This window comes from Petaurus breviceps, unplaced genomic scaffold (assembly GCF_028583685.1).
Source record: "Petaurus breviceps papuanus isolate PSGF00001 unplaced genomic scaffold, PetGlider_PUasm1.0 90792, whole genome shotgun sequence".
In the NCBI taxonomy this organism is placed as follows: Eukaryota; Metazoa; Chordata; class Mammalia; order Diprotodontia; family Petauridae; genus Petaurus; species Petaurus breviceps.
The window spans coordinates 17,203,545-17,275,633 of record NW_027187347.1 but is presented as its reverse complement, the minus strand read 5'-3'; the positions used below and the strand labels follow the sequence as shown (position 1 = coordinate 17,275,633).

At 39.7% G+C, this 72,089-nt stretch overlaps 2 protein-coding genes across 4 annotated transcripts in view; one reads left to right on the top strand and one right to left on the bottom strand.

The window, feature by feature from the left end:
* The first annotated feature begins 14,369 nt into the window (after nucleotides 1-14,369).
* Nucleotides 14,370-56,585, top strand: B4GALT4 (beta-1,4-galactosyltransferase 4). 2 transcript variants are annotated; one of them, XM_069069972.1, is made up of 8 exons: nucleotides 14,435-14,506; nucleotides 22,000-22,077; nucleotides 23,814-24,215; nucleotides 35,428-35,660; nucleotides 43,175-43,362; nucleotides 47,046-47,168; nucleotides 50,537-50,641; nucleotides 52,585-56,585. In XM_069069972.1, exons 3-8 carry the CDS (start codon nucleotides 23,975-23,977, stop codon nucleotides 52,715-52,717), a joined length of 1,023 nt encoding a protein of 340 aa, XP_068926073.1. In that variant the 5' UTR covers nucleotides 14,435-14,506; nucleotides 22,000-22,077; nucleotides 23,814-23,974; the 3' UTR covers nucleotides 52,718-56,585. The 2 variants fall into 2 exon arrangements, with proteins under 2 accessions (XP_068926072.1, XP_068926073.1); XM_069069971.1 differs by lacking the exon at nucleotides 22,000-22,077 and having other exon boundaries at nucleotides 14,370-14,506.
* A 13,934-nt stretch (nucleotides 56,586-70,519) lies between these two features.
* UPK1B (uroplakin 1B) overlaps nucleotides 70,520-72,089 on the bottom strand; it is a 490,606-nt gene continuing 489,036 nt past the window's right edge. For both annotated transcript variants that reach the window (XM_069069970.1, XM_069069969.1), the window contains one exon: nucleotides 70,520-71,542. In XM_069069970.1, the coding sequence (XP_068926071.1) occupies nucleotides 71,492-71,542 (51 nt within the window). In that variant the 3' untranslated portion in view covers nucleotides 70,520-71,491. The remainder of the gene's footprint in view (nucleotides 71,543-72,089) is intronic.

Below are 72,089 nucleotides of genomic sequence, written 5' to 3'. Positions count from 1 at the left end.
ATTCAGATAGTCCAATGAGTCTTAAAATTTTTTTCCCCTGATCTATTTTCCAGATCAATTATTTTTGCTGAGATATAAGTGTGTGTATGTGTGTGTGTGTAATCATTCACTTAGCTCAAGCACCCTGAACTTCAGAAGAAATACAAACAGAAATTACAAGCAGAAAAAATACAGACAGAGAAAATAACACAAATCAACAGACAGGGCTTCTAGCTATCTGACCAAAGCTATACATAGTTACCAGAGAGAGAAGCACCAACATTTGGGTTTTCAAAGCTGGGGGGCTCCTTAATAGCTACCAGGGGTTTGCCTGGTAAAATAAAACACTCTTCCAGTGACAGCCCCAAAGCAAAAACCTCACCTGAGAGTATGTGTATGTGTGTGTGTGTGTATGTGTATGTATATGTATGTATATATACACACACACATATACCCTTCTTCAGAGCCAGAGGGCATCACAACCCTCATTACCCACTGCCTAAGTAACAAAAGGTGTGGGCCTTCCTGAAAAATAAGCCTCCCCTAATCAAGCTTCTCTTGTTGGTCTCCAGATGAGGCCTATTAATCTTAGGGTGAGGAAGATCTTCAACTCCCATTAACCTTACACCAGTTAATTTCCTTTCCAATTATTTCTTATTTAGCTATCATTTATTTTCCAATTTTTTCATCAAGCACTCTCATTCCATTTATAAAAATATTTTCTAACAATTACTTAATCTCTTATTGCAATTTTAATTAGTTTGTGCCCAAGGTGTGTTTTTCTCTGAGACGAAGTTTGTAGATTTTTTGGAGTCATTCTCTTCTGCATTTATATCTTAAGTGTTTCTTCTATCATAATAGCTCATTATGGTGGGGTTTTTTCCTCCCCATTCTTCCATGGACTTTATGTTAGAGCTGGGTTCTATGGCACTTTTGGAAAGTCTAGGCTGGTCCTGCTGCTGCTTTTTAGGGTGGTGTAATGGGAATGGGAATTTGAAGATCTTCCCTGCCCCTGAAAAGACCTACCAGGAGTTTGAAAACCTCCCCTGCTTTGAAAGTAAGCTCTGCCCCCTAACAGGCTGAATGTAATCACAGGGAGCCTGTGATGGAGGGAATTTCCTAAAGGGTGGAACAGAGACCACAGGAAGCTTCCCTGCTGTGAAGATAAACCCTGCCCCCTGATAAGCTAAATGTGGTCACATGGAGTCTGTGGTGGGAGGAGTTTGCTGAAGGGAAGCAGAGCCCACAGGAAGCTGGGAAGGAGAGCTAGTGAGATGGTGGGGAAAAGAGGATGCTCATTAAGGAGACAGAGAGGTTTGTGAGAAAATATTGATCTTGTATTGGTTTGTGGGAAGGCTGAAGGATGCTGTGGCTCTCAGTGTTATTATGGTTTCTGAATATCTTTGGTACTATGATAGAATTGGTTTGCTGGTTTTAGGATTTGATTTTCTGGTATCTAAATAAATGTTTCAGTTCTGTTCTCTACCTGGATAATCTGGCATATTTTGCGATAGAACTTCATGCGATACTTATAGTCATGATCTTTATCGTGATGGTGGGTGCAGTAAATATTGCATTGGCACTACAGGTGTGTTATTTCAGGATCTCAGGGATTGCCTGGGGACCTGTAATCTTTCAGTGTTCCCAAATGATCTAAAATAGGGAAAAATATGATTGTTGCTCCTCTGATTTGTGTCTGAGCAAGAGTAGACTGCTAGCGGACTCCTTCCCTATCTGCCAGCTGAGAAGTTTTGTTGGTTCAGAGGGGCAGCTTCCCTTTGGTTTGGGAATCTTGTCCTGGTTATTCCCTGGCAGGCTGGGCTAGAGGTTGGTAGTGAGACCTTGCTTTGTACCTGAAGTCTGAGCCACACCACTGTTGTTGTTGCTACTGCTTCTGGCTTCTGAACTTTCTCCTTTCTCCTTACATTGTCCAAGGCTTCCTTACCTGAATCTGCAACTCAGGACTGGGTAGTGGACAACAAAGCTGCCAGCTGGTATGTTTTCCACGTCAGTGCCCTGGTTTGGGTCTGAGGATACCTTGGCATAGATCTGAGACCTCTTCTTTCTCTAGTGTTCTGCTTTTCCAACTGTGTGCCAAGAGTGCTGCTGGTCAGATCAGTGTCCAAAGACCTCCCTGTCTGTGCTGATCCAAACCGGGCAAAGGACTTGGTATGATTTCAATAGATCACCCCCATCAGGATTTGACCTGGTGTATTTTCTAGATTTGTCTGGAGTAGTGTGTGAAGAGGAGCTCAAGTACATTGCTTCCTATCACTGCCATCTTGGCTCCATTCTTCTGGACTATTGTTTTTAAATAGTGTGTGAGCCAGAGGAAAAGATGCAACTACGGGGTACTTAAATAATCTTTACTTTCAAGTGACCATCTGTGTATTCTTAAGTATCTGAGTTCAGTAAGCAGGATCTCTTCCATAAAAGGTAATTCAAAGGATCTAACCTCCATTTAGATGGGGCTATTTTAAGGATGCCCATTACTTCTCAAGGCTTTATTTATGTTTACAATAATGAAAAATCCTTGAGAAAGCTACATAGAACTACATTTTCTTCCTTTAAGGAATTTTCTTCTTCACTAAGACCACCTAGGAAAGCAGATCACCAGCTAAAAGGCAAAGAAAAACTATACTCATTTAATGAGTTACTATGAAATAAGAATTAAGAATATTTAATCTTTGGATGAGCTTTTACTTTGTATGTAGTTAAATTCTCTAGTCTCTAAGAAGTTTGAATTACTACATGGAAAATTATATGGTGGGGCAGCTAGGTGGCAAAGTGAATAGAGCACCAGTCCTGGAGTCAGGAGGACTTGAGTTCAAATTGCGTCTCAGACACTTGACACACTTACTAGCTGTGTGACCTTGGTCAAGTCCCTTAATCCTAATTTCCTTACCTTTTCCTTTCCCAAAAAAACCCAACAAACAACGACATGAAGATAATTTAAAGTCTCAAAACAACAACATAATTGCAGCCTGGTTAAGCTTTGCATTCTACAATAGGGCAACTGAATCACCAACTTATGGAAAATGAACTTATTTCCTTTTTCCTACCCATTATGTGGCAGTTTTTTGACAATGGCATGCACAAAAACCAAGAGGTTTTCCAGGATTTCCTCCCTGATCTCCTAGAAGTGGTTCTAGTGGAGGAACATCTCCTGGATTTCCTTCTCTACTTTAGTGCTTCAACGACCATGACAACCAAGAACTTCCGTTTATTTGTTCATTTGCAAGTCTCAGTTTCTCCTCTTTGCAGTCAGTATTGTTTAGTCTCAGCCTGGGCTTCTTCTTTGGTTTGCTTCAGTCTCTGGTGCTTTCCTTTGTGGACTTGGGAAACCTCAGGTGGTGGTTTCTCAACCTGTAGCAGCTGCTGGATACCCTGACTGAGCAATTGCTTTTCAAAAATAGTATAGAGAGAGGCCACTTTGGGGAACTTGCAGCACCAGAAACCTGACAGTTGCTCATTCAGACCACATTCTGGTATGTGTCAAAAGCTTCACTCGGTCTGGAGTTCATGGATATTGACCTCCAGAAATATGGACCTTGCGATGTTAGAAGGGCCTAAGGGACCAGACTGCTGCATCAGCTGACTTTATATCTTCCAGGGCTATCACCTTTTCTGGGCTCCATATCAAAGAAGCTAGGGACTTGGTAAATAGGGGCCACCAAATATCCAGGTTGGGGATGTGGGTTTTCTAACACCTTAAAAGTCCAGTAAGTCTCTCTGGGCTTCCTCCTTAGATGGTGGGAAAGTAAATGTCAGTAGTTTATTCCTTAAAAGTAAAGAGATTCCATTGGGTTTTTGCTATCCACTGTAATTCAGCAAACTTGACTGAGAGGCTTGGACCCTGGATTTTCTTAGGGTAGATTTCCCACCTTTTGTTCCTTATATGGGCTACCCAGGACCTCAGCCACTATGGCCTTATCATGTCTAGTCAACATTAAATCATCAACATAGTGGTGCCATCAGGAAGGGAGACTTCTTTCAGGTTCATGCATATAGTAATGTGGCAGTATAAGAGAGAATTTTAATAGCTCTGGGGAAAGATAATGAAAGGATACTGAAATTTTTCCTAGGAAAGCAAACTGCTTCTGACTTGTCTCCGCCACAGGAATAGAGAAGGCTTTGGTGAGGTGGATGAACCCATACCACTCACTTGGGCCTAGGTTAACTTGGTCTATGGCACTGATAATGTCTTTGATAAAACAGATGTAACAATGGACATGATGATTTTGTTCAGGTCCCCCAAGCTACCAAGTGCCATCTACCTTCCTCTTGGAAAATAAAGGATTCATTGTAAAAGGAACTGGTATAATGAAATACTATAATTTTCTTTTCTTCATCACTAGAGATGTGGTTTTTTTTTATCTTTTACCCACTCTGGGACCTGAAATTTTTTGGTGTTAACTGCATAGGATGGTTGGGATAGCTCTCTGAATAGAGGTTCCTGAAAAAGAATGATACTGACTTCCAGATATAGACTTCTAAGAGCCCATGATACCCCTCCTCTCCATAGTCTGACCTCTGTAGCCTCCCCTGGATGATCAAAATGGGGCATGTGCTATAGGCTTAGGGCAGGGGTGGGGGTGGGGGCTGGCTGAAGGATCCCTAGTGTTCTAGTACTGAATTTTCCTGACCTTCCAGATCAAAATTCACCAATTGATCTGCCCACATCTGTATGGTTTAATGGCAGAAGAGACCCATAGTTAAAGACTGAAGCCATTCTAGAAGGGCTCCACCTAGAAAGGGAGGTCTAATTGCCCCTGGGACAGGCTGGGCATACAGTTTGGCAACCCAAAGTGGTGGAAGGGGATGGGGGGGGGGGTGGAGGAGGAGGAGGAAGAGTGCATAAATCCAATCTATAAAACCCATTTCCTCACCCACTCTCTTCATTCCCCTTGGGGAGTCAGCAGCAATGGGAATGCATCTTTCTGGGCCCAGGTGAAAATAATTTCCCATCTCAGCTACTTAAAAAAGGGACAGAGGGCAGTTCTTGTCTGAAGACTGTAATACATTTAGCTGACGTAGCAGTAGTAGTAGCAGTAGTAGCAGTAGCAGTAGTAGTAGCAGTAGTAGCAGTAGCAGCAGTAGCAGCAGCAGCAGCAGTAGCAGCAGCGGCAGGGAGAGTAACAGATCCTTGGAGAGCTCCCTAAGTCCAAGCAAATCATCTATGGAGAGCAACTTAGCCTTGGTTCCATTAGACCAACCCTCTAGAATCCTGGAGTTCCAACAATTCCTCAGGTTTTTGTTTGAACTTATGCAATTGCCCCAGTTCTTTGGCGGAGAAACTCCATCCACCCCTGCTCCCCCAAGTCATTGCCCCAGGAGCAGGAAAAAGATAATTGCAGCCTTTTTTTTTAACCACAGGCAGGAAGTTCCTGGGTGTCTCTTTACTTTTACTCTCATCCTATCTTGTGGCTCCCATCTCAGTAGGATGCATAGGAACTATATAATCTCAGGACCTAGGACCTCTGGATTGGAGACCCTAGGGTAGGATCCTGACTATCCCCCTTCCCTCTCAGTTCCCACTGTTATCAAGAGAGATTCCCTTCACTTTCAAAGCCAACAGCTCCATTACCTACCCTTTAACTTTCATGGCATGGTCCCTAAAAACCCAGAGCAATTCCTTTTTTTCTTCAAGTTTATAGCATTTTATTTTTTCCAATTACACGTAAACATAGTTTTCAATATTCATTTTTACAAGACTTTGAGTTGCATTTTTTTTCCTCTCTCCTTTCTCTCCCTCCTCCTTAAGATGGCATGCAACAATCTGATATGGGATATACATGTACAATCATATTAAACATATTTCCACATAGTCATGTTGTGAAAGAAGAATCATAACAAAAGGAAAAAACATGAAAAATAAAATAAAATAGTATGCTTCAATTTGTATTCAGACTCTGCAGTTCTTTCTTTGGATTTGGATAGCATTTTCCATTGTGAATCTTTTGGAATTATCTTAGATCACTGCACTAAGTCTATCAAACTGGTCATCACACAATGTTGCTGTTACTGTGTACAATGTTCTCCTGGTTCTGCTCACTTCACTCAACATCAGTTCATATCTTTCCAGGATTTTTTGAATCCCAGAGCAACTTCTTTAGTTGCTGAATGCAGTGAGGCCAGTTCACGGGCAGTCTTATTATGTTGACCTGCAGTCTCTTATATTGACCTTTTGCAAGGTCAACAATAGAGAAGGAATAATGGACTTGATGCTTTCTTTATCCTTCCAGCTTCCTTCAGCACCCACTGAGGTTGCATGAACAAAAATCTACTGCCTGTCCCATAGAAAGAACTCCTCATATATAATTGGAAGTCTTACCATCCAGTCACCCCACCCTCCATATTTGTAGTGCCCTTCCCCAAGTCAACGATGATGTGAGCCATCTTAACTACCAACTATGCCAAATATTTGCTGTTGGTGGGTATAGTAACAGCATCCTGTAAGTTCACATTGGAAATTGACATGAAATGACTGGAGTGGCTTTCAAAATTTCACTAGGTCAGAGGGCTCCAAGATTCCAAGTTGGTAGATTTTATTTTTAATGCCCTTAGGTGGCCAGAAAGCTAGAGGGACAACTTTGTTGCTTTTTAAAAATTAATCCCTGTTTCTGAAGTGGGGAGTGGGGCAAGGAGAACCCTGTAGATATTGATCGTCTCACAGGTGTCTTCTTCTCTACTCCCGCAGGTGTCTTCTCTACTCTTGTATCTATTGTGATTTCAAGAAAGACTTTGAAACTTATTTGTACTAAAGTAGAAAAGACTGGGGTGACTAGGTGGCACAGTGAATAGAGCACTGGCCCTGGAGTCAGGAGGACCTGAGTTCAAATGTGACCTCAGACACTCAATACTTACTAGCTGTGTGACCTTGGACAAGTCACTTAACCCCAATTGCCCTGCATTCCTCCCTCCAAAAAGTTTTTTTTAAGTAGAAAAGATTGACAGCTACCTAAAATATTTTCCTCTTGCATATCACCTGATTAGAAGCTTTAAAGTGAACAAATAATTGCTTATTGGAAATTTCATTATTCAGAAAGACTGAGTGGGAATGGGCAGAGCATTCCTGAAGTCCCACCAGGGAAACAGTTACTTATTCTATCTATCCCAAAGGCCAGCACCTTTTGTAAAGATAGAACAAGAAGAAATTAGGCCACACTGGAAAAATGAGAAAAATTCAATTCAAACATTTGTGAAGTATTTACCCTGTGCAGAATGAAAACTGGCACAATTGCTGCCTTCAAGGAGTAATTAGAAATGAGACTGGCTGGGGTAGCTAGGTGGCACAGTAAATAGAGCACCAACCCTGGAGTCAGGAGGACCTGAGTTCAAATGTGACCTCAGACACATAACACTTACTAGCTGTGTGACCTTAGACAAGTCACTTAACCCCAATTGCCCCTCCAAAAAGACAAAAAACCAAAAACCGAGACTGGATAGATAGGTAAGAGCAAGGTTGTGCTGGGTCTTAAATGCCTAACCAAGGAATCTATAAGTGTTTTATCCTAGAGGTGGTGAGAACCCATTGAAGTTTTTAAGCATGGGAGGGACATGGTCATACCTGTGCATTATTGAAAATTATTTTGTCAGATGGTTGAAGCATGAACTTAAGGAGAGATTGCAGAGAAACAAATCAGGATTCTATTATTTATGTCTATAGATACCTATAGGTACATAGAATTTCTTTCCTTGAGAGTTTCCTATTCATATCTTTGGATCATTTGGAAGATAGTTCTTATCGTTAAAATTTTTTAATCAATTCCTTTCATATTTTCAAATGAGAGAAATTTGCTGCAAATATTTTTCTATTAATTGTTATCCTTCTAATCTTAGCTATATTGGATTTCTGTGGGAAAACTTTTTAATTTTATGTAATAAAAACTGCACATAATAATGGGCATAAAGATAGGCTTAAATAATTGAATAAGTATTAATTAGTTATGAATAGGCTGAGCCAATATAATGATAATGCTACCTAAATTAATTTACTTATTCAGTGCCATACACATCAAACTACCAAAGGATCACATTATAGAACTAGAAAAAATAGTAACAAAATTCAATTTAAGACTGAAAAGGTCTGGAATCTCAAGGAAAAAAATGGAAAAAACATGGAGAGGAAAGATATCTAGCTGTACCAGATCTCAAAGTACACTACAAAGCAGCAATTCTCTCTCTCTCTCTCTTTTTTTTTTTTTTTTGCTTTTTTTTGGAAGGGGGAAGGCAAGGCAATTGGGGTTAAGTGACTTGCCGAAGGTCACATGACTAGTAAGTGTTAAGTGTCTGAGGCCAGATTTGAACTCAAGTCGTCCTGACTCCAGGGCCAGTGTTCTATTCACTGTGCCACTTAGCCACCCCAGTAATTCTCTTTAAAATTTTTTTAAAATTAATTAATTGATTAATTTTTAGTTTTCAACATTCATTTTTATAAGATTTTGAGCTCTAAATTTCCCCCTTTCCTCCCTTCCCAAGACAGTATGCAATCTGATATAGGTTCTACATGTACAATCATATTAAACACATTTCCACATTAGTCCTATTGTGAAAGAAGAATCAGAGCAAAAGGGAAAAACCACAAGACAGAAAAAAGAGAGAGAAAATAGTCTGCTTCAATCTGCATTCAGATTCCATAGTTCTTTCTCTGGATGTGCATAGCATTTTCCATCACGAGTCTTGGAATTGTCTTAGATCACTGCATTGCTTAGAGGAACTAAGTCTGACAAAGTCAGTCATCACACAATGTTTCTGTTACTGTGTACAATGTTCTGGTACTGCTCGATTTACTCAGCATGAGTTCATGCAAGTCTTTCCAGGTTTTTATGAAATCCGCCTGCTATCATTTTTTTTTTTTTTATAAAGCAATCGGGGTTAAGTAACTTGCTCAAGGTTACACGGCCAGTTATTATTTCTGGGTGTGGTGCAGAGTATCTGAGCCCGGATTTGAGCCAGGTTATCCCGACACTGGAGCCAGTGCTCTTACTCGCTGAGCCACCTGGCTGCCCCTAAGCAATTGGGGTTAAGTAACTTGCTCAAGGTTACACGGCCAGGTGTTTCTGGGTGGGTGCTAAGTGTCTGAGCCCGGGATTCGATCTCCAGGTCTTCTCAACATTGGAGCCGGTGCTCTTACTCGCTGTGCTACCTGGCCGCCCCTGCTATCATTTCTTATGGAACAATAGTATTCCTTTACATTCATATAACACAACTTGTTCAGCCATTCCCCAATTGATGGGCATCCCTTCAATTTCCAATTCTTTGCCACCACAAAAAGAGTTGCACAGCAGTAATTCTCAAAAGAAAAATGGGTATTGGTTGAAAAATAGAGAGATTGATCAGTAGAATAGATTCCGTACATAATATATGGAAGCAAACAAACCTAATATACTAGTGTTTGATAAACCCAAACATCCCAGCTTACTGCCATAAGGAATCACTATCTTATTTAAAAAAAAAAAAGCAACCCTGCTGGTAAAACTGGATAGTGGGATGGCAGAAATTCGGTTTAGACCAATATCTCATATCATGTGCCAAGAAAAGTATCAAAGGTGTAAGTAACCTAGATATAAAAGGTCATATCACAAACAAATGAATGTAACAAGGAAGAAATTACCTTTCAGAGCTGTGAATAAGGGAAGTGTTCATGATTTCTTAAAAAAAAAAATCATTCTGAATTTAAAATGCAAGATAGAACAGAAAAAGAGGACTGAATCTCTATTATACATAGCTTGCTTCCCAAAAAGTATATAATTTGTAAGGATGGGGTTGAATGAGCAAATTTCTCACATCACCCCTCCCCCCAACACACACACACACACACACACACACACACATTCCACCTAAAGTAAGTGAAATGCTCTACCTGATTTGGAATGAGTTTTTTATTTTATAGGTAATCCCTATGAAACCAAATTTCCTCAGAAAATATCAATATTATTTCTGTGCTATGTCAATCCATTTTGTCCACTGGCTCATTGCTGACATCTAAATTGATTAAGGCCTTTTCACATTTAGTTCGACTGTCTTTGACTGATTTGATGGGATACAAAAGCTTCTTCCTCATGTTAAGTGAGGTACCAGGGCATGGCATTTAATCATTTACTTTTATGTGGAGATTCATCAACTCAATCTACCCTGCCCTTACAACAAAATTCAAAATTACTGTCAAATCTGTCCTACTTGACTATGTTTCCTGCTCGACTTCCTTCTACTCGGTACATTTAGAAAAATCCTTTAGTGTTTCTCTTTTTCTTTTTCTGACAATACTATTGCTAACTCCATTCTTTCTCCCCAATCTCCTTCCCTATTAAAAAAAAAAAAACAATTAAAACCAAAATCCTTTTAACAAATAAGCATAATCAAGGAAAACAAATTCATACATTGACTAGGTCCCCAAAAAAGTATATACCCTTCTGTATATATAAATAGATACCCTTCTGTACCTTGAGTTATAAGCTAGGTAGAATGCTTTCTCATCAGGTTTTCTAGAATTATCATTGTTTATTGCACTGATCAGAGTTCTTAAGTGTTTCAAAGTTGTTTTTCTTTAGAATGTTGTTGTTATTACATAAGTTATTCTCCTAGTTCTGTTTACTTCACACTGCAACAGTTCTAAAATCTTCCCAGGTTCTCTGAAACTGTTCCTTTCACCATTTCTATTTTGTGGTAATATTCCATTACATGCATATACCTACCCAGACTCAAACATGATTTGTTTACCCATTATCCAATTTCTAAGTATCCTTTAGTTTCAAGTTCTTTGCTATAACAAAAAGAACTGCTAACTACATTTATGGGGTATATATGGGTTCTTTCTTTCACTGATTTTTGCATACAGGCCTAGTAATGCTATTGCTGCATATCAATGTTTATGCACAAATGTAGGGGCAAGGTAAGCCCCTCTTTGAGGAATAAGATTATACAAACCAAGGCCCCAACTCAATATGACATTTCTATTACCCTGAGCTATTTGGGAACAGGGATCCTGAGAACCTGAGGGCTGCTCCTCTCCTGGGACCCTGGCCACGTCCTTGAGAAGAGATATGATAACTGCCCAACTCCTGGAACTAGCCATTCAAAGGAAACATCATTCTTGGGGGGGTCTTGAAGGGATTGGCCTCTGTTTCAGGCCTTACACAAGATACAATACTTGCCAAAAACACCTGACAGTATGCCTTCTTTGTTCTCAGCACTACTTAAACTGTAAGATTCAGACCCCAAATTGGAATCTCATCCATGGAAGAGATGTCCTGCCTGGGACCTTCCTGAGCAGGACTCTGATGGCTGTCTTGGGATCCCCCAGCTTGTGTGGTCAGGTGTTGGTGCTTCCCTGCAATGGTGATGCTTGTAAATATATACATGTATATATACATACAAACATACATATATACATACACATATACATATATACATACATATATATCCACTATTAATCATGGTTGCCCTTATTCTGCTATTTTTAAGCCTCTTACTGTTATCTCTGCTTTCTTTCTCAGTTGCCTATATATACATATATTCTGAATAAATATTCTAGAGAAATTGCCTTGGGTCTTTCTTGGAGTGCCAAAATTCCATTTATGCAAATCCTGAGCCTCCTTAATTGGACAACAATTTAGTATCTTTTAGGATCATAGTTTCTATTTGCTCTCCAAAGTGGCTGGACCAATTCTCACAGGTAAAGGAACAGTGCAGTCATGTACCTATTTACCCCCAGCTCTTCTAACAACTGTCATTTTCCCTTTTTTTTGGTTATCTTTGCCAATCTGATGTTGAGTTGTTTAAATTTGTTTTTATCTAATTATTCATGATTTGGAGCATTTTTTTCATATGTCTTCGATTTCTTCCTTTGAGAAGTAGACTTCTTAAGATTTCTTCTTACTTGGAGTAACCAGGAACATATTGAAGATAGCTCAAATAGTCTTGTTAATTTTTTTTTAAAAGCAATTAGGGTTAAGTAACTTGCTTAAGGTTACATGGCCAGTTATTTTGTATGGGTGTTAAGTATCTGAGGCCGGAACTAATCCTGGGGCTCCCAACTCTGGGCCTCGCTCTTACTCACTGTGCCACCTGGCCACCCCAGTCTTGTTAAATTTTCATTGTGAGCATTTACAACCCAGAAACTGTCAATCCCTACCAATCTGGCATGATTTATGGCTTTATTGATTGTTCAGACTTAAGAAAGTGAAGGAGAAAATGTTAATGGTGCAAATTAAATTTAGACTTGCATCCCATGAACGTTTTTTTTCAGAGAGCCATTGTTAAACATTTACCAGCTTTGTCTGCCTTTATGTAAAATGCCCTTTATCAGGCCTCATCTCCAAAATATATAGAGAATTGAGTCAAATCTATAAGAATCCAAGTCATTCCCCAATTGATAAATGGCCAAAGGATATGAACAGACAATTTTCAGAGGTAGAAATTAAAGATATCTAGAAGCATATGAAAAAATGCTCTAAATCACTATTGATTAGAGAAATGCAAATCAAAACATTTCTGAGGTACCACATCTAACCAGTCAGATTGGCTTAAGATGACAAAACAGGAAAATGACAAATGCTGGAGTTGTGAACTGATTCAACCATTCTGGAGAGCAATCTGGAACTATGCTCAAAGGGCTATAAATAATTGCATACCCTTTGACCCAGGAATACCACTTCTAGGGTTGTATCCCAAAGAGATCATAGAAATGGGAGGAGGACCCATATGTACAAAAATATTTATAGCAGCTCTTTTTGTGGTGGCAAAGAATTGGAAATTAAGAGGATGCCCATCAATTGGGGTATGGCTAAACAAGTTATGGCATACGAATGTAATGGAATATTATTGTGCTGTAAGAAATGAGGAACAGATGGGCTTCATATTTACCTGGAGAGACTTATACAAACTGATGCTGAGTGAGAAGAGCAGAACTAGGAGAAATTTGTGCACAATTACGGACACAACGTATGTGTGATGACCAGCTTTGATAGACTGGACTCTTCTCAGCAATGCAAGGTTTTAAGACAACTCCAAAAGACTCATGATGGAAGGCGATGTCTACATTCAGAGAAAGAACTAGAAAGAAAAGAGTTCGAATGCAGACTGAAGCAAACTACCTGCTCTCTTTCTTTTTCTTGTTTGGTTTTGTTTCCTCTTTCCCATTGTTTATTCCATTGGTTACAATCCTTCTTTACAACCTGACTAATGTCTAATGTGAAAGTATTTGCAGATCCTATACTTGACTTGATTGCATGCTGCCATGGTTGGGGAGGGGGACCCGAGTGAGGGGCAGAAAATTTGAAACTCTAGGGATTGTGGAACTGAATCTTGTAAACTAAAAGTAAACAAACAAATTAATAAAGACAAAAAAATAAAAGCTCTATACCCAAGGCAGAATAAACAAACGAACAAAAAAACAAAAGCCCTTTATCAAGGACTTGGCCTAAGTGTTATTGCCCAGCTACAATGAAGGTAGGCAGATCCAACACTTCCAGACTTCTTTCTTTTTTTCCTCCTCCCATATTTTATTTTTATTTTTTCCAATTACATGCCAAGATGGTTCTCAACATTCATTTTTTAATAAAATTTTGAGTTCCAAAATTTTTTCCCTCCCTCCTCTCCTCCCTTCCCAAGACAACAAGAAATCTGATACAGGTTATACATGTACAATCATGTTAAACATATTTCCACATTACTCATGTTGTGAAAGAATAACAGAAAAAAAGGGAAAAACCACGAAAATCGAAAAACGAATAAAAATGTGAAAATAGTATTCTTTGATCTGTATTCAGACTCCATAGTAACCAACCGTTCTGCAGGAGGACTTAACTGGTTCCTTCATCTGCTAATACCTTCCTCTCAGATTTTTTTCCATATGACTTGGAATCAAGAAAACTTGAGTTCAAATCTGGTCCCAGCCTCTTACTACATGTGTGATCACACAAGTCACTTAGCTAAGCTTCAGTTTTTTGTTTTATCAGTAAAATAGTGATAATTATAGCAGCTACCTTGCACAGTTTCGAGAATTCAGTGAGATAACTTGTGTAAAGTGCTTTGCAAACCTAAAAATGTCATATAAACAGGAGCTGTTATTGTTTTATTTCTTGTAGCTATTATTTGTTTCCTCCATTACAAAGAAAAGTTGTTGAGGACAAAGACTGTGTTGCCCCTTTCTTTGTATCTCTAGTACTTAACACAGCGCCTGCCGCATAGTAAGCACGCCATAAATGGGTGACTGGCTACTAAATGCTTATTGACGGTCTGACTGACTGATCCTGCAGGTGCTCAGGTGTTTCCCTAAGGAGGGCGCTGCAGCTGCCACTAAGGTTGGGACTGCAAAGGTAGGGAGGGAGCAAAAGATGGCCCCGCCTCACACTGACTGCCTCGTAGGAGGAGGAGGAGCAGCCGGAGGAGGGAGGGGCAGAAGGGGATATCTGGCCGGGCTTGGAGGCGGGGTCCCAGACCGAGCTGCCCCCTCCTCTCAGCCTCTCTACTTCCCCTCGCGGGCCCTGGCTCCACCCGAGGGAGTCGTAGCTGCCTCTGCCTGGTGAGTCTGAGCTCCAGGCCGGCACCTCGGGTATTACACTGGGAGGTTAGAGACGTAGGACGCGGGCGACAGGGGTCTGGCCTGGGAAGAAGGGGCGTGGGAGGATGCAGATGCCCAGAAGAGCTTGGGGAGAGGACAGGGCGCGTTGGGCTGGGGAAAGAGGGATGCTGCGGCAGGTTCTCAACCTAGGTACCAGGAGGCAGACTGGAGGCCTGGGGACAGATATGCCACTGGCGGGCGGGGCCACGGATGGAGGCAGAGTTTGGAGCCCGTGGTCCTTGGGGGCGGAGGGGGGGGAGAGTGGAGGCAGGGCTCGGGCGCAGAAAGCGAAAACCGAGGATTGGTGCCGGATTTTTGATGGACATCCCTGGGGCGCCATTACAGACCCCCACCCCCATCTCAGTCAACTCTCAGCTGAGTTTCTTTTTGTTTCTGCGCTGCCAAAGGGTAAGGTGGGAGGGAAAGTAGTCTAAAGCCCTCTCCGATTTACGAGGGTTAACCCCAGGCCTCCGAGAAAGCTTATAATCTGCTTGTGGACTACTCTGGGTGCAGTGAATTGAAGCAAGCACTACAGCTGTGGGCTGACCCTTTTCAAAGTTTGAAGGAAGCAAAGAGTAAGGTATCCTTTTTAGCTTTTCTCATTGCTATTTAAAAGCTCCCCCCGCCCCTCCACACGCACACAAGGGATTGATTCAAGGCTTCCCAGTCTCAGGAACCTGTCTTTTGAGTTGAATTTTGAAAGATCGTAGAATTTCAACAGATGGGGTTATGAGCTGTTCATTCACAGCCTTTAAGGGTATGTGAGCAGAGGCAGGTAGGCAAAGATTTGAGAAAGCAGAGACTTTTGGGGAAAGGGATGTAGTAGGTTGCTTGGAGACACTGGTTTTACTAGGAGATGAGGTTGGATAGGTAGACAGACCAGCATTAGAATGTGCGGTGTGTATTTACCGGATATTCTGCTCGGTGCTTGCATTTCTGGTTTCTAGACCTACTAGTGACTTTGGAGAACTCAATTATCCCGGTATCTTCCTCCGCACGCTGCAGTATTTTGCACATAATGAGACTGGGTGAATGGTGATTGAATTACTGAATGTTATGCAGGCCGGGGCCCTAGGTCCTTTCCCCTGGTCAGTGACACGTTTGAGGCAGGCTCCTGACCACTGAGATCTAGCCTGGTGGAACTTGGGGCTACTCTTTCCTTCCTGGTCCTTATAAGTACTCCCCATTTTCAGTGCCTTATGATAGATCACATCTGACTAGGAATAGTTCAGGGATGGGGAACTTGGGGCCTCGAGGTCACATGTGGCCCTCTAGATCCTCAAGTGCAGCCCTTTGATGGAATGCAATTCTGTGAAGTTCGGATTCAGTGCTTGAGACCTTAGAGGGCCACATGTAGCCTCCGGATGCCGGTTCCCCACCCCTGGTTTAGGTTCACTACCGTAGTTTCAGTTGTTGATTGGTCAGTAACCTTCCCATGTAAATAGCCAGAATTTCACGTTCAATTCTCTCTTACTCATTTATTGTTCAAAGGTTTATTGTGTACGTACAAATTTTTTTGCTAGGTTATGGGGGGGGGAGATGGAGAGAAAAGGGCATTCCTTTAGCAAACTTTAAGAATAAACTGGGCATCATTTTAAATTATTTCTTTGAGGTGATGGGCACAATTGTAATTGATACCTTTTATGAGTTCTTCCCCACCCCCTTCCATTGGGCAAAGAGGACCAATAACTAGCTGACTTATAGGAAAGGAGACAATATTAAGATGGGTACAACCAAAATGTCACAAGGATTAAGAAAAGAGAGAAATCACTTTTATTCATTCTGTAAGAATTTATTAAACTCCAACTGTATACCAGGCACAAGGGACACACAGAAAAAATGAAGCCTCTGTTTTCAAGGATCTTATGTTCTTTTTAGGATGAATCATCATGTAGGTAGATCAGTAAATATAAAATATATGCAAAATTATTCACCATTATTTAATCATCATCACAAATGTCAATAATAGTGTATAATTAAAAGATGTGGGGGCAATAATCTTGGAGTCAGGAGACATATATTAAAATGTAAGCTCCTAAAATAGTTGTATGACCTTGACTGGCAACTTCCTTCACATCTCTGAACCTCATCTTTTTACCATAGGATGGGAATAATAATTATTTGGTACTACTTACTTTACAGAATTTTTGTGACTTAAGTGCTCTGTAAACCTTAAAGTGATATTTATATAAACATAAATATGTGGAAGGACACTGAATAAGTTCAATTACCACTCTCAAAGGAACATGCTGGAGTTCAAATCCATGTACATGCAGCTGATTATTAAATTTTCAGTGTGAGCATTTTCCCTTAGGAAATCAGCAAACTCGATTTATTTATTTTTCTTGATTATCTAGATTTAAGAAAGTGAGGGAGAAAATGTAAGTAACAAAGAAAAACAGCTGGGCAGCTAGGTGGAACAGTGTATTGCAACAGCCCTGGAGTCTGGAGGATTTGAGTTCAAAATCCAGCCTCTTACACTTACTAGCTGTGTGACTGGGGCAAGGTACTTAACCCCTTTGCATCAAAAAAAAAGAAAGTGTAAGAACACAGATTAAATTTAAAAGGGTACTCTGTGGATATTTCTCCCTGGAGAATTAGTAATTAAATATTTACCAGCACATTCCAAGCTCAGTTTCCTCTCCTGCCAACTGAAGGAGTTTTACTAGATGATTCTCTAGGCTCCTTCCAGCTCTGACATACAGTCACTCCACAAGGAATATAGAATGTAGGAATAATCAGCACCCAAAGTCTACCAGAAACCTGGAAGCCTTCCTGACTAAGAATGACTTTAAGATTATAAACTGAGGCATAAGGTACATTGGAAATGGTGCTGGGGGAGTTTTTGCTTGAAGGAAGACAATGGATGGGTAATTTTTGAGCATTTGAGGGATAGATCTGGTCTGGGAGTGCAGTTAGGACAGGTGACATAAATGTATGCTTGACCTGGCTATCTACACAGAAAAGACTAAATGACAGAAGAAATGTCTATTACTCAGATTCACATATATTTGAATGGAAAACCTGTAGAGTTTGTTCATCTGTACATATTTCTTGAACAAACAGCACAAATAGAATATGAGTTGAGCCCAGAGGAGGAGAAATAATGAAAAAGCATTTATTAAGCACTTAACTATATGCCTGACACTATACTAAGGACTGGGGATACAAAAAACAAGCGAGCAAGACAGTCCCTGCCTTCAGGAAGCTTACAGTCTAAGAGTGGAATACAACACATATGAGAGATGCCAGAATTGGAGGAAAGGTGAACCAAAGGTTTGGAAATAGCCTAGGTCACAGGGGTGGGGAATTTGTGGCCCTGAGGCCACATGTGGTCTTCTATGCCCTTGGGTATGGCCTTTTGACTGAGTCCAAGCTTTATTGAACAAATCCTTTTATTAAGGGGATTTGTTCTGTGAAATTTGAATTCAGGCAAAGGGCTCCACTTGAGGACCTAGAGGGCCACATGTGGTCTCAAGGCTGCAGGTTCCCCACCCCTGGCCTAGGACATGCTGGCTTATATGGCTGGTGTGAGGGATGTCACGTAGACAGGAAGAGTGATCTACTTGTATCCTGGCAGCTTCCGGAAGTTTTCTAGTACACTGAGTGGACCCTTTATGAAGAATTTAAATAAGGACATGGACTGGAGTCTTACTGGTTGGTCTCAGTGGCTTGGGATCTGTATTGGTAGGAGCAGCTTCCGAATCAAAGAGATTACAGATCCATTTGAGAATGAGTGATTTTATCCTAGGCCCTGGGGATCCAAGGAACGTAGTGCCCGAAGCACTTCTTAATCTGTGGGTCAGGACCGTTGAGATCCACAGTTTAAATCCCCAAGAGAAACACCACACATAAAAGAGAGCTATAAAAGGGAGTGGAGGACAGAGAGCTTGATGGTCTTGGAGTCCAAAGCAAACAATTCATTGGAAAATTCCGAATATTTAAAGCCCTCTATATAGAAAGGCTCTGGGAAGAGATTAGGGCTCCACCTTCCAGCTGTCTCATCTGAGGGCAGAGGCCACATAAAAGTTGCAAAGATATTGTGTAAAAAAAAAAAAACTGAGTCACAGCCTGATGATGAGATTTCAGGTGATTAGCTTATACTGGGTGGGGCATACTCACCTCTTGTGTTTGTTGAGGTTTAGGGTTTAGGAGTCCTCAAGACCCCAAATGTCAATACCTCAGGTCCTGCCAAATGAATTCAACTGAAGTCTTCTCTCAGCCAATGGGTAAGGAGCTGAAGTATCTGACATAGGTAATGGACAAGCAGGCCAGAACAACCTGACACAGAATGAGTCTGCCCTAGATAATTCTGGGCCCCTTCATGGAGGCAAGATGGGTACAGAAAGATTGTGGAAGGGTTCTAGGGATGGTTTAGAGGAGGGGTTTGGGGAGGGTCTTCAGGAGGAGTCTAAGGGTAATCTGATGGAACTGAGGTCAGAATCCAGTAATGAGATTAAGGGTGGGAAATAGCTGAAGGCTACCTGGAGATGACGGACAGTGGAGGGCTAGGCTAGTTTAAGGGTAATAGGTTTGGGTATGATACAAGTTTGAATGTGATTAAATACACATAGAGGTCAAACAGTGTAGCTGGAGAGATTCAGGGAGGTGGGATATCACATTGTTGTTGTCTTGGTCTGGGAAGGAGGGGGAGGGAGACAGGCTGGGTCTTGAAGGAAGGAAAGGATTTTAGTAGGCAGAGATATAGGAAATTGGCTGTTGCAGTTGTTTCAGTATGAGTTGCCAAAAGGAGAAAGGACAGGACTAAATTGCAACCAGTTAGCAGCCCACTTTGGGAGGAGCATAGACTGTATAAAATGCAAATAGGACTGGAAAGGTACTTAGAAATTAGGAAAAAGGAACAACCACCCTCCACTTTTTGGGGGTTCATATTCCACTTCAGTCCCTTTAGTTCAGTTAACATTTATTAAGTGCCTAGAGTGGATAGAGCACCAGGCCTGAAATCACAAAGACCAGAGTTCAAATATCACCTCAGACCCCTGCCTGCATAAAACCTGAGAAGGAAATGGTGAACCACTCTAGTATCTTTGCCAAGAAAACTCCATGGACAGTTCATCCACAGGGAATGAACTTCTGTGTGCCAGGCACTGAGCTAATCACTGGGGAAACTGAGAAATAAGAAAAAGAAAGACAGACATGTCTGATTCTATGTGACTGTTTGGGGTTTTCTTGGCAGAGACACTGGAGTAGCTTGCTATTTCCTTCTCTAGATCATTTTACAGATGAGTTCTAAAAGCCCTGTGCTGCTGCTGGACCCACCAAGCCACCTAGCTGCCCCAGGGAACACCACACATAAAAGAAAGCTATAAAAGGGAGTGAAGGACAAAGAACTTGATGTTCATGGAGTCCAAACCAAACAGAATTCTTCTGTAAAGTGGACAATTCATTGGAAATCTGAAGATTTAAAGCCCTCTATATAGAAAGGCTTTGGGAAGAGATTAGGGCTCCACCTTCCAGCTGTCTCATCTGAGGGGAGAGGCCACGAAGAAGTTGCAAAGGTATTGTGTAAAAAAAAAAACTGAGTCACAGCCTGATGATGAGATTTCAGGTGATCTGCTTATCTTGGGAGGGGCATAATGTTCCTTGCAGTTCAAATTTAGCAGAGCAGCTGATAGGGAAAATTGAGAGTTGCCTGCTGACCCTTACTAGCTGATAGGCAAGAAACAACTTTGGGCCTCAGTTTCCTCACTGGTAAAAATCAAGGGGTTTAACTCAATGGACCAGAAAGATTTTTCCAGCTTTAAATTATAATCCTATGATATTTCTGGCACTGTACAGTCCTACTTTCAGAACCCAAAATGTGAACTTAGTACTATTGGTATAACAGATTCTGAGTTTTATTACATTTGTGGGTTAGTCTTTATACTTACCCACCATTTAATAGTGTGTGGGGTACAGGGACCCCAAAAATCCCCTACCCCCAAAAAAGTAAAAGTCAGATATCTAGAGGAAAGAACAGGAAGTTTTATTCGAGAGAAGAGGGTGTCCCTTCCACCAGTATATACCAACAGAATGAGGAATGTTACAGAAGATAGAACCAAGAATTTGTACCCTAACACAGTCAAGCCCCCTCCCACCACTTTCCCTTCTCCCAGTGGCTGGGAGGCAGGCTTACAAAGAACAAGAAAATAGGGGATAGCCAATCCAAATATACCTATTCTTATTTGGCAAATCCAAAGGAAGAAGGGAGGGCTCTAAGAGATTCCTAAAATTCTTGAAGGGCTTAAGGCTGATTGACAGCAAGGGAAGGGGGAAAGGGTCCTAGGTTGTGTAATTTCCTAGGAAACTCAGGACTCAGGTCTGTCCAGTCTTACAAAAGTCTGTCTCTGGTTTTGAGATAGTTTCTCTCCTCATTCTTCATAGAGGAGTCTTCATAGAGGGTGCAGAGAGACAGAGAGTGTATCCCACACGTAGTGACATTGTTTTTATGTGAAAGTTTTGCTGGGTTCCAAACACATCAGTTTTTGACCTTCTCACCTCTTGTGTTTGTTGAGGTTTAGGGGTGCTCAAGACCCCAAAATCTCAACATGCCTGGTCCTGCTGAATGAATTCAACTCAAGTCTTCTCTCAGCCAATGGGTAAAGCAAAGTTTATTAAAGATTCGCCTTAATGGGTAGACTCTTAAGGAGCTGAGGTTTCTGACACTTGTATTGGACAAGCAGGCCAGAATAATCTGACACAAAATGAGTCAGCGCTAGATAATTCTGGGCCCCTTCTTGGAGCAAGATGGATCTTACATACAGAAAGAATGTGGGAGGGTTCTAGGGGTGGTCTAGAGGAGGGGTTTGGGGAGGGTCTTCAGGAGGAGTCTAAGGGTAATCTGATGGAATTGAGGTTAGACTCCAGTAATGAGATTAAGGGTGGGAAATAGTTGAAGACTACCTGGAGATAATGGGCTAGGCTAGTTTAAGGGTAACAGGTTTGGGTATGGATATTTTGATAAGATCTGGGGTGGGAAGCAACTGGACTATGGAGGGCTAGGCTAGGTTAAGAGTAACAAAGATCTGGGCCTAGCTATAATGAAAGGTTTATGCCCTCAGGCAAATAAATGCCTCATCTAGTGGGAAAATTCAATCAGAGTTCAAGGGATTTCCCAGAGCCTGTACCCCATCAGTGCTTGTCCTTCATTTGAAGAGGACCATGGCATCAGGGAAATGATGACTTGACTTGCAGTTGACTTTGATTTGTATGAGGGAGGGCTGTGCAAGGTCACCAGCCTCACTTTCTCCTCCAGAGCTCTAACTCAGACTATTGCAGTAGCTATCCGCTTAGTCTCTCTGTGACAAGTCTCTTAGTCAGAAAAGAGACCTTAGAGGTCTCTCTTTTTTTTTTAAGAAAGAATAAAAATGTATTTTCCTTCAGGGCTGTTGTATTGTTGCTTTTTACTGACAGCAAGAACAAATCCTTTAGTGAGCATTTTATGGCATTTTCAGTGTAGGATGAAAGCTCTAGAGGAAGCATGGGGGCACCTGGAAGACTGGATTCTGCAGTTGCTTCTTGTCTTCTTAGAGGTTAGTCTAATTCCCTCATTTATGAATGAGGAAACTCGGGCCCAGAGATAGTAAATAACTTGCCCAATGTCATACAAATAAGTGGCAGAACCAGAATTTCTTCACTTTCTGGTCTTCAGTAAACAAAAAGGCAAAAAACGCTGTTGTATGTACGCTTTTCCCTGTGTATCTTTTCTCATTTAGCCCTTTTCCCTCCATGCAGTTAGTTACAGAGAGGTTGTAATTCTTTCACTGACTTCATCCCAGTCTCCCAGCATCCATGTGGTCCTTTATTTTGCCCCTGGAAAAGTCCCACATAGTTCACTCTTCAGGTTTGCTCTCTGGATCTGGATCTCTTTGTTACATTGGCATTTTCCATATGTGTTTCCTATCCATAAAATCACCGAATTTCGGAGTAGTTGGGCTCTGCAGTGACCAAAATCTTAGCCCAACCCATATCCCCCAAAGAATCCTCACTACAAGATAACCCAACAAATATCGTCATTGTCCTTTTGCCTGAAGATCCCTAGTGAGAAGGAACCCGCTTACTTTTTTACACCATTCTCTATTACAGAAGTTTTTCTTGATATTAAGCATAAATTTACTCCTTTGCAGTTTCTGACTGTCTCCTCATTCTGCATGCTTTGGGATGTGTGATGTGTCAATGTCACATGGGACAGTAACTGATGATAACGGGGAATTCATTAACAAATGATAATGAACTTGATTGTCCTCTGAGTGACAGGGAACATGCTTTTCTATGATTTACTTGGGCTTGAGAGAAGAGCCTCTTCTTTATCCCATCCCAAATGCTCTTCCTGAGCCAAATATGTAGTCATGTCTGGGGGAAAATCAGACTCATGAGTTGGCTGCCTACACAGTGACTGTATTTTATTCTGCTTACATTTAAGAATATCAAAGAAGTTGTAGGGCACTATTGTCCTACTAAAAGAGGTGATTCTATGGAGGATGAGCATAGCCCCTTTAGATCACATAAAAAATAGGTGTAAGGTAACAGATGGAGTGGCAGGTCTGAAGTTAGGAAGACTCATATTCCTGAGCTCAGATTTGGCCTCAGATATTTATTAGCTGTGTGACCCTGGGCGAGTCACTTAACTTTGTCTCAGTTCCTCATCTGTAAAATGAGCTGAAGAAGGAAATGGCTAACTACTCCAGAATTTTTGCCAAGAAAACCCTAGATAGGGTCATGACGAGTCAGACATTACTGAAACAACTGAACCAAGTTTTTCAGAATCTCTTCCCCTTCTCACTCCTATTTACTTACGCCATCACCTAACTTTTCTGCCCCCCCCCCCCAAATTCTCTCAATGAATCAAGATCAGGTTGGTCTCTAAAACTAGTGGTTGGTGAATTGACCTTATTCATTCCACCAGATGTACTGTGCATTAAAGTTTTTTTTTTTAAGATTATATGTAAGGGAATAATTTTAAATTGGAAATAATAGCTAACATCTATATAATGCCTTAAGGTTTGCAAGATTATTTTATTTGATTTTTCTCAACACCCTATGGCAACAGGTACTGCTATTAAGGTCATTTTGCTTTTGGAGAAATGGAGACTCAGAGAGCATGAGTTATTCAGGGAACATAGCTAATGTGTAAGGCAGGATTTGAAGTCATGCCTTCCCAGCTCCCAGTCTAGAACTAACCTAGCCCATATACACTATTTCACATACCCTTATGTTTCATTTTGGAATTCCTGTTTGAAATAAAGTATCTTTTGTGATTGTTTTCCAGAAATTATTGGAACAGAACCATGGAAAAACAATTGCTATTGCTGCACCTGGTGCCATACAACTTTTGATTGGATTGTGAAGTTTCTTCTATCTAGGTTAACCATTTTTCCCCCTGCCTCATGAGAGGTGGTAAGGAACATCTTATCAGTCTAATAATAAGACATGGGTATAAACTTAACTCTTCAGCTCTCCTATAAATTCAGACTGTTGCTGCTGTTTGCATTATGCATGATGGTGATTGGATGGGCCACCTCAAGCTACCTGATTGCTGCCATCCAAGAGATTCCTAAAACAAAGATTTTCAACAGGACCATAATTTGGAGGAAGGAGCTAACTTCATCTGATAAGGCTTCTATAACAAAATCAAAATTGAAAAAATGTCCTCCTTTGTCTCCATACCTAAGTAAGTATTTTGTGCTTGACTTTAATTTTCTTTGGGTATGATTTCTTTAGTGTAGGAGACTGAGGAAATTTCCTCCACCAAACCACATTTGCAATTTTGAGTCTTGATCTTAGAGGTTTTCCTGGGAACACTGAGCATGGGATCTGTAAATTAAGAGCCAGATCTTAGTTTAACCATCTCCCCCCCCCCCCCAGCCTCATGAGAGGTGGTGAGGGACATCTTACCAGTCTAATAATAAGACATGGGTATAAACTTAACTCTTCAGCTCTCCTATAAATTCAGACTGTTGTTGCACTTTACATTATGCATGATGGTGATTGGATGAGCCATCTCAAGCTACCTGATTGCTGCCTTAGCAAGGATCCAGTAGAAGTTAGATGGAATTGAATTGATAGGTCTCTTCCAGGGGTGGAGAACCTTCGGCCTTAAGGCCACATGTCGCCTTCTAGGTCCTTAAGTGCAGTCTTTTGACTAAATCCAAATTTTACAGAACAAATCCTAAGACCTTAAGACCCCTGGTCTACTTATCACCAATGGTATTTCTTGGCATTGCTTAACTCCATAAGAAACAGGCAGAAAAAGTTGAGAATTAACTAGTTGATCAGAAATGCAAATATTCTTTTGCATCTAGTGTTAATTTTTTTAAAGTGTATTTCTTTCTTATTTGAATAATAGCAATAATGTTTCCTCTACCTAACGTTTCAGAGTATTGAGGATTAAATGAGATAATGTATTTCAGAAGCTCTTTGAAAAATCTAAATACTATACAATTTAAAGTAGCTTTTTGAAGAACATTGTATCATAATATGCCCAAAGTGGTTTACTGTACATAGAGCACTGGAAGACCCAGCTCAAGTGCCTCACATACTTAATAGCTGTGATACAGGTACTGAACAAGTCCATTAAATTCTCCCAGCCTCAATTTCCTTATCTGAAAAATGGGGATAATAATATAATTTACCTCAGAATTAGGGTTGTTGTAAGGATCAAATAAAACATTGGTAAAATGGTTTGAAATTTGCACTTAGAGCTCTATATAAATGCTAGCTATTATTATTTCAAAGATTACTTTAAAACTGATTTGCCCTGGAGCAAATTAGATAGTCTGCTGGACTTCTCTTCCAACTCTAAATATATGCTTTGCTTCATGACTATATAAAATTGCAATCGGAAACCTCCAGATAAGAATGTGATGTAAAATTTTTTGCATTTTCTTTATGGTATCTAAGTTGTTATGAACACAGTAAAATGATAATGCATTTTAGCAGGTTTTTCTATTTCTGGGGCCTAAAAACATTCAGTAGTGTGCCAGGAAAAAAAACCTGCTTTTTTTCTTTTACTTTTTGATTAATCATATTTAGAATTTGAGTCATAGGACCATGGATTTAGGTCTGGAAGTAACCATGTTTGCCATGTGCCAAGAGATATGTTACGTATTCAGATGTAAATGCAAGCATTTTTTTAAAATGCATATATTTTTTAAGAAACTTATATTCTGATAGAGAAAACAACTCATAGTATGGCAGTACTAGCCAGGGAAGAGTGATAATGGGGAATTCATTAACTAATGATAATGAATTTGATTGTCCTCTGAGTGACAGGGAACATGCTTTTCTATGATTTACTTGGACTTGGGAGAAGAAAGAGCCTCTTCTTTATTTGACCCCAAATTCTCTTCCTGAGCCAGATATGCAGTGAAGCTCTAGCCACAATAAACCACCTTGGACATATCAGGATAGAATCTTCTTCAATAATCCTACTGCTTTAAATTGTATGGTTTTGGAAGTTAGAGGGAATGACGGTTGAAGTTGTAAGGATGTAATCGATATGTCCTTTCCAGGAATGGTAGTGTGACTTAGATTGTTTTTCTTGGAACCAGAGTTGGGGTGGAAGGTAACGTTGGAAGAGGAGTGGGAGAAGTTAATGCAGTATAACTTGGCACAGAGATGGAACAGTGTGGTTGTGGGGGCTTGGGACATTAGGCTAGAGCTTACCAACTTACCAGTTGGAGGCTGGTGCCACAGGCCTGGCAACCTTAGTTCTGGGCCCAGATGGAGGCTGGAGAATACATAGTATGCTGTGGAGATGAGTGTGGCAGAGCTGTGATTTGAAGCTCTTGATATCAGATTCAATCCTCCTTTTTCATGGGAATTTGTGTTTACAGGGAAGCCATTTGACTGTATTTGTGACGTATTAAAATAGGTATTCATTTTCAATACAGGACACATTTAATATATGCCTACTATGTGCAGGTCATTGTACATATAGAGACAAAAAAAGTTTTTGCACACAAAGAGTTATCATTCTACTAGGTGAGGGAGGTGAACAACATGAATGAAATGAGTTAAGTACAAAATGTATGTGAAGTACATGCAAGAGTAAGTTCTGATTGTGAAGTTGGGGCAAACCCCAACAACTAGGGAAAATTACTAATAACTATGTCTTGTGGGAGTTGGCACTGGAGATGAACTTTATAGGGAACAAAGGATTGCTAAGGACAGAGAAGAGGAGGGAAGGCATCACAGGCAGAGGAGATGGCATGTGGAAAGATATGGGGGGGGGAGTTTTTAGGGACAGCAAGTTAACCAGTTTGGCTGAAACTTGCAGGGAGAGGAGGATAGGGTAATATGAAATTAATCGTTTAGCTCTGGGCTTCTCATTAGAAATGTTTGAAAGTTTTGTATTTCATTGAATGACTATTTTTTCCCTTGAAGGATTATGCTGTTTTGCTGAGTAGGTGATTTTTAGTTGTAATCTTAGCTCCTTTGTCCTTCAGAATACCATATTCCAAACCCTCTTATCTTTTAAGGTAGAAACTGCTAAATCCTATGTAAGCCTGACTGTGGCTCCACAATATTTGAATTGTTTCTTTCTGACTGCTTGCAGTGTTTTCTCCTTGACTTTAAGAGTTCTAGAATTTGGCTATAATATTCCTGGAAGTTTTCATTTTGTGATCTCTTTCAGGAGGAGGTGATCATTGGATTCTTTCAATTACTATTTTACCCTCTGGTTCTAGGATATCAGGGAAGTTTTCCTTGATAATTTCTTGAAAGATGCTATCCAGGCTCTTCTTTTTTTCATCATGGCTTTCAAGTAGTCCAATAATTCTTAATTTATCTTTCCTGGATCTATTTTCTAGGTCAGTTGTTTTTTCCAATGAGATATTAATATGAAATTAATCTGGAAAGATAGGTTGGAGACAGGACATGAAAAGCTTTAAATGCCTGAAAGAGAAGTTTGTATTTTAACTAAGAGGCAAAGGGGAACCACTGAAGTTTCTTGAGTAGGGGATATGACATAGTTTGTGATCTGGTTTGTATGACCCTGTGATTTGGGGAGCCATGAAGTATAACTGGTAAAAATCAGGTTAGGACCTTGAAAATTATGTGGGCACATGAAGACACCGCAGGTCTGTAGAAAGTCTTTTAGAAATTATTTTAAAATAAATAAAAGACAGAACAACAGATTTTCAAGGGTAGTCTTTTAATTAAAAAAAAAACAACTTGTGACACTGAATTCAATTATGGCTCTCTTTACAACTTACTCCTGTAAGATAGAATTCATTAATTTCCAGAAATAGCCCCATTTATTTTACTGGGAATAAGATAATGAGAGTCATCTTGTATAATCTCCTTCTTAGGTTGTTTCTGAATTTTGTTTCTCAAAGTGGGCTCTGCTAGTGAACCAGAAGTTCTTTGAAGTCCATTGATGTATTTGTTATGACCTTTAGCTTTCAGTTTCATCCATATCTGAAAACTGTATCTTATATTCAGAAAACTAGATAATTGCATTGAGCAGAAAGTTAGCAAGTAGCAATCCAAAAGCTAGTGAGAAGATACTGAGCATTGAGTGAATAGTGTGGTCTCTCCACCAAAGGATCATTAAGATTCTTGGGGGTAGTTAACTAATTTTCTTGTAATATTTTGATAAATATATTTCAACATAATTAGTTTTCCTTATAATCCTATGTATTTTATGTTTTGAAAAACTTAATTCTGAGAAGGGATCTATAGGCTTAAGGAAGGAAGGAAGGTAGGAAGGATGGATTTAAGGATGCTTACCTTGCACTAGGCACAGTGCTAAGCTGTTTATAAATATGATCTCATTTGTGGTCCATGACACAGAATGGGTTAAGAATCCCTGCTCTGTACCTGGCTAATTTCCCCCATAATAGAACTGTTGTTGTGTTCCCTGGTAGGTACAAATAAAAAGGCCTAAAGAGATCATTATTCCAAACCCCTTCCCCAGTCAGCCCACTTGCTGGACCGAACATTCCATCAGCTCCTACTGAGGCTGGCCCCCTTCTGCCTGGAAGATACACACCTTCTTCACCTCTGCCTTAGAGTCCCTCATTCCTTTTAAAGCTCCGCTCAAAAACCAGGTGAGGCCTTTCCTGATCAAACCCCAGCTACTGGTTCACTTTGCCACTCAGATTAATTTGTACTTGCTTTATATATATTTGTACATATCATCTCCCTGTCCAGAGCGTAAGCTTGAGGTCGGAGGCTCTTTTGTTTTTGTCTTTGTAACCCTAATAATGTCTAGAACAGGGAAACGAATAGGACTTAGAAAGCTCTGAATAACTACCCTCTTATGTGTATCCCTGTTTCTCTGCTAGTATGAGCACCACTCTAGACTTCAGGCCCATAACACCCCCTTTTGAGGATTTCAGTTGCTTCCTAGTTGGGCTACCTACTCCAGTATGTCTCTTATACAACTTTCAGAGTGATTTTTGTTGCTTTCTTCGTCCTTCTGGAAGGTGATCAATGGTATTAGGAAGGTGATGTCTCAACTTGAAAGTGAATTTGATTTAAATTAGGCAGGGCTGTGCAGAATCACCAGCCTCACTCTCTCCTCCAGAGCCATCTGAGTCCAGTGACTGGATGAGACAGGACAACAGGAGATGGCCCCAGATGCAGTGGGAGACCTTGGCCTTTTTAAGCTAAGGTCTTTCCCAGGTCTCAGTTTGTCTGAGGTAACACCCATTCAGTGATTAAGGCTTCTTTTATCTATTTTTTTTTAAGCAATCTGAGAGGGGAGGACCCTCAAACTGAAATTGCTGTTTATACTCTTTCTGAGCCATTAAAACCCAGACAGTGATCAAGTGAGACTTGGGTTGGGACCTATTGTTGGCTAATCCCTGAGAGCCAGAGTGATTCGTGTTTGAGGCATGGTCTAGTACCTCTATTTGAATCCCAATGGGCTTTATCAAAGTCTGGGTTTCAGGTGCTGTATTTCAAGATTTTTCTATTGCATGCCACCAGATCACACATACTCAATAAACTCTGATATCTTTCCTTATCACTTTAGAATCAAATAAAAACTCCTATTTGTCAATTAACACCTTTCATAATCTGGTTCAAGGCTACCTTTCTAGCCTTATCACCTATAACTCCCACAAACCCACCAGACTGCCTGGCCTCATTAATCATCCATGCATTATTCATGACATTTTTATTATACATGGCACTCCATTTCTGCCTCCATGTCTTTGTATGGTGTCCTATGTCTGGAATATACTCTTTTCTCTTAAAGAACCTTGTTTCCTTTAAGGCTCACTCCAAATGTTACCTTCAGCATGAAGTATTAAGAAAACTGGGTAATTTCATTGAGGAGGAAGTTAGCAAATAGCAATCTAATAGCTATTGAGGAGAAACTTTTCTTCTAAAATTATAATGTATTTTAATATAATTGATTTCCCTTGTAATCCTATGTATTTGTTTTGAAAAACATAATTCTGAAAAGGGATCTGTAGGCTTCTGGAAAGAAAGGAGGGAGGGAAGGAGGAAGGATTAAGTGTTTACTATGTATCAGGCAGTGTGTTGAGCTCTTTATAAATATTATATCTCACCTTCAACATGAAGCCTTTTCCAATCCTCCCAGGTGTTACTACTTCTAACTTAATTTACTAACTACTAAGTACTTATCTAATCTCCCTCATTGTTGTTCCCCTCAAACTACACTAAGACTGTCCATCTTTTTTAGAGCCCATTTGGGATTTTCTTGGCACAGATACTGGTGTGGTTTGCCATTTCTTTCTGCAGTTCATTTTACAGATGAGGAAATTGAGGCAAAAAGAGTTTAGTGACTTGCCCAGAATTCTACAGCTAGTACATATGTGAGACCAGATTTTACCTCAAGAAGAGGAGTCTTCCTGACTCTAGGTTTCTATCCAGACTTTGTCCTCTTTGCCACCTAACTACCCATGCCCTCACTCCCATCTATCTCTGTATATGCTGTCTCCTCTGGCTAAAATAGAAACTTCTTGAAGGCAGGGGCTGCTTCCCTTTTTCCTCTGTACCCTCAGTGCTTAATAAAGAGGAGACAATCACATAAGGGGGAAGTGGTGGCCAGGACAGGGATTGTAAATGAAGCTATAGGGCAGGTGATTGTCACAGCCTTTCTATTAGCAATGGTAGTATCAATTTGATTTACTGTCCCCAAAGTTAACAGTTTACCTGGGGGTTTGGAGGTGGTGCCAGGGCATATAACAAGGTCCCCTGGTAAGTACTGCTTTCCTGGTGGTGGCCAAATGGAATGGCAAGCATTGCCTAGGGTGAGCTACAATATGGTGAGTTTATACTCACCTGACAGATAGGACAGCTCAGCTGTGGGATAAACTCCCATTGGGGGTGGCAGGTATGGGTGGGTGAGCAGTATGCACCTGGAGCTTTCCTGACCCAGGCAGGGAGAAGAGAGTCAGTGGCAGGGCAGATGAAGAGATGCCTTACTTCCTGAAATCAGCATATAATCTTTAGCATTATTTCTTCTTTTTTTCTCTTCTCTTCTCCCTCTTCCTTTCCCTCCTCCTCCTATTCTTCTTCTTCTTCCTCTTCCTCTCCCTCTTTCTCTTCTTTTCTTCTCTTACTAATGAGCGCAGAGTAACAAAAAGTGGTCTAAAATGCAGATCTTTTTTTTTTTTTTAAGCAATCAGGGTTAAGTAACTTGCCCAAGGTTACACGGCCAGTTATTTCTGGGTGTGGTGCTGAGTGTCCAAGCCCCGGATTTGATCTCCAGATCATCCCAACACTGGAGCTGGTGTCTTACTTGCTGAGCCACCTGGCCACCCCTAAACAATACCTACTTGCAATAGGTGCCCATAAGGAGAAATATACCATCTCCAGTCACTCACATAAAGAATGAGTTATAGCTGCATTTGTTTCCCTGATTTATTCTTTTTTTTTTTTTAAGCAATTGGGGTTAAGTAACTTGCTCAAGGTTATTTCTGGGTTTGAACAAAAAGTGGTCTAAAATGCAGATCTTTTTTTTTTTTTTAAGCAATCAGGGTTAAGTAACTTGCTCAAGGTTACACGGCCAGTTATTTCTGGGTTTGGTGCTAAGTATCTGAGCCCAGATTTGATCCCCAGGTCATCCCGACACTGGAGCCGGTGCTCTTACTTGATGAGCCATCTAGCCGCATCTGGTCTAAAATGGACAAGGGAAATTACAGAATTATAGAGGTCTTAACATTTAACCTTGTTTTCTCATGAAAATGTACAGATTAAGGCCTTAATCTTATTTAGTCAGTAGGCTGTCACAGTGGATAGTGTTGGAATTGGAGACAAGAAGACCAGAATCCAAATTGTGCTTCAAGATTATTAGTAGCTGTGTAACCCTGGGCAAGTGATTTAACCTCTCTCTGCTTCATTTTAAGCTTTATATCTTAAAACTACACTAAGACTTTTGGGGTGCCACCTATAAAAGATTTTATAAATCTTAAAGAACTATATGATTGCTAGCTATTATTATTAGTGGTAGTAGTCATTGTTATACTCCTGCTTTCTTGTTTGAAACTCAAATTTTAGATTTTATCCTTTGAGGTAGCCTGTTCATTCCTGTTTGGCCTGGAATTTGGAAGACTTCTAGGATTGAGGTAGTTTAAATTCAATTTTCATTCATTTATTATCAAAATATTTATTAAATTCCTCCCTGCAGAGTACTATGAGCTCAAGAGCCCATGTCCTCATGGAACATAACCCCAGTGGGAAGAAAAGATGCAAACACATAATAATTGCATTAGGCGTAGAATAAAATGTTATAACAGGTATAAATGGGAAGGCCTGTGGACTTAAAAAAATTTTTATGGAGGAGGTGACATTTGAGTTACGCTTTAAAGGATGGGTCAAGACCAACATCTCACATTATATAACCAAAAAAAAAAAAGCTCAAAATAGGTATATAATTTAGATACAGTGGGTGATATAAATAAATTAGGGGAACATGGAAAAATTACATCTATCGGTAAGGAAAGAATTCATCAAATAAGAGAGAGAGGACTGCAGGAGATAAAAATAGATAATTTTTATTACATTAAACTAAAAGGTTTTTGCACAAACAAACCAATGTAGTTAAATTCAAAAGAAAATGGGAAACTGACACAATATGTATTATTTATCATATAGGCTTTCTTGAAATGAAAATTGTTACATATTTTGAATCCTCTCTTATGTTCTGCTATGCAAATGACATGCTTCCCCGCCTTTGGTTTGTATTTAAGTTCTAATATTAAAGTATGATATATTTTTGTTTCTTTTTTTAAAAAAATTAAAAAGAAAATGGGAAATTGGGGGAAATTTTTTATATCAAGCTTCTCGGATAAAGGTTTCATTTCTCTAATATAGGGAACTACTCAAATTTATAAAAATAAGAGCCATTCTCCAATTGATAAATGGTCAAAGGATATGAACAGGTACTTTTCAGAAGAAATCAAAGCTCCCAATAGCCATATTTTTAAATGTTCTAAATTATTAGTAATTAGAGAAATGCAAATTAAAACAACTCCAACATAACACTTTATACCCATCAGATTAGCTAACATGACAGAAAATGAAAATTACAAATTCTGCAAAGGATGTGGAAAAATAGGAACCCTGATGTACTGTTGGTGGAGCTGTGAGCTGGTCTAACCATTCTGGAGAACAAATTGGAACTATGCCTAAAAGGCTGTAAATCTGCATACCCTTGGCCCAGCAGTACTACTACCAGGTCTGTTCTCAAAAAGATAAAAAAAAAAAAAAGGCAAAAGGACCCATATGTGCAAAAATACTCATAGCAGCTCATTTCATGATGGCAAAGAAATGGAAACTGAGGGGATGCCAATCAATTGTGGAATGATGACATATGATTGTGATGGAATACATAAAAAATAACATAAAAAATGACAAAGGGAATGGTTTCAGAAAAACCTAGGGATACTTTTATGAGCCATTGCAAAGTGCAGTGAGCAGAACTAGTAGTATATTATACACAGTAACAGCAATACTGTAATAATGATCAACTATGAAAGACTTAGCTACCCTGATCAATGCAATGATTTACGACAATTCCAAAGGAACCAAGATGAAAAGTGTTACACCGCCAGAGAGAGAATTGATGGACTCTGGATGCAAATTGAAACACATCTTTTTTCACTTTTTAATTTTTTCTTGCTCCCCCTCCCCCTCAAAGTGGCTAATGTAGAACTCTTATTTTACATGATTTCATTTGTATAATGGGTATCCTATTTCTTGCTTTCTCCCTGGGTAGAGGGGTGGAGAGAATTTGGAAGTGAAAACAAAAATTAAAAAATTAATTTAAAAAAGCAGGATGAGTAGGAAATCTATTGGTACAGAAGGGAAGGAAGGACATTCCAGTCATAATCTATTACAAGAGGGAAGAATGAGAGATAACACTAAGGTTTTCCCATCTGGGAGATTGACTAAACGGTGCTCTTATGAACAAAAACAGTGAAGTCTGCAGGAGGAGTAAATTTAGGGGGAGGGTAGTGTTGAGTTTGAGGTGATGATGGAATGTCAAGATATAGACTGCCTATAGGTTAGGTTTGGCAGGTCTGAGAGGTATCTCATCTTTTCTAGAATCTGCTTCCTGCCCTTACTTCTGACTGTAGAGATGCCTTCTTCCCCTAGCCTTCATTTCATGGTGGTCTTGTACTAGATATTCAAGACATTGGACATTCTCTTTCACATCTCATCCTTTCTCCTTGATTGTCTTCTTCTTCTTCTGGAAGGCAGGGCAGTTGGGGTTAAGTAACTTGCCCAAGGTTACACAGCTAGTAAGTGTGTCAAGTCCAGATTAGAACTCAGGTACTTGTGATTCCAGGGCCGGTGCTCTATTCACTGCACCACCTAGCCACCCCATGATTGTGTTTTCTTGAAGCAAATTCACTACCTGGGTATAAATAGTTCTCCTTTAACTGGTGTTGGACTTTTGTTTTTGTCCTCCATTGGAATTAGGGCCTCCTTCTACCGGGGAGCTGTGTGGTTGGGGGACCACAGGGCTTAGCCTGCTGTGTAACCCCTTTCTAAGCCTAGCTTTTCCTTGTTGATTCCATAAGAATCCCACTAGCCTCGATTCCTTTTCCTTTTTGAAATGCATCAAACTTACAGCTTGCTGGCAGAGTTGGAATAACAGATATATTCTTGTACTGCCTTTCTCTGTCCCAGTTGCTTGCTCTGCCTTTTTACTATGTTTCTAACTGTAGGATCCATTGTTCAAGTCCCTTCCCCAAGGAGGTTTTAGTGAATGTCTCATTATTTATTTTGATGTTCTCACTGCTGTGTCAGAAGGTGATTGTCATGCTTCATGAAAGGTCCTCTAGAATTGTGGTTGGTTCTTATCTTTATTAGAGTTCATAAATCCTTCAGAGCTTACTATATAAATTATTCCTCTGGAACCATAGTTTGTCATGGCATTGATCAGCTTCTCAAGACTTTCAAGTTATTTTTCCTCATAATGTTGTTATTGTCTAAATTGTTCTGGTTCTGTTCACTTCACTGCTTTGGTTCATAGAGGTCTTCCCACTTTTATCTGAAACTGTACATTTCATCATTTCTTATGGTACAATAATATACATTACATTCATATCCCGTAATTTGTTTAACTATTTCCCAATAGAGGGGTCTGTTTCCTCTTTCTTTGATCTCTTTGAGATGTAGACTTAGAGGTAGTAATTCTGGGTCTAATTAGAATTTTTAAATCCTATTCCATAATGATATCATCATGTTTTAATCGAGCTTAAATTAAAACTATTAGAGGATTGTAAAGTTGGAGGATAGAAAGAAGTCTTATTCTCTCTTCTAGTTTTCTTTCCCAATAAGAGAAGCAAAAATTGGGGGTTTTTTCCTAGTGTTCCCATTTTTGGATGTGAGAATTTCATCTCTAGGGCACATTGGTAGCTTGGAAACTAGACTTGATACTTGTGTATGTTATTTAGGAGGAACCAACAAACTTATTTTCAAGTCAGATCTCACATGGGGAGAAGTACAGAGAGAGAATCCTAAAGTTCAGGAAGGCCATTACCACCCAGAAGACTGTAAGGCTTTACAACGGGTTGCCATCCTAATTCCACACCGGAATAGAGAGAAGCACTTATTGTACCTGCTGAAACATCTCCATCCATTCTTGCAGAGGCAGCAATTGGATTATGGCATCTATGTCATTCATCAGGTAAGCGGTTACTGGAATTGATCTCCTTGATCCTAAAAATCTACTTTTTAAGATTCTACTTGACTACATGGTCATCTCTCTAATTTTTCTTGGGTAAAATTGCTATCACTCAACCTTTCTTGGGTAAAATTGCTATTTTTTTTTAATCCCTGAAAGAGGGAAAAGAAAATTTTTGTCTCATGGCATGTGGATCCCATTTGACCGAACTTAGGTAAATTTTATTTCCTCTTAAATGAGCTTGCTGAGGAAAGCTATTTTTTGCTTTTTAGTGGTAGGAGTGCTCTCATTAATTACCTTCCTAAAGTATTGCAGTCTCCTAATTGGTCTTTCCACTTTCTTTATCAGCATCATCCAACCCATCCTTCATATGGTTACAAGAAAGATCTGGTCTTTCCACTTCCTGTATCAGCATCATGCAATCCATCCTTCATATGGTTACAAGAAAGATCTGGTCATGCCATTCCTGTGCACAAAAACTTCAGTGATTCCTTTTTGCCTACCAAACAAAGTTAAAGCTAAAAGTTTGACTAAATTCTTTCCCTAATATTCCTCAGAATATTTATTGCATACCACATAAGCAGATTTTTTTTATAATCAAGAGTGATTATTATATGAGGAAGGACTAGAAAGAAGCAATTATTTGATGGAATCATGTACTAGTACTAGTACAAGAGGTCCTCACCATTTTGCATTTTGCCTTTCAGTAATTAATTAAAATAGATCTTCTGTTGACTTTTCATTGCCATCAGTCACTACACATTTAATTTTGTTGGTTCACCATAGTATCATTTAGTTGTTAAAGACTTCACACTCTTCTTGAAAAAGCACAGTATAATGAATTTGTATACCAAGACTTATATTAATGTAAGGTATAAAAAAAGTCACAAAATTTTATGTATTTTTATATATTACTAACAAAAAGTGGGGGTGGAGGAGATTAAGAGAGAAATACTATGTATAATAATAATTTAAAAAATTAATCATGTGATATATATACTTACTAGCTATGTGACCTTTCATTGTTTGAGAAAGGAAGAGATTAGATTACATGATCTCTAAGGTCCTTACAGTAAAGAAATCTATTCCTTTAAGGAAAGCTCATCAATTATAACTTCTCTTTAATAATAATTTGTTATTAATAATTATCAATAATATAATAATAATAAATCTCTTAAATAAAACTTTAAAAAATAATTATTCTTCATTTAAACACCCAGAGGAAAAAAATTAGCATCTCTATATGCACTGTAGAACAGGAAAAGATGATTACATATAAATCCATCAGTCTGTTACACAGAGCTTGCCTTTTTTGAAAAAAAAAAAATTATTTTGAATTCCAAATTTTTTCTCTCCAGCCCCTCTTCCACAACTGGAGAAGGCAAGCAAAATGGCACTCATTATAATGTGAAGTCATGCAAAACATTTCCATATTAGACATGTTTAAAAAAAAAAAAAAGCAAGAAAAATAAGGTGAAAAAAAGTATGCTTCAGCCTGCACCCAGAGTTTGTCAATTCTTTATCTGGAGGTGGATAGCATTTTTCATCATGCATCCTTTGGAGAGTAGCCAGGTCTTTCACAGTTGATTATTGTTACAGTGTTTCTATTACTGTGTACAATATTCTCCTGTTTCTGCTCACTTCCCTTTGTATCAGTTCACATGTGTCTTTCCCAGGTTTTTCTGAAACTATCCCCCTCATAATTTCTTATAGCATAATAGTATTCCATCACAATCATATACTATAACTGGTTCAGTCATTTCCCAGTTGATGGGCATACTCTTAATTTCCAATTCTTTGCCACCACAAAAAGAACTAGTATGAATATCTTTGTACATATAGGTTCTTTTGCCTTTTCTTTGATCTCTTTGAGATACAGACCTAATAGAGGTATTGCTGACTCAAGGAGTATGCATGGTTTTAAAATCCTTTGGCTAAAGTTCCAAATTGTTCTCCAGGATGGTTGAACCAATTCATAGTTCTGTCAACAATGTATTAGTGTCCACTTGCCATAAAAAAAAATGTGTAGTAAATCCAGCATGTTATTTTAAATGCTATCATGCTTGTCTTTGTCCTGAAAAACTTAAAAAAAATCATTCCAGAAAAGTAATTAAAAACCTAAGAAGCCAAGCAAAATTAATACTTTAGTAGTTGTAATAACTAAGATACTAGTTATAGACAAGATGATACAGAATAGCAATGTATTGTGTTTTAGTTTAGTTTCTTTTTTTTTTTTTAAATTATAAACATAATCCCAACAAACACATAGTAAAAAGGCAGAGCAAGCAACTGGGACAGAGAAAGGCAAAAAGTATTTACTGGTCCAAGAATATATCTGTTATTCCAACATTGCCAGCAAGCTGTAAGTTTGATGCATTTCAAAAAGGAAAAGGAATCGAGGCTAGTGGGATTCTTATGGAATCAACAAGGAAAAGCTAGGCTTAGAAAGGGGTTACACAGCAGGCTAAGCCCTGTGGTCCCCCAACCACACAGCTCCCCGGTAGAAGGAGGCCCTAATTCCAATGGAGGACAAAAACAAAAGTCCAACACCAGTTAAAGGAGAACTATTTATACCCAGGTAGTGAATTTGCTTCAAGAAAACACAATCTGGGGTGGCTAGGTGGTGCAGTGAATAGAGCACCGGCCCTGGAATCACAAGTACCTGAGTTCTAATCTGGACTTGACACATTTGCTAGCTGTGTGACCTTGGGCAAGTTACTTAACCCCAATTGCCCTGCCTTCCAGAAGAAGAAGACAATCAAGGAGAAAGGATGAGATGTGAAAGAGAATGTCCAATGTCTTGAATATCTAGTACAAGACCACCATGAAATGAAGGCTAGGGGAAGAAAGATAAATAGCTTTAGCAAAATAGTAACAATAACTCATATCCTCTTGTCTCCTTTTGATCCTTTTTTACTTTGGCATATTTGTAGACCTTTCTAATGCTGCTTTCTTTGCTTTGCAATGCTTTTTATAAATTTTTCTCATTTCTTGGTATTCTTATTTGCCATTTATGTAATAATATTCCACTATGTTGCTATATCACAATTTATTTGGCTATTCACAAACATAAAGGTTGCTTCCAGTTTTTTCCTTAATTACAAGTGAAATGTCCAGGAATATTTTTCTGCAAAGATCTTTTTTTCTATTTAATAATGTCTTGAGGATAGAGTCCTAGAATCATAATGATATGACTAACTTTATTTTTTTTTGCCTCTTATTAGATTGTTCTACAGAAAGATAGCTCAATTACAATTGCAACACTATATAATAAATGCCTGTTGCCTAAAAGTCCCTTCAATATCCAATAACACAGTTTAAAATTATTTTTAGATGATTTGATAGATGTAGGGCAGAATTCCAAAGTTGTTTAAATTTGTATTTTTATGATTTATTTAAAATACTTGAATGATTTTCAGGGAATCGTTAGCAATTTATATATCCTTCAAAAATTCCCTATTAATCCTTTTCAATGATTACATGTTGGAGAGCATACAATCAAGTCCATCTATTTTATCTTAAGTAATTCCTTCCATTTTTTCAATAGGGTCACAATTTTTCTTCCTTCCAATTAAATCTTTGGAATGTTTGGATCTTTGTTCTGGTTGAAATTTATTGTTACATATGTTATAAGGAATGTATCTAAAATAAATTTTTCCATGATACTAATATCCATTTTCCCAACAATTTTTAATGATTCCTTTCTACAGCATTTTGTAATCTTTGAGTTTATCAAACACTAACCTATAAATGTTTGGTTTTATTTCTGTATTCTCTCATTTTGTTCTCTGAGCTTTTTTTCTTTTTTATCAAAACCATCTGCTGCTGGATGAGGGCTCCTTTAAAACACACTTGAAATCTGGCATTCTTCTCCATCAATTTTATTCATAATTCCCCTTTATTTTTGGATCTGCATTGTTAGAGGGAGTTTTCCCTGGGAAGGAAAGGAGGGAGACAGCAAGGGAGGGAAGAAAGAAGGAAGGACTTACTAAGTACCAGTCCCAGTGCTTGTTGTTTTTGTCCTTCATTTTTTTTTCCCCAAAGAGGACCATGGCATGGGGGGGGGGGGGCCCTTTTCAGGTTCTCACTTTGAGTGAGGCAACACCCATTCACTGAATAGGCCCCTTTAAGAAGTGAGTTAAGGGATGGCCCCTTTAATAATAATTAAAAAAAAAAATCAAATTGGGAGGGGAAAACCCTCACAGTTGCTCCTCAAAAGAGAAACAGTTATTATTGATATTCACTCTGAAGCAGGAGGGCCCAAAATTGAACCATTAAGTGGTGCTTGGGTATTGTGGTCCAATTTATCTTCCTTTGAAGAGGAGAGGGAGAAGACAAGCTGAGTTACTCAACTGGCTGGGTCCCCATTCAGGTAGCTTGGACTACTCATAGGTTGTGTTTGTCCTTCATTTTCAAGGAGGACCATAACATCAGGGAAATGATGACATGGCTTGCAGTTGACTTTGACTTGAGTGAGGGAGGGTTGTATAAGCCTTTCTTCTCTAGAGCCATCTGAGTCCAGTGGCCAGATATTCATCAGGATGACTAGAGATGGCCCAGGATGCAATGGGAGACCCTGGCACTTTTAGGCTAAGGCCTAAGTGCTTTATAAACCTCACAAGTCTGGGAAGTAGGTATGATTATTATCACTTTACATAAGAGAAAACTGAGGCAAACAGAGGTTAAATGACTTGCCCAGGGTCACACAGTTACTAAGTGTTTAAGTCTGGATGTAATCCAATTTCTTCTTGACTCCAGGCCCAGCACTCTAGATACCACACCACCTACTTCCCTATGTTGGTGAAATCAGTGGGGATACCATAGGATAGCTCCTAACTTGCACCTATATTACTTCCAGATATTTCTCAGATTTTTTTTTGCCTTTTTTTTTTTTTTGGAGGGCAATTGGGGTTAAGTGACTTGCCCAAGGTCACACAGCTAGTTAAGTGTTAAGTGTCTGAGGCTGGATTTGAACTCAGGTCTTCCTGACTCCAGGGCCAGTGCTTTGTTTACTGTGCCACCTAGCCACCCCAATATTTTTCAGATTGAGTTATTTTCTGAGCTTGTTTTTCTGTGTTTGCACTGCTCCTTTATTGATCCAGCTTTCAGCTGTCTTTCTATATTTATGAAACATTCTATGCTGTTATGTATTTTAATGAGCTTTGCCACCATCTCCTTCCAAGACCTCCTTAACTGAATTTTTTTCTTTTGTTTTCTCCTGGGATTTCATAGTTACATTCATTTCTTTTTTTTTTTAAACTTGTTCTCTTATCCCAACCCCCATTTTAATTTTCCCTCGGATTCCTTGAGTGTTACCTATTGAGTGTTTTTTCTAATATTTCTTGTATCATTTCTTATGCTCCTCTGTTTTAATACTGCTTTGATATACATTTATTCTTATGCTTTTCCCTCTTTCTCTTAAACTGTAACAAAGATAGATTTAGTTTTTTTCAATTAATAATCATTTATTTTCTCTCCCCACTTATTTTCTTCCCACTGGGAAAAAAGAAAAGAAAAACACAGTTCTTATAACAAATATACCTAGATAAGCAAAACAGATTCCCATGTTGGCAACATGCAGTAATGAGTAATGTGTGCTTCATTCTACATGTTTATTTCATCCCCTCTTTGTTAGGAGGTGGGCAGCGTTCTTCATCACTAATTCTCTGTAGTCCTGACCGGTCATCAAGATATTCTGTTTTCTGTGTCCTTTTTGGGAAGGCATTATAAGACATGTGACTTGCTCATGACTTCTCATTCTTCTCTCTTGCTGAAAATCCCAAAGTTGTATTTTGTGTGTTCCATTGATACCCTTTGTTTAAATTAATTGTGACATGCATTTATAGATCTTGGGACATAACTTTTTCTTTTATGACTATAGCAGGTTTATTATTGTTGTAACTTAGATTTTTAGACATTGTTGCTCACAGTTAGGCTAACTTTAGAATTATAGATTCAGAGATAAAAGAACCCTTAGCGGTCATCTAGTTCTTTGATTTTGATTTCTTGATAAGGTCTATAACCTTTAAATGTGACCTTGATGCTGTAAAAAATACAATTTACTTTATAATGATCAGCTTTGCTTTTAGGCACCCAAAGTGGTTTAAGGTAGGCAGTGCCCAGATTTTTGTTATAATCAGCTATCTAGTGAATATTTAGATCTAAAATGAAATACAAAGTATACCTGTCATGTAATGGTGTTTATATTTGTCATGTTCAAGATGTATAATTTTTTTAATCTTGCTTTCTTTCTCCCATTTTAGTTAGTATTTCCTTTTTCACCAAGCACATGTAAATGTACTTCAACATTCATTTTAAAAATTGAGTTCCAAATTCTTTCCCTCCCTCCCTACCACCCTCATTGAGAAGGCAAACAATTTGATATGAGTTATACATTTGTAGTCATGCAAAACATTATTCCATATTAGTCATGTTGTAAAAGAAGACACAGATCAAAATAAAAACCCAAGAAAAAGAAAGCTAAAAAAGTATGGTTCGATCTGTATTCAGACTCTATATCGGTTCTTTCTCTGGGGAATGGATAGCATTTTTCACCTTCAGTCTTTCAGAGTTGTCTCGGATCATTGTATTGCTGAGAATAGCCAAGCCATTCACAGCTGATCACCTTATAATATTGCTGTTACTGGATACAATGTTCTCCTGGTTCAACTCATTTCATTTTGCATCAGTTCATGTAAGTCTTTCCAGGTTTTTCTCTGAGCTTCTAGCTCATTGTTTCTTACAGCACAATAGTATTCCACCATAATTATATTTCATAAATTGTTCAGTCATTCCCCAATTGATGGATATTCCCTCAATTTCCAATTCTTTGCTACTAGAAAAGAGCTGCTATCAATATTTGAGCATAGTTCCAAATTGTTCTACATAATGGTTGAATCAGTTTACAATTCCACCAACAGTGCTTTAGTGTCTCAATTTTCCCACATCCCTTCAACATTTATTTTCCTTTTCTTTTCTATTAGCCAATCTAATAGGTGTGAGGTACTACATCAGAATTGTTTCAATTTGCATTTCTTCAATAAATAGTGATTTAACTTTTTTCCCCTGTGGCTGTAGATAGCTTTGACTGTTCGTATTTTTTGATCATTTATCAATTGAGGAATGATCTTTATTTTTATAAAGCAGACCCATTTCTCTATATATTTGAGAGATGAGGTGTTTATCAGAGAAACTTGCTTCAAACATTTTTCAGTTATGATTGCTCACTTATTTTCCTCCCTCCTATTTCCTGCCCCTGCATTTATTCTATTTTCTCTCTCCTTTCACTCTGTTCCTCCTCAAAAGTGTTTTGCTTCTGACTACCCCTTCTCCCTTTTATGAGCACCCCCCACATTCTTATCCCCTTCCCTTCCTACTTTCCTTAACCTTGATCTTTAAATTTCACTAAGCATTATTGCTATTAAGTAAATATTATGATTTAGGAAGGATGGTACAAAATAGTAACTCAGTTGAAAATCTGGTAATTACCACCACCCCATTCCTTTTATTACCTCTAGGCTGGAAATGAGAAATTTAACAGAGCCAGACTCCTGAATGTTGGCTACCTAGAATCCCTTAAGGAAGAAAATTGGGATTGTTTCATATTCCATGATGTGGATCTGGTACCAGAGAATGACCTTAACCTCTACATATGTGATGTTCATCCAAAACACCTGGTGGTTGGCAGAAACAACACTGGCTACAGGTAGGAGAAGTAGGGTTGTGTCAGCCATTCATTTTTATTACCTTATTATTGACCTCTCTAGTCCTCTTTAGATGCCCTTTAGTGCTAATGTCTTCCCTCTGTGGATTGTCTCTAATTTGTCCTGTTTGTATCTTGTGTGAACGTAGTTGTTTTCATATGGTCTCTCCCTTTAGACTCTGAGCTCCTCGAGAGTGGGACTTTCTTTGTATTCCTAGCACTTAGCACACACTGACTGACCAAGGTCTTTTGGGGTAATATTTGGACCATACTGCCTTCTGGAAACTAGAAAGACTAACCTTCTGGTGGGTGGTGCCCAGTGACTCCTGATTGAATCCCATTGTTGGTTATATCGATGTCTTACAACATTTAACAGCAAGGGGGTTTGGAAATGGAAAAGGCGAGGACATAGGAAAAACTGGACGGACCAGAGAGATTGGTTAATTCAAGTAACAGGCAAATAGAAGACTGTCAAAACATGGCACTATTTGCATAATAGTTTTTTTTTAAGTTGGTTAAATTGGGGCACCTAGGTGGTGTAGTGAATAGAGCACCGGCCCTGGAGTCAGGAGGACCTGAGTTCAAATTCCACCTCAGACACTTAACACAAAGCTAGCCATGCAACCTTGGGCAAGTCACTTAACACCAATTGCCCTGCCTTCCCCCTCCAAAAAGCAAAAAAATAAAGATGATTAAATTTAATTGAATTATAATGTTTGCAGCTAACGTTTTATCAGAAGTTCTTAACCTGGAGTCCATGGGGTCTTAGTTGGATATCATAGGGTTTGTGAAGTTGGATGGGAAAAACAAACAAATTACTTCTTTATTTTACTATGCTCTAACTGAAATTTGTGTTTCTTTCAATTATTAAAAATCTTATTCTGAGAAGAGGTCCACAGTTTATCACCAGACTGCCAGAGGTCCACAATACAGCAAAACATTATGCTGGGCAGCTGGGTTGTACAGAGGATAGAGCAGCAGCCTTGGAGTCAGGAAGGCCTGAGTTCAAAGTCTTCCTCAAACACTTACTGTGTAAGCCTAGGCAAGTCATTTAACGCCAATTGCCTCCCCCCAAAACCTGAGGAAATATAAACCAAGAGAACAAAACACTACACTGAATATCGCCCTCCTTTTCTCCTCTGGGCATGCTTGTGATCAGTCTTCAGGGTACAGGGAAGAACCAGATGATTAAAGACCTTGGAAAGCAGGGCCAATCTTTAGGCCTGCTCTCTGGTGGCCTTTCCTTGTCACAGATCTTTGTTTTGCTGTTGTTTTTTTGAAGGGGGAAGGCAAGGCAATTGAGGTTAAGTGACTTGCCCAAGGTTACACAGCTAGTAAGTGTGTCAAGTGTCTGAGGCTAGATTTGAACTCAGGTCCTCCTGACTCCAGGGCTGGTGCTCTATTCACTGTGCCACCTAGCCAACCCTTGTCACACATCTTTTGGAATAATTCTTGGGGCTATCAATGATGCATCTTGAGAATCTTGTTGAGAATTAAGGGGGGTGGCAGAGAATGGGGTGTGCAACTAGGTGGTGCAGTGAGTGGATAGAGCACTGAACTTGGAGTCAGGAGGACCTGAGTTTAAATCCAACCTCAGACTCTTTCTAGCAGTATGACCCTGGGCAAGTCACTTACTTTCCCCCTCCCCCCAAAAAAAGAAGAATCAAAGAGGAAACTGCTTCCCAACTGGATAAGCACTTGGGACACTCAGCCTAAGTCCCAAAGCGAGCCAGTATGGTATATGCTGGACATGCAGTCAGGAGAACCTGGGTTCAGATCCTGCCTCCAACACACTTAGTAGCTCTGTTACCATAGTCAAGTACCTTAAACTTTCTAGGTCTCTGTTTCTTTATCTGTAAAATGAGGGGGTTGGACTCGGTGACCTTTCAAGTTTTCTTCTAGCTCTAAATCTAAAATCCTGTAATAAGACAAGATAAGATAAATTAGGGAGGCAGTTCAAATCCTGCCTCTGATGTCCTGTGGGATCTTGAACAAGTTCCCTTAACCTCCCCGGACCTCAGTTTCCTCATATGTAAAATAAAAGGATTTTGACTGTAAGACTGCTAAGATCCTTTCCAGCTCTACATCTGGTTTTTTAAGTATACTGTGGGAAGTGCTAGGTAAATTGGAGGCTTCCCTGGTGGCTTCCAGTCTGAGGGTATAGCTGTCTCTGCCAACCTTGAGTCAGACGTGTACTATCCAAAAAACTGAGGAAAATGGTGACCATGGGTTTTCCTTTCCCCACCAACCCTGTGCTGACTTCCCTGGAAGTATATTCACAACTTGGCTCTGCTAAGCTTTCACCCCAGAAAGAAAACTACAGGTCTCTTCCTTGTCCTGAGCAGTCTGGCTTTGATGTCTCTTGTCAGTGTCTTGGCCCCTAGTCATCTGATCTCCTAAGGCATAGCATTCGTCAGACATCCTGCATACAGATGCCTCCTGATTTTGCAGATGTGAAATCCCTCCAACAGCTGCATTTCAGTCATATGTTCAACTAAATGTTTGTTGTCTCCTGCTGATGCCCATCTACTTTATACACATAGAAATACACTCACTCCCACACACATATCCTCACAAGCAGCTGAAACACAGATATGTACTTAGAGAAGTGATGGATTGACTATTATTGGTTATCCTCCATAGGGTGACCAGCATCCATCACCTTGTACAGAGCCAATACCTAGAGTAGTGGATTGCTAGGCCCTACCCTGGCATAGTTGGACTCTTGGTTCTCACTCTTCCAGCCTGCAATGGTTTTACAAGGCATCAAAACCCCTTAGGGATGAGAAGTCTGGACCAGGTATGCCCCTGAGGGGATATTCAGCTTTCATATTGGGTAGGTGGGTGGGTGATGGTAAGGGGAAGAAAAAGGAATTCATATTTTTGGCTAGGATCAGGGTAGTTTAAAAAACTTTTTAAAAAATTAACTCTCATTTATTTTTTTTTAACTTTTTACCATATCTCTGTGCCTCCTTCCTACTCCTCTGCTTCCCCATCCTCCTGTCTCCTGCCCATGGGTCAGGGTGGGGAGGAATAAAAATGAAATACTCTTTAAAAATATGCATAGTCAAACAAAATAAGTTCTCACATTGGTCATGCCCAAAAAACAAGTTTCATTCTGCATCTTGGTAGCATGCCTTAGTATCATTCCTTTGGAATCATGGATGGTCATTGCATTTCGTCTTTTAATTTTTAATGCAGTAAAAGTTCAAAGATGTCGTCTAAGGGTGTCATCAGACCTGTACTGATTAGTGGTGAGGTGGGGTTGGATTTTCATGGAAGTATGCTCCCTTTGTCTGTTTCGTTTGCATTTATTAATTTATGTGTGAGAACAGTAGTTCCTAAGGGGCAACTGAGCATAATAATCTGATACAAATAGATATACAGATACCTAGACATCCACACATTCATTCATTCATACATACATATGCAAGCATGCAGAAGAGGAAATGAATAGGTATGATGGCACCTTGTTTTTGGTGAATGAGGGAGAGAATAGATAAAAAAGGTAAGTAAAGAAAGTTAGGGGTGGGATGAGACTAAGAAAATTGGCAGATAGCTGTCAGTTTAACATGAAAACATTCACAGGATGTTAGTAAGCAAAGCACAGAATATAGGTGGTGTTTATTGGGCATAAGTTTGCTTTGTACTCACTCTTTTTTCCCTGTACTTTTTGTAATCTACAGATTGCGTTATCAGGGGTATTTTGGAGGTGTTTCTGCTCTAACAAAAGACCAGTTTTCCAAGGTGAATGGATTCTCCAACAACTACTGGGGCTGGGGTGCAGAAGATGATGACCTCAGAATCAGGTGAATTAACGGAGAACAGCCCTCTTTGGGGCCTAGTGTAGGGATGCCTATGTTAGCATAGATACCATATTACAGTTGGGTTCCAATTAGTGCAGATAATGAATCCCTAAAGTAGTCTTATATATTTCAAATCCATACTATGGGGGTGGGGTCAGAGTGGCAGCTAGGTAGTGCAGTAGATAGAGCATTAGCTCTGGACCTGAGTTCAAATCCAGCCTCAGATACTTACTAGCTGTGTGATCCTGGGCAACTCACAACCTCAATTGCCTCCAAAAACAAAACAAAATAAATATGAAGTTATAATTGTATAAAATGTGGTAATTGGTTCTAGTGTAATCAAAATGAACAAATTTGAAAGATGTGGCTATGTCAGGGGATTTATTATTTACCTTAATGAGGACCTGGCTATATGGGAAGAAATGAAAGAGTGGGTTCCATTTATGCTCACAAGTTTCATTATAAAGTGGGAACAAACTGCAAATACCCTTGGTTTGTGCTCTCTAAGTCTATACCTAACACCAATGGCTTCATTAAAAAAAAATTACATTTTTCCAATTAAAAAAATTTCTTTCTCCTTCCCTTTCTTCACCAGTGCTTCCCCCTCCCCCATTTAAAAAGAAAAATAAAAATAAAACAAAACCTTTGTAACAAATACACATAGTAGGGCGAAATTAATTCCTGAATTGACCATGTCTAAAAATGTATATCTCATTCTTCATATTGAACCCATTACCTCTTTGTCAGGAGGTGGGTAGGGTTCTTCATCATTGGTTCTCTAGAATTACGGGGTAGCCATTGTCTTGTTCAATGATTGTGCCTGAGCCTTTAAAGTTTTTTCAATTTTATAAAGCTTGCAGCTTCCCGTTGATTGAGAATTACCCTGTGGTCTGCTAAGGCATGCAGATATCTGTTTAGGGGTAACCTACCTGTACCCTATTCAGGGTTAAGTCTACAAAATCAGTGCCTGAATGAGGAATGCCCATTTAGTGCCTAGAGAAGACCTTTCCTACAGGGCTTGAAACTAGTTGGGGAAGAGAATTCCATTCTCAGCTCTATGACACGGGCTGCCGCAAAAGACTTTGGATACTGATGTGTAGTGGCTCAGGGATGTCAGATTAAAATAGGGAAATGTTATCTTCAGCTCTTGCATGCAAGATCCTTTAGTGATTCTCTTCACCAATTCAGTTCATCTCAGCCAAATTAAGGCAGTGTGCTAGGGGCTGGGAATTCAAAGGGGAAAGAATATAGAATTATCATGGTATAGTGGATAGGATACTGGACTTTGGGTCACAAAGACCTGGGTTCAAATCCTGCTTTAGATATTTACTAGCTGTGTGATTCTAGACAACTCACTTAACTTTTTTAGGCCTCAGTTTCTTCATCTGTAAAATGAGAGGGCTAGACTCAGTGGCCTCTAAGGTCCCTTCCAGCTCTAAATCTATGATTCTATCAACACAGTCCCCACCATCAAGGGAATTAAAATTTATTGGGGGTTATACAACATTTTAATTTTAATTTTTTAAATAATGTTTTATTTTCCCCCAATTACATGTAAAAACAATTTTTAACATTTACTGGGGGTTATACAACATATTTTAATTTTTAAATAATATTTTATTTTTTTCCTCCAATTATGGGTAAAAGCAATTTTTAACATTTGTTTTTTTAAAAATTGAGTTCCAAATTCTCCCGCTCTTCTTTCTCCTTCTCACCTTTCCACTCCCTGAGATGTAGGCTGTACATGTGCGATCATATAAAACATTTTCATATGAATCATGTTATGAAAGAAAACATAGACCAAAAAAATCCCACAAAAACAAACCATGAAAAAAATAAAGTGGAAAAATAGTATGCTTTGATCTACATTCAGACTGTTATCAGTTCTTTTTCTGGAAGTAGATAGCATTTTTCATCATGGGTCCTTTGGAATTATCTTAGATCATTGTATTGCTGAGAATAGTTAAGTCATTCACAATTGATTGTTGTACAATGTTGCTGTTATTGTGTGGTGTTCTCCTGGTTCTGCTCACTTCACTTTGCATCAGTTCATTTAAATCTTTCCAGGTTTTTCTGAACAAGTTATTGTATCTGATTATAATGGAATATTATCATGCTATAAGAAATGATAACTTCAGAAAAACATTTTTAAATAAATGTGATACAAAGTAGAATCAGGGAGGAGGGAAAGTTGGGATATAGTAACAGTGAGAGTAAAAAAAAGAAAAGAAAATCAACAAATCATTAAAAAATAAAGGGAGGAGAGCAGAAGAAAGTCCAAAAAGGGATATATGCAAATATATGCAACCTTCTATTTGCTTAGGGAAATATTCATTGTTATTATTTTTCAAGTTCATAAAAAAAGGAAAAAATTTTTAAAAAATAGATAGTAATAATGACAATAGCTAATATTTATATTGTGCTTATTATATGCCAGGCACTATGCTAAATGCTTCATAATTATCTTACTTTATCCTCACAACAACCCTGGGAGGTAGGTGCTGTTCTTTACATCTTTACAGATGAAAGCTGGAGCTGGATTTGAACTCTGGTGTTCCTGACTATAGGCTCATTGTTCTCTCCATAGAACCCCTGGCTGCCCTGAGAGAAAGAGCAAGGACTATTGCAGAGTCATCTTGGTATAGTGGATAAAGTGCTATACTTGAAGTCAAGAAGACCTGATTAAAATCCTGCCTCAGGCATTTAGTAGCTTTTTGTTTCAGGGCCAGTCTTTACCCTTTCTGTGCCTCAGTTTTGTCATCTGTGAAATAGAGGGGCTAGACTCAATGACCTCCAAGTCCCTTCCAGCCCTAAATTTAGGCTCTTAATACCTTTGTTTTTGTCTTTCCAGTGCTTAGTGGCATACTTTTCACTTAGTAAATACTTGAAAAATGTTTGTTGACTTGCTTGTTGAATCTGGCATAAAGGAACCGGAGACAAGACAAAATTTTCAGGAAGGAAAAGCCCTAGATTTGAAGTCAGAAAATTCTGTATTTGAACCCAGCTTTGCTACATAATGCCCATGTGACACGGGCATTGTCACTTGTGGGCAAGACTGATGTCTGTGATGCCACTCATAGAGTAACATAGCCATGGGCCTTAGATTTTATCTTAATTTAACTTTTCAAAGACCTTGCAGTTTCGGGAGAGGGTTTTGGACAAATGTAATTAGTAGGCTATAGGATCATAGATTTAGGGCTGGGAGGAAACTTGGAGGCCCTTGAGTATAGTGCCTTCATTTTAAAGATTGGGGAAACTGAGTCACAAAGAGGTCAAATCAACAAGCCCCATTTCTGTCTCATCATCATTAAGCTCTGTGAAATTCCTCTTTGGTGTTCCTTTAGTGTTACATGGTGCCTTTCTTTTTGCAGGGTGGAGATACAAGGGATGAAAATAACTCGGCCACCTTCTTCCATAGCCAAATACACAATGATCTTCCATACCAGAGATAAAGGCAATGAGGAGAACACAGAAAGGTAAGCTCTGGGTTTATAGTCATAAAGAAATGTTCTGGGGGTGGCTAGGTGGTGCAGTGAATTGTATCAGCAAGCACCCCAGCGTCCCCAGGGTGGCTGCCAACACAGGTTCTTAGATCTGCTTTGTTAAAGGAAAGCATCTCAAAATGGGTCAACAAGCTTACTTTAATCAGTCAAATATATATATCGTTTACCTAGTTCAGGGGGGAAAGGTCAGCACCCCGAACTTCAGAGTATACAGACAGAATTATCAAGACAGAGAAACAGATCAAGTAGACAGGTTTCCAAACTGTCCAACCATTACATCCATACCAAATCAACATCTGGGTTTTTCAAAGCCGGGGGGCTCTCAACAATGGCTTCCCAGAGTCTCATCTGATCAAATCACAGAACACTTCTCAAAGTGAGCCCCAAAGCAAAGCCTCACATCAGGGATTATATAGCCTTCTCCTGGGTCAGAGAATGTAACCACCCTCTTGACTCACTGCTCAATCACACAGCATCAAGGTATGGGCATTCCTGAAACCCAAGCCTTCTGCCACAGGCTCCATGTGACCACATTCAGCCTATTAGGAGGCAGAGTATATTTTCAATTCAAGGAAGGTTGTCAGAGTCTCTTAAGCCTATCAAAGGGCCTAAGGGCAGGGAAGATCTTTAAATTTGCATTTCCATTACATGAATGGAGCCGTGGACCCTGGAGTCTGGAGGACCCCAGTTCAAATCTGGCCTCAGATATTTAACATGTACTGGCTGTGTGACCTTGGACAAGTCACCTAACCTCAATTGCCCTGCCTTCTTCCCTCTAAAAAAAAAAAGCCAAAAAAAGAAAGAAAGAAAATGAATGTTCCAACGAACCCACTAAATCAGGATTGTGTCTAAGGCATTGAGAAAGACCCAGTACTTGGATAAGATCAGCTCTTCTAACCATTAATAAGATCACAGTAAAGATATCTACTTCTGTCTTCTCAGGGAACACCCTCTCCCCTTCCTTTTCCCACTAAATTATGTCTTTCCCAGCAGTTTATCAAATACTTACTAAGTACCGGGCCTTGTACTAAGATCTGGGAGTACAAAAAAAGGGCAAAAGACAGGTCCTTTTCTGGAGGAGACAATGTGCAAACACTTATATACAGGCTGACAAGATTTATACTAGATGAATATGAGGTGGTCTCAGAGGGAAGGCCCTAATATTAAGAAAGACTGGGATGGGAAAGGCTTTTTTTTTTTTTTTTGAAGAAGGTAGGATTTTAGTTGGGACTTAAATGAAGCCAGGAAGCAGAGATGTTGAGGAAGAACATACTAGGTATGGAGGACAGCCAGCGAAAGTGCTCAGAGTTGGGAGATACCAGTAAACCAAGATTCTGAAATGAACTATTGCCTGGATTTTTCATTTCAGGACCATCATAAAACCACTGTTTTATACCAGTGGTGGGAAACCTCCAGCCTTGAGGCCACATGTAGCCCTCTAGGTCCTTGAGTGCGGCCTTTTTACAAAGTCCAAGTTTTACAAAGCAAGCTCTTTTCTTAAGGGGATTTGTTATGTGAAGTTTGGATTCAGTCGAATAGTGGCACTTGAGGACCCAGAGGAACACATGAGGCCTGGAGGACGAAGCCTAAATTTTTCATTTCGGGACCATTATGTATTTTGTAATCTGGATAGAGATTAGGAGTAGGGTCTGGGCCTGTGGTTTCATCTATATAGGGAACTCCTAAGTAAGAAGACCATCTTTGACCATTGCCTTTGGTTCAACTTATAGCTTTGGAAAGTTACTTGGAAAACCAAGGGATTCAATGACTTGCCCAGGGTTACACTACCAATAAGTGTTCGAGGTGGGACTTGAACCCAGTTCTTTCCTGTCTTTCTATCCCACTATGTTGACAGGAGTAAAGGTTACTATATGAAAGTATAACCTTATCTTTTTCCTTTGTTTTTTTATCTTCAGGATGAAGCTCTTAAAGCAGGTGTCACGAGTCTGGCAAACAGATGGACTGAATTCTTGTTCCTATAACCTGCATTCTGTGAAACACAATCCTTTATATATCAACATCACAGTGGATTTCCATGTGACTTCATAAACCTGCATTATTCTATTGAGGTTTTTTTTGGGGGGGTAAGATAGAATCTCCAGTTGCAGTAGTTATCGAAATGTCTGGAAATTTTGAACTAGACATCCCTCCCAGCCCTTCTTGCCTCTGTCAACCAAGCAGTGAACATGATGAAGAATGGGCTGCCGACTGTGACTAGTTTGAATTTTTCCTTCCTGTTTTTGTGAGAAGCATTGCTGATGATGTGGAGGGAATAAGGTTGTTGGAACAGAAACATTTTCTTATAGATGAGCTTAAGCAAGAAAGAAAAGGGCCCTTTGTGGCACAGAGCGAGAGCTGTTCAGGAGTACTTGTTGAAAGTAAATTGTCCAGAGTTGGAAAAGTGACAGCTCAGGAGATCCGAAGGTGTGGACTGCAGGAAACAGCATTGTCAGATTGTCACAGGGGTCAAGGCTGCTCTTGGGAACAACAGAAAGTTGGAAAGATAGATGAGTGTCGCTAGATGAGGCTGACTGACTCAGAGGCCCCTGAGGGGAAGGGCATCAGGTGGAGGAGTAGAGAGAAACAAAATACAGATGAGGGAAAGTGTAACAGGTGTCACCGCAATAGAAATGAATAGCTGAGCAAAGATCCAGGACAGCATGATTGAGGAAGAGGAGGCATTGGGAACTACAGTTCTTCTGTGCATATTTTCTACCTCATGTAACTAGTTTCCTCTTCTGCCTATCTGGGGTGTGGGTAGGTCAAATAAGGTAGCCCTTCAAACATGATGAAAGTTAGGGAAGCCTTCTTAGAAGAGGAAGTCTTTTTTTTTAAACCAACTCTTCATTTCCTTTTCTATTTCCTTTTCATCCAGACTTCACCACCACTTTATCTGAATCTTCCTACTACTTTGCCCAATATCACTTTGTTACCATCCAGATCATTTTCCCTTCCCTTTAGTTTATTAGCTCAGGTTTCTGGACTTCTGGTTATTCCTGATCTAGATTTTGTGGGTCTTTTTCTCCCTGATTTTGTTCTGTAATTGCTTAGCTCTGTACATTTTCCCAGGCCTTCTCCATGGACCCTATACACATCTCCATTTATTGAAATCCTTCTCCATCTAGGGCTTAGTTCAGGTGCTACCTCTTCTAAGAAACATTTTGCCTCTACCCACCACCTTAAAGTCATTTCTCCCATTTCTAGAACACCTTGCCTCATCTCTTTTGCTCTTTTCCCATTCTAAGAGCTCTAGATTTAGAGTCACAGAACCTTGGTTTCAGGTTCTTGCCAGATGTATGACCTTAATCAAGTCACTGAACTTCTGGACCACACCTTTTTCATTTCAATGAGAGGAGCCCAACTAAATAATCTCAGTGTTCCCTTCCAGCTCTAACTCTTAGAATTCTACCTTGTATCGACCTCATTTGTGTATCTCTTGTCCCTGCTGTTAGATTGTAAGCTTCTTAAGGGCAGGGATTGTGACATTTTTCATCTTGAGTTGAATTAAATTGAGTCATCTATTTTTAAAAAATTGTCCCTCATCCTCACTCTTTAATTTTCTGGCTTTTTCTTTACCTTCCACTTTTTGACTATTGATAGTTCCATGGAACTTGGAGGAACTTCCACCTTCCCATGTCAGTTGAGGAATTGAATTGTTCCATTGGTCTTAACAGAGGGGCTGGTGTGGTTGCTCTTACCTTGCTTTAAATTAAGCAGCCATCAGTACTTGCTTGGGAGTGTTCTTCATCTACTACTAATGTGAGATAACATATTGTCTACTAATTTTTCTAGATATTTTTGAATAAAAACTTTTTTTACATGTAGTTTTTGAATCAACATAATCTTGTTATGACCACAAAGTATGTCCAAAGCGACTTTTGGAGTCAATATTTTAATATTTTAGAAGATCTGTGCTTTTATCAGTTATTATCCACTGATGCAGATCATAACCTTTCCACACTTTTGTGTGGGTCTTAGTGATTTCCTGTATTAAAAAAAAAAAGTCATCACCTAGAAGCTAGCATTCTGGTGATAGGCCTCCCCTCAAACATAAAACCAAACTGGTGCTTAACCTTGGCCAGTAGACAACAAAGTTCATTCATTCCTGGACCTTTTTTTTTTCTTTTTTGGAGGGGGGAAGGCAGGGCAATTGGTTAAGTGACTTGCCCAAGGTCATATGGCTGGTAAGTGTTAAGTGTCTGAGGCTGCCAGATTTGAACTCTGGTCCTCCTGACTCCAGGGCTTATGCTCTCTATTCACTATGCCACTTAGCTGCCCCATTGCTAGACCTTCTTCTAAAGCCTTTACAGTGGGAAGCTTGACAGGAGTTGCCAGAGCTTGGGCTCTGGTTCTTCTAGGGCTGTTTTGAAATCTCACTGCAGTAACAGAAGACAAGGAAGTAGCTCACTTGATCTGTGTACATCTCATTGGTGTTTTTAAAGAATCATATTCTGCTGATTGAATGCATATATTCTTTGGGTGAAACTTTCTCTGAAACTCATGTACTGTTTTCTTGCTAAAATCTCCAGGGCTATTAGCAAGCTTTATGCTTTAGAGAGCCAGATAGCAGAATCCCTGGGTTGAGAGAGATTATTTTCCATCTTTCTTCTTTCTCTTCTATTCATAGCTTCCTATCTCTATACTTCTATCCTAAATTCACTTTGGCTATTATGGATTCATCACCTCATCACCACTGCTGGGCATTTTTCTCTGATGACCCTTTGCCAGCATCTGGTTGATCTGTCTGGATGCTTTGAGGCAATAGGTATCCTTTTTCATTTTCAAGTCTAGCATTTCCAGTGCCTGGCTTTTTAAATATCTCTGATGGCACTGGATGAACTTTCCTGTTCCTCTGTTAACCATCCTTTTAGTGAGGGAAGTTAATAAGTAGCAACAGGAGGATATTTCTTCCTTCCATGTGGCATAAATATTCTATTTGAAATAGTCCTACTGAAAAGCACTAGGGATTCAATTATGTACATAATATTATTCAGTTCTTATAAATTAATTCACTTAAATCACAATGAAGCCAAGGACATCAGGGGTATGACTGATCCTCAGAAATATTAGTGTCCCCTCCAAACCATCAACCCTGCTCTCAGTGTGGTCTGAAACCATCCTCCAGGAAACTAGCCCTATGGAAAGGGAGAGACTACCGTCCTCTCCCACCAATCATCAAACAGATGGGAGGCACCATGTTACAGGTGGATTAAACCACCACCACTTCCCCTTGGATTTTGGTGGAGATAACCCAGGATCCAGAGTCTGAAAGTCTGGGAAATTGCAGGGCCCCAGGCCTACTTCCAGACTGGCTGTAATCATCTCGGGAAGAAACTTTGGCAGGAATGTTACCATGATAGCCAATATTTCTAGAACTCCCCTTCATTCCTGTCACTTGCTTGTCCCTAGTGAATTCTCCACCACATGTGTAGATTTCTTCCCTTCCTTTTTAGCTCTACTTTTTTTTCCTTGGACCCTAGCCAGGCAGTTTTCCTATTGTCCTAAAAAAAAAAAAGTGTTCATTGTCTATTTGGGGGTGGGGAGGGGCAGGACACTTTAGTTTATCTAAGACACATTCCGGTGCCCTTAACTTTCACAAGGCATTAAAATATCCACACAACCAACCTACTAGGATCTCCAGAGATGGCTTTGCCATAGTATCCTCCCTGAAGGATTTTTAATATATACCACCCGGTACTGCAGGCATCAGTGAGTGCATCATCAGCTTTTTGCCTCAGACACCTGTTTGGTTTAAGCTGTTGCCCATCTTCTTCCCATGATGATTTTCAAAATTCCACACAAAGCAAGAAACCTTAGCTTCCACACCATGCCAGTGCTGGTAACTGGCGGCAGCAGCATCCCAATGGAGGTGTTGATGTTGATTTAGGTTATGATGAAAAATTAAATAATGAGCCTATGTCTTTGTGCTTTTTTTGGGATTGGTGGGAGGCTTTAGGGAACAATACCAAATAATGAAAGGATGCTACCTACCTGTCCTCTGTCTTCCCTGTGCTCAGGAAGTGAGCAGGGAGGAAAATGTGAAGGTAAAGGCAGAAGCTTGTAGCATGAAGCCTCTAGAAATTGGGGAAATTAAATTTGAAAACATCAGGAGTTTGGAGGTAGCCGAAGGAGTAATGGTTAGAGAGTTGACCTGGGAGCTAGGAAGATCAGTGATCCACTTCTGCCTCTGATCCATTTTGGCCGTATGACCCTGGACAAGGTATTTTACCTCTCAGTGTGCCAGGTCAGTGGTGTCAAACTGGAATAGAAATGGGAGCCACTCAAGTGTACATACAGACCCCTTTGGGCTGCATATTGACTCAGAAAATCACATACACATGATATATATATATATATTTATCAACACATGAAAATTTGATGGCAACTACATTTTAATCTGCACTCAGGAGTGTTGTGGGACATAGCAGCATTGGTAGATTCCTCACCTGGGAGACTATTAATGAAGTCACAGCTCTAGGCTCTGTCCCCAAGAGCTTAGTATAGCCATGAGTTAATTTTACTGAGCCTGGAAACAACATGGTGGTTTTATCCAACCTACTATAGTGGTCACTCTGAAAAACTCAGTACAGTGTTAATACATGTCAGCTGATAAGTTGTGAGTCAGTGAGATGCTGACATATCTTGACATTAGACCAGATGTATGGAATAGAAGTCATGATATTGGTGTATGAATTTCATGGGGTTAAGACACTAGAAAAATACAAGTAGGTACACTGGAAAAAGTAAGTTAACTAACTAGAGCTGTATAGCATAAAACATCCTGAAGACATATAGATTGTTTCTAAACTTGACAGATGTTGGTCATTGATCCATGATATATACTACCTTGTGAGGAGGGTACAGGGTATCACAGTTATTCTTGGCGAGGTTTGGTTCCTGTGAAGAGTAAACACCTTCAGTCTAGGTTCCATTTTAACTCCTAGCGGCAAGCCCTGGGGTTAGTTGGTTTGAGAGGCTGCCTCAGGGCCAGCCACCAGAACTTTTACACTTGGGATGGTGAGGGCCTTTGGGCTTTTGAGCCTGGGAAGATAAGAGGAACCTCTGTTGATTAGAAACACCAGACCCTGCTGTGCTGTGAAGAGCAGCAGGGGAGAGAAGGAACCAGGACATGCCAGGTGAGTGCAGAAGCAGTGGGGCAGAAAGCCCCTGGCTGTGGGCACTTACAGGAGGCTGGAGGTTTGGCTTTGGTTTCAGGCTAGAGTGAAGAACTGAAGATCTGAGGCAAGAAGCACTATGTCCCATACCTCAGGGCTAGAGGTGATTACAAATAATTAAGCTTACCACAAAAAATGGATAGGCAAGGAAGACAATGCAACCTTAGAAAACTATAATATAAATATATTTATAAAATAGAGATGACCAAGGTTCATCTTCAGAGGAGGATACTGAAGTAAAGAAATTCCCAAAGAGTAATGTCAAATAGTCACCTGCCCAAAAAGAATTTATAGAAGATATTAAGACTTTAAAAATAAAATGATAGGGAGAAAAAAAAGTAAAAAAGAAAATAACAATCCAAGAAGAACAAGAAGGGTTTGAAAGGAAAATCAACCAACTAGAAGAGGAGATCCAGAATCTTAAGGAAAAAAATGACACCTTAAAAATTATAATTGGGCAAAGTGAAACCAGTGAAATTATGAGATCAAGAAATGATTAAGCAAAATGTGAATAGTGAAAAAAATAGAGAAAGTGAAACATAAAAAAAGAACAGATTTGGAGAATAGATCAAAAATAGAAAATATAAAAATAATTGGACTAATTGAAAGTTGTGATCAAAAAAAAGAATTTTGGTGCAATAATACAAGAAATAAAGAAAATTGTCCTGAAGCATTAGAACAAGGGGGGGGGGGGAGTAGAAATAAGAAAAAATCCATTTATCACCACTTAAAAGAGATCCTATGAGGAAAACTCATAGGAATATCATAGTCAAATTCTGAAACCCCTAGCTCAAGGAAAAAAATATTAAAAGCATCAAGATTAAAACAATTTAAATATGATGGTGCCACAACTAGAATTATACAAGATCTAGCAGCAGAGACATTAAAGGACCACAAGTCTTGGAATACAACATATTGAAGAACAAAAGAACTGGAATTCTGGCCAAAAATATCATACTCTGCAAAGTTAATGAAAAAAAATGGACATTTGATAAACTCTCAGACTTTCAAGACTGTTTAAAAAAAATTCTGAATTTGACAGACAATTCAACATACAAGAACCAATATAAATATAAAGTACATAACAAAGACTGATTATAAAGGATCCATAAGGACAGAGTGTTAATTTTTTTTTTTAAGCAATTGGGGTTAAGTAACTTGCTCAAGGTTACACGGCCAGTTATTTTGTGTGGGTGTTAAATATCTGAGGCCGGAGCCAATCCCAGGTCTCCCAACTCTGGGGCCAGCGCTCTTACTGCGCCACCTGGCTGCTCTATAGTGTTTACTTTTTATATATGTAAAATGTAGATCTAAGATTTTTATTAATAATTGGGTAGTTCATAAGAAAGATTGGTTTAAATCTGAGTATGATATGTATTTTAAAAGTAAAACCATTTAGGAAAAGCTAAAAAGAGTAATTATTTTATAATTGATACACAGGAATTAGATGGGGGAGGAGGGCTGGTAGTTCTGGTAACCTACTTTCATCAGGAATGTGTTTAAGAAGGAACAATACATATATATATATATACACACATATATTAAGATAGTATATATATGTATATAAAGAGTATAAAAGTAAATTCAGAAGAAATAAAATGGGCATAGGGAGGGAGGAGGAGACAAGGGAGGGATCTTTAGAGGGCAGGGTGATAGGATAGGTAAATAGGGGTATAGAAGGGTGTTTAGATTTATGAGAATGGGAAGTTAGGGGAGGGATCCTTGGAGGGGGGTAGGCAAGTCGTAGGAGGGCAAGGTAGTGGGTAAAAGTAGAGTAGAGGAGGCAGGAGGGATAGGAAACAAGAGATATGCACATACATAAAAACAATCAGAAGTAGAATAAGTTTGGAAAAACATCTATATATGTATATGTGTATGTATATATCTTTAGCTATAGTAGCCTTCTGGGGTGGGGGGAGGGAGGGGAGAATGTATATATTTATAGCTATAGAGAAACATATCCAAACTTTATTGTGGCCTTCTGGGAGGGAAAAAGAACAAAACAAAAAAGTGCACAGCAGAGAACAAAAGAAAAGATGGACAAAACACAAGAAGTATCATTTACCATATAGGCTTTCTTGAAAAGCAAATTTAATTGTTACATTTTTTTTTTTGGTGGGGGGAAGGTAGGGGGTTAATTGGGGTTAAGTGACTTGCCCAAGGTCACACAGCTAGTAAGTATTTCATGTCTGAGGTCACATTTGAACTCAGGTCCTCCTGACTCCAGGGCTGGTGCTCTATTCACTGTGCCACCTAGCCACCCCTATTGTTACATATTTTGAATCCCCTCTTATGCTCTGCTTTGCATATGACATGCTTTTTTTTTCTAACTTTGTATTTAAGTTCCAACATTTAAGTTTATGGTATTTTTGTTTCTTTTATTAATTAAAAAAAGAATAAACTAAGATAAAAAAAAATAGTTTGAGGGAAGGGAAGGGTATGGACAGGGAGGGAAGGCTAGGAAAGGGGAAGGTATAGAAGGGAAGAGGATAGAAAGAAAGTTTTAATAGTATAAAACTATTCCAAGAGTTTGGAACACCTTCCACAAGTATATATGAAATAAGTATGAAAAGAATATACCTGACAAGAAGAGGTCCTTCAGTCCTTGGTTGAAGACTTCCAAAGAAGGAAAAACCATTGTGTCTAGAGACAGGCCATTCAACTTTTGGACAGCTTTAATTATTGGGAAGTTTTTCCTAACATCAAGTCTAAATTTAGGGTCTTTTTGCCACTGCCACCTATTGCTCCTGATTCTGCCCTCTGGAGTCAAAATTGATAAAAATCTCCTTCCCCTCCTAAGTTGTGTTTTCTTTAGGGCAATTGGGGTTAAGTGACTTGCCCAAGGTCACAGGCTAGTTTTCCTGTTAAGTGTCTGAAGCCGGATTTGAACTCAGGTCCTCCTGACTCCAAGGCTGGTGCTCTATTCACTTCGCCGCCGAGCCTCCCCTCCCTCCTAAGTTAACCACAGCCCCTCAGAAGTTTGAAGATAGCCATGTCCCACTGTAGCAGCAAGCACCCCAGCACCCCCAGGGTGGCTACCAACACAGGTTCTAAAGGAAAGCAACTCAAAATGGGTTAACAAGCTTACTTTAATCAACCAAACATATATCTTTACCTAGTTCAGGGGAAAAAGGTCAGCACCCTGAACTTCAGAGTATACAAACAGAAGTTACAAGACAGAAACAGATCAAGCAGACAGGCTTCCAAACTGTCCAACTATTACATCCATACCAAATCACAGTTACTATAGAGGGAAGCATCAACACTTGGGTTTTCAAAGCCTGGGGGTTCTCAACAACAGCTGCCCAGAGTATCATCTGATCAAATCACACAACAGTTCTCAATGTGAGCCCCAAGGCAAAGCCTCACATCAGGGATTATATAGCCTTCTTCTGGGTTAGAGAATGTAACCACCTTCTTGACCCACTGCTCAATCACACAGCATCAGGGTGTGGGCATTCCTGAAAACCAAGCCTCCTGCCACAAGCTCCATGTGACCACATTCAGCCTATTACGAGGCAGAGTATATTTTCAAATCAAGGAAGGTTCTCAGAGTCTCTTAAGCCTATCAAAGGGCCTAGGGGCAGGGAATATATTTAAATTTGCGTTTACATTACACCCACCGACCTCCAATTCCTTCAACTGATATTCACTTTACTTAGGTCCTACCATCTTAGCTGTCTTCCAAATGCTCTCCAGCCTTAAAACTAAGTGTTCAAATTACTTGTTGTATTAGGAAGAGGGGAGAGGAAGAAGAAAAATTTGCTCAAAATTTTGTAAAAATGAATGTTATTTGAGTCCAATTCATTTGGCCTCAGGACCTAGTGTTTCAGTATTTTGGGGTCTCAAGTACCCCTAAGCCCCAGACCTCAACAGTTATATTTTAATGCAGATCAGGAAGAAAAAATCTGGTTCAGGCTGTAGGCTACACTATGCTGTTTTGTTGGTTGAGAGTTTAACACCTGTGATTTAGATGGATATTCCATTTGATTAAAATAACTCACGTTTTAACTAAAAAAAAAAAAAAGAATGTTACAAATTGTCTTTACATATAATTGGAAAAAATAAGATAAACAAAACACAAAAAACCCAAAGTGCCCAGAACTAAACAAAATGCTCCAGTGGAGATCTGATCGGGAAAACTAATCCCTTCTTATTCCTGGAATATTGAGCTTACAGCCCACTAAAACATCTATGTGTTTTTCAGATAAACTGTTGTCTTTGTCTCTCCCATTTTGCATGGGTGAAACAGATTTTTTATATCCAGGGGCACAACTTTCCAATTATTCTTATTGAATTTCATCTTAAATCCAGTCCATTATTCTAGCCTGTCAAGATCTTTGGAGATCCAGAGTGTTTTCCATGTTTTGGCTATTTCCATATATTTGGCTAATATATAAGCTTTGTGACCTGGAGATTTGATGAGTGTGCCATCTGTAGCTGATAAAAATATTAAGCAATACAGGGCCAACCAGGGATGCTCAGGGTATTCCACTGAACCTCTTGCCAAGTTGACAATGAACTCTTAACCAATTTTCTTTACTATTTTTTTCTGGTTAAGAATCCTGATTGTCTTCTTTTTTAACTTTTTGTATGGGTAGGCAATGGAGTTGAGTGACTTGCCCAAGGTCACACAGCTATTAATTGTTAAATGTCTGAGGCCGAATTTGAACTCGGGTCCTACTGACTTCAGGACTGATGCTCTATTCACTGTGCCACCTAGCCACCCCTCTCCTAATTGTCTATTATCATCTAGCCCAGTCTGGGACAACTAGGTGCTGTGGATAGAGTGTTGACCCTAAAGTCAGGAAGACTTAATTTCCTGAGTTCAATCTGGCCTCAGACATTTACTAGCTGTGTGACCCTTGGTAAGTCACTTAAACCCTATTTGCCTCAGTTTCCTCAACTGTAAAATGAGATAGAGAAGTAAATGGTAAATGACTCCAGTATCTTTGCCAAGAAGACCCCAAATAAGGTGACCAAGAGTCAGGCATGGCTGAAATGACTGAACTAGTCCAGGCCAATCAATCTGTACTTGGAAGGAAATTATTAATTCTATGAAATGGAGGGGAGGAAGGAGCACATTCTAAAAGTTCATATCACCATGCCTTTGGTTGACTTTGACATTCATGGAAGTGGATAAGATCATTCCTCACTGTGGAAAAGGCAAATGATTTGGAACCTCAAGAATCATCAAGGTTGAAGGAATCCAAGAGGTAATTTTGTCTAGCCTGTGCCTAAATAAAAATTCCTTCTACCAAATACCTGACAAGTGGACTTCCAACTTCTGCTTGAAGACCTTGAGAGAGGGGGAACCAACTGCTTCCTAAGGTTAGTTCATTTTTGGACATCTCTATTTGTTAGGAAGTTTTCCTTTACAATGGAGCCAACATCTGCATCTTTGCAGTTCCCACTCATTTCTCCTAGTTATTCTTGGGACAAAACAAAAAAAAGTCTATATGACAACTCTTCAAATACTTGAGGATAGCTCTCCCATTCTTTTCTCTCCCAACTCTTCTTTTTGCCAAAGTTAAACATCCCCAGGCTAAATATTTCACCAGGTTGAACATCCTTCAACTATAACCTATGAATTAAATTCATTTAACACTTAATTAAGTAGCTATTATATACCAGGCACTGAGGTAGAGGTAGAAGGATGCTGGAGAATGTGAAGACTGGAAAAAAGCAAAGTTTCTCTTGATGAATTTTCCTGCCTTGAGTTTTTAAAGAAACTAAGTATTCTGTGAGATGTAGGTTACAAGGGAGTGCATTCCAAGTATGAGAGACAGCCTGTGCAAAGGCATGGGGACAGGAGATGGAATGTTACATAAAGGGAGTAGCACATGTGCTGACTTGGCAAGAATGTAGGAGGTATAAAGGAAAATGTGCAATAATTCTGAAATGATGAGCTGGAGCCAGAATGTGAAGGGCTTAAAAAGGCAAATAGGAGACTGTATCTTATTCAGAAAACCAAACAGGAGTACGTATTTTATGCAAAAGACAAGGGGAAGCCACTGAGGCTTCCTGAGGAGTTGCCATGGTTAGACCTGTGTTTTATTGTATCTAGAAAGCTGTCTCTGGCCTCAGTCTCCCCTAGTGAGGCTGATTACATTTGTTCTCAGGGTTCTGGAGAAATCCCCGAGGGATTGAGGTGTCTTTCCACTAATGCTATCAGCTGGAGCCCCCATACTGGGTGTGGCTTCCCCCACCCTTAGCCACCAATGACTAGCACCCAGGTCCATTTAGCATAGCTCAGTTGTTTTTTTTTTTTTTAAGCGATCAGGGTTAAGTAACTTGCTCAAGGTTACACGGCCAGTTATTTCTGGGAGTGGTGCTGAGTATCTGAGCCCGGGATTCGATCTCCGGGTCATCCTGACACTGGAGCCGGTGCTCTTACTTGCTGTGCTACCTGGCCGCCCCTGTGACTCAGTTTTTACAAAGGAATATTTCTTCTGAAGATGTGGCATTCTACCTTTCCCCAGCCTCCACCATACCACTTTGGTCTCTGGGAGGTGGGGAGTGAGCACACACTTAACATAATTTCAACAAAGCATGGGGCCTTCCAAATTCAAATGTGGCATCATCAATGGATGAATTGTCTTCTCTGCTACTATTGGGCTGGGTCTTGCTCCCTGGGCTACTCATCCTGGGATGTTTACAAAGTCTAGCATAGACTCTACTCTTGGACTTCTGGACAGCTGATCAAAGAGGCTCTTGTTCTCCATGAGATGAGCACATTGGGACCAGTTACAGAATAACTTCACATGTCCCAACTCTCTCCAAGGCACTCCCATTACATCTCATTATGACTCCTGGAAACAGGTTCCCTAACCTCTTCCATGTAAAGAATTCACATGGAAGCCCTCTGGGCTTATTCATAAGGACTGGGCTCAGTGGTCAGGTACTGAAGTACTAGCAATATAATTTTGGCTTATCCTGGTTTGACCCATCAACTGATAATTCAGGGAAAACAGCATGTACATTCATAAGAGTATATGAATAAATAAAAAATAAATATATCGTGCATTACCCCTCCCTCAACAAATCTCTGAGCTGAAATTTCAGCTCAGTAAATTCCCTGTCTTGCATGACCCCATTCTTCTCTGCCTCCTCTGCCACTGGATCTCCACCCTTACCCTGTCAGCTCACCTTCACGAAGACGGACAGGCTTCTGGGTCATCAAGACTTGGTGCTTAAAAGCTGGCACATTGTCTGTGAAGATTCACTGTTCGATTTGGGCCTGACCCCAGACAGTCCCTTGGAAAAATAAAATCCACTTCCAAATTTTATGCAGGGGTCTCTTGTCTCGCTTCTTTTGGCACAACAAATACAAGCTAGTCAGAGAGAGAGGGTACTAAGAGTTTGGGGTGATCAGGAAAAACTTCAGATAGCCAATAATGCCTGAGCTGCATCTTAAAGGAAGAGAGGGCTTCCATGAGGCAGAAGTGAACAGGGGGTGCATTCCACCTATGGGAGCTGACCAGAGCCAAGGCAAGGAGATGGGAGATAGAGAGGAATGCTGGTGGTTTGTTACACCAGTGTGTATAATGTAGGCAGAAGAGTAATGTATAATGAGGCTGAAAAGATAAATTGAAGAGTTTGCCAAACAGAGATATTTCTATTTTCTCCTAGATTGCAATCATGATCCACAGGAGTTTATTGAGTTAGGGAATGTCATGATCAGGTCTGCATGAAAAGAAAATCATTTTGATGTGGAGGATGGATTGGAGTGGGGAGAGACTTGAGCCAGGAAGACCAATTAAAAATACATTTCAATAGTATAATGCCAGGCCTGGAGACAGTTTAAATCTAGCCTCAGATACTAGCTGTATGACCCTGGGCAAATCACTTAATCTCTGACTTGTCTCTGTTTCCTCATCTGTAAAATGGGAATAATAATACCACCTACCTCCCAGGCTGTTGAGGATCAGCTGAGACAATAATTGGAAAGCACTTAGCACAGTGCCTGGAATATGGTAGGTGCTATATAAATATTAGCTATTGTTATTATTATTCTTGTTATTGTTGAAGGTAAGGGGTGGTGAGAACCTGATTAGGGGTGGTTGTTATGTGAGTAGAAAGAAGGGGTTGGGGGGTGGCTAGGTGGCTCGGGGAATAAAGCACCAGCCCTGGAGTCAGGAGAACCTGAGTTCAAATTCAGCCTCAAGACACTTAACACAAAAAATTAGCCATGTGACCTTGGGCAGGTCACTTAACCCCAATTGCCCTGCCTTCCCCCCTCCAAAAAAAAAAAAAAAGGAAGAAGGGGTTGGATGTGAGAAATGTGAAGGTAGAAACAATTAGATTTGGCCAATGATTAAATATGTGGGGGGAGAGAGAGTGGGGGTCAAGGATAAGTTGAGGTCATACACCTAAAAGAATGGAAAAATGGTGGTGTCCTTAGCAGAAATGAAGAAATGTGGCAGAGGGAAGGTTGTATGGGGAAAGATATGAATCTTTTGGACAGATTTAATTTGAGATATCCTCAGGGAATTCATTTTGAAATGTCCAGTAAGCAGTTAATGATGGGGACTAGAGCTGGGAAGAAAAATTCAGACTGGATATGTAGATCTATGAGTCATCTGCTTAAATAAGATAATAGACCCAAGGGAGTTCTCAAGAGAATATAGAGTGTGAAGAGGAGGCCTAGGGCAGAACTTTGGGGAACAACCAGAGTTAGAGAGTGTGATAGAAATGCTGAGCCAGCAAAAGAAATGAAGAAAGTAGTCAGACATGAAGGAGAATCAGAAGAGAAGTGTTACAAAAACCTAGAAAGGACAGGGTATGCAAGAGGAGAGGTGGCCAATGGTGGTAAATGTGTCAGAGAAAGGATAAGGTCTGAGAAAAAGGCCTTCAGATTTGGAATTAAGACATCATTAGAGTTTGGCTGGGGGCAGCTAAATGGTTCAGTGGATAGAGCATTGGACCTGGAGTCAGGAAGACCCGAGTTCAAATTCAGCTTCAGGCACTTACTGTGTGACCCTGAGCAAGTCACTTAATCTCTGTTTAACTTAATGAACTTGGAGAAGGAAATGGTCAGCTGATGGGAACCCCCTTGAATTTTCCTTGAATTTTTCCATTTGATGAAGCATTTGCCTGAAGCCATAAGCCTTTCATTATAGCTCAGCCCAAATCTCTTACACTTACTCTCCACCCTTGATCCTCCCAAATTATCTAAACCCAAATCTGTTACCCTTAAACTAGCCTAGCTCTCCATTGTCTGTCATCTCCAGGTAGCCTCCAGCTATTTCCCACCCTTAGTCTCTCATTACTGGAGTCTGACCTCATGAACTCCTCCTGAAGAACCTCCCCAAACTCCTCCTCTAGACCACCCCTAGATTCCTCCTACAGCCTTCTGTATATAAGATCCTATCTTGTCTCCATGTCTGAGAGAGCGTCATAGAATAGTGAGAGCTTCATAGAATAGTGAAAGTGCCATAGAATGACCTAGCACAGACTTAATCTGTCTAATGCAAGTGAACTTTTAATAAACTTTACTTTTCTTTGGCTGAGAGAAGACTTGAGTCTAATTCATTCGGCAGGACCTGGCGTGTTGGTATTTAGGGGTCTCCAGAGCAACCCTAACCCTCTTTAGTAGGGAAGAAACCAGAAGATAGAGACTGAAGATCAAAGAGGGGGGTGATTAAGGATGCGGTCTGCTGGAGATCATGAAATGAAGTCCAGGCACGTGAAGAAGGGTTGACCTTAGTAAGAAGGGTCATCTCTGGGTTAGACACTGGGGGAAAGGAGGAGAACGTGAGGAATGTCAAGAGGTTTGGATATGAAGAGAAGGTTCTCACAATGAATGTTTTCTGGGAAATAAGAGAAAAGGTTATGGAGAAGAGAAGTGTAGGGCATAAAGCGAGACAGAAGATCCCCGAGATTAAAATTGGAAGTGCATTTATTACCTCAGGGACTGCTGGGGTCACATACTCAAATCAGACAGTGAATTGGCATGAACAATATGTCAGTTTTTAAAGCGATTACAATAGACAGGTTAAGCTGAAACTACAATCAGTGATTGGTCAGTGTATATTTGAATTTTCCCTCGACCTCAAAGTTTTCTCCTAGGCTGAGGGATAGGGAACCCAGAATGGGTGGAGATGGGGAACACCTGGTAGGGCGTGGGGAATTAGGGGAGGGAAGGGTGGAGTAGTGCTGAAATTCCTGCTTACAGATCAGTTAGGGGAATGGAAGGTGGATTTGTTGCTTAAATGCCTGCTCACAGATCAATTAAGGGAATGGAAGGTGGAGTTGTTGCTTACAGATCAATTAGGGGAATGGAAGGTGGAATTCAACCACCTTCCACCACCAGTTCTGCTCAACAGAAGAAAGGATTGTGTGTGGGAGAGAAGAGAAGGTTTGGAACAGTTTCTGAGGAGAGTGGGAAAGGGAATCAATTAGGGAATAGTGAAAGGATAACCTTGCTGCCTTGAGGACCTAGTTGAGATTAGATAACATAAACTGGCTATAGATAACATAAGAGTTATTAAAATAACAAACAAATAGAGCCATAAAATAGATAAGAAGGGCTATTGAAGTAACAGATAAGATAAATGTTATTGAAAGAATTTAAAGATAGGGATAAGGAATGGCTCCTGTTTATGTGCTTGTGTGACTTTCTTCAGCTCCATTCACAGGAGCAGGACTAGATGAGGCAGATGATGGAAATAACTGAGGCTGGGGTTTGACCAGGAATGAGCAGGGGTACACAGGGCAAGGGATATGAGAGTAGAAGATGGTGTGAAGTGGAGATTGTGAAGAGAGAAAAGTGAAGTGGGAGCAATGATAAGGACATGTGAATGTATTTCCCATGAGGGGGACTACAGGTCATGATAAAAACAAAAAATAGGTATAGGAGGGATAATAAACTGGAAGAAGTGGAAGGGTGGAAGGTTATGGTCAAAGAGAGGAATATCAGAATTTTTTTTAAGAAGAATATTGGTGAGCAATGATGAGATACAGGATATGGTGATCCTTGTTTCTGGCTGAGGTGCAGTGGAAAAGTCAGGCATAGGTTTTGAGGAGATAGATTCTTTTTGTTGTTGAAGTAATTAGGGTGAAGTGACTTGCCCAGGGTCATGAAGCTAGTAAGTGTCAGAGCCTCGATTTGAACTCAGGTCCTCCTGCTTTTAGGGCTCATGCTCTATCCACTACACCACTCACCTGCTCCTGATACTGAGATTCTTTAGCATCACTTACTCATATTTTCATAGCCTGTGACAAACGTTGAGAGTTTCCTCTCTTTTAGTGTCTCCCTCTGTTTAACTTCTCCTCCTAAAACCTGCTCTCCCTACCTGTTCTCCCAATCTATCACCTCTATTCTGACCTATTCTCCCTTCATAGTCATGATATTCTAACAGATAAATAAACAACTAAGCAAATGGATGAATAAATAAAAATAGCGATGATAACTGGGCTAACAGAGCACTTTTCGGATATTATCTCATTAGATCCTCACAACATCCTGGAAAGTCGATGCTATTATTATCCCCATTTTACAAATGAGGAAACTGAGGCTGAAAAAGGATGGGTAACTTGTCCAGGTTAAATAATAAAAATAGCTAATATTTACACAACACTTACTGTGTGCCAGGAATTGTGGCAGATACTTTACAATCAGTATCTCTTGACCCTCACAACATCCTGAGTGGTATTATTATCCCCATTTTACAGATGAGAAAATTGAGGCAAACAGCAGTAAAATGACTTGCCCATGGTCACACAGATAGTAAATGTCTGAGGACAAATTTGAACTCGAGTCTTTCTGACTCCAGACCCAGTGCTCTATCCACTGCACCACCAAGTTTACACAAGTAGATGTAATGGTGAAACAGTTAGAAGCCTGTCTGCTTGATCTGTTTCTCTGTCTTCTTGTAATTTCTGCTTGTAACTTGTTTGTATTTTCTGGAGTTCGGGGTGCTGACATTTTTCCCCTGAACTTGGTAAATGACATAGGTTTGATTAAAGCAAGATTGTTAACCCATTTTGGGTTGCTTTCCTTTAGAAAAGCAGATCTAGGAACCTGTGTTGCAGCCACCCTGGATGTGCTAGGGTGCTTACTTCTACACTAGTGACTAGCATCATTTTTTGCACACAATGTATCTATTAAGTGTTTGCTGAATTGAACTTTCTAATGCACTTTGCATTTAATATTTTCTATTAAATTTATCTATGCTTTTGTCATCCCTTAACAGAATACAAGTTCCATAAAAGTAGCAGCAAATACATCTAAGTTTTCTATCTCCTACATCATCTAATTGTTGTACTGGAAAAATGGCTGGATTTGGATTCAATTACTAACCGTATGACATTGGCAAACTATTTTTTTTTCCTTTTTGGAGGTGGGAAGGAGGAGCAATTGGAGTTAAGTGACTTGCCCAAGGTCACACGGCTAGTAAGTGTTAAATGTCTGAGGCTAGATTTGAACTCAGGTCTTCCTGACTCAAGACCGATGCACTATTCACTGTGCCACCTAGCTGTCCCATTGGGGAGCTATTTAACTAGCCTGGGTCTCAAGTTCCTCATCTTCCAAATGAGGGAGAATAGACTAGATGCCATAAAAAATCCCTTTCACCTCTAAATCGATGATACTTCAATCCCATAGTTTTCTGAAAAAAGCAGGTGTTTAGTATATGTTTTGCAAAAATAAATGATTAGAAAGCAAAGAAAAATATAAATTTCTCAAGTCAGTTTTATTAATAGAAATGTTTAGAAACAATTGCAACCCTTAGGAATCTCCCTCTGATATATGAAAATGAAACAAAAGAGAGATATTCTGACCACCCTCTACTCCCAAATTCCCACAAACTGCAGCCCATCACAAAATACAGATGAGCTCCACTCTTCTTTACTTCCATACTCCCCTCCCCTTTACTTGCTTGAAAGCATACAAAAACCAAGATTTATTAGACATACAAACCTGTTTCGTGCCTATAGAATCCCATGGAATTGACCCCTATTGCTTCAAAGCAAGAGTAGAACTGGGGCCACTGAACAGAGTCCACGTGATTTCTGTCTTTGTGGTTAACTAAGTCAAAGTAAGTAAATAATTGCCCCAAGAAAGACTACGAGAGCAATGAAAGGAAAAGCAAGGTCTACAGATGTTCGACACAGAGAAACCAAAGAGAAGGTACATTGCAGTAGGTAATCAATGCCTTCTTCTTCATCCCTTTCAGTATATATAGGACAGTGCACCTCCCATCCTCTACCTTCTGGTGAATTTGATTCTTTGAAAAAGCACCAACCAGGTACAATGAGTTGTACACTAAACAGGCCAGGCCTGCTGTCAGGAGTGTCAGTAATTAGAGGCCTTTTCAACATCTCAAGACCCGAAAGAGAACAATGAGCAGGTGAGCTAATAATGGGAACACTTATCCACATCACTTCTGGATCTTATATTTATTCTGTGTAACCTATGGAAATATTACATTAAGAGAAGACAGTGAGGAAAGCTATGGTATCCAGGAAAAAGAGAAGTGAATAGTGTGCTTCCTTGGCAACATCAGACCAAGCAGTCTGCTGAGTAGAAAATGCTTCCATCATTCTGAAACACAGAAGGAATTGTATCTGGAGAGTAACATATAGGTCCATGCACCAACTCTGGAGAGTCTTGGGAGGAGGAAGAACAATGGTGTCACTCTTGCTTTCAGTATTCAATTCTACTCCAATAGAACATGGTGCCCAGGAGAACACAGAACTAGAAAAAAATTAAGAGGTCATTACATTAGAAGTACCTCTCATATTTAAGAGAGTATAACATTCAGGTTTATGCAACCTTCAAATTTAAGAGGCATCCTCTCCTATCCTAAAAACACTACTAAGACATTGGTATAGAAGACTTACTATTTATAAACTCCTATTTAATGGCCCAAATATCCCCACCCTAGAATCTTTTGATATATTAGATGGCCCTTCCTATTCCCATTCTCATTTCTAAATCACCTTAGGAACACACCCTTTCTTTGATTACAAATGTAGTCCCAAATTAATGGATTCTACCTTCACTGTGGATCAGTTCCTAACTCAGGGCTCTTGCCATTGGTGTTTTAATTATTACCCTAAAGGACAGCCTACCTTTCTTACTTTTTATTATAATAATAATTATATATACATATACACACACATATATTTGGTCTGGACCTGTGATTTCATTAACATATGGAACTTTAGGTGAGGAAACTGTCTCTTTCAATGTAAATCAACAGCTGTTCTGCAATTTATAGCCAGAGAGTTGCATTGAGTCC

Excerpts from the sequence above, each read along its gene's own strand:
- B4GALT4 (XM_069069971.1), top strand. The coding sequence starts at position 23,975 with ATGGGTATAAACTTAACTCTTCAGCTCTCCTATAAATTCAGACTGTTG. Across the intron at positions 35,661-43,174 it reads GCATCTATGTCATTCATCAG|GCTGGAAATGAGAAATTTAA; the intron begins GTAAGCGGTTAC and ends TATTACCTCTAG. Across the intron at positions 43,363-47,045 it reads AGAAACAACACTGGCTACAG|ATTGCGTTATCAGGGGTATT; the intron begins GTAGGAGAAGTA and ends TGTAATCTACAG.